Below are 72089 nucleotides of genomic sequence, written 5' to 3'. Positions count from 1 at the left end.
TGAATTCGGATCAGTTATCACTTAATACTTTGAATTCAAACCTTTCTTGTTATCTAAATTCGGGAAATTTGACTTTTAATGCCTACACCAAATTGAACGGAAAGGTGACGCTAATGTCGATGATGAAGAAAAATAAATCGGTACAAATGAATTGTACCATGATAATCAATGTCCCGAGTCAAGCTGCCCACAATATTATTTGCAAGTGATTTGTAAAAGCTCCAGGCTTGGTTGTTTTGGGATTTATACTTTGTACCATTATCTTATTTGTACCCTAGAAAAATAAATCAGTTACAAATGAACTGTACCATGACAGTCAATGTTCTGAGTCAAGCTTCCCACGATATTATTTGCAAGTGATTTGTAAAATCTATAGGCTTGGCTGTCTTGGGATGTATACTTTGCAGCCTTATCTTATTCTTATTTTGAGTTTATTGTCATACCTCCTTCGCTAATATAATATATTAGACTTGCCTCCTTGGATTCAAAATAGGGTTTGGCTTGACAAAGTCTATTCTGACATAAGAGAGAATATATGGAGATGTTTGCGTAAATGTAAGGAAAGGAAAGGAAAGGAAAAGAGTGCCGGCTTTATATATAATAAGACGGAAACATTATTTATTTATTTATTTATTTATTCTGAGAGGCATTAATATACCTACATACACACTAGTAAAAGAGGTAAGTAGAGAACACCGTTTTCCATTTAGATCAGTTGTTTTTCATTTTTTATTATAGGCATTAATTATATTATGATTATCCGAAAAACCCAATTTCTACACTTTACATTTATATTGCCTAATCCACAAGAATTTTCTGACAACTAATGATTTTTGTGGCACAACATCAAATTTATAGCTGAGATAGAGGGAAAATACACAAGTTTTCTACATATCCCTACAAATTTATTAGGGAAGCAATTTGATAAAGAATCTTTGAGAATATCCCTGGGTCCATCTCAGTTGAATAATTGATTTTGAGGCTGCTATTTGCCTTTAAAATAATCCTTAATTTGATGATGATGATGCTGTAGTACTGAGAAAAAAAATGAAAATTTTGAAATACCCCACTTCTAAATTTGTTATATTAGGTTTATCCCTTGCAAAATGCAAGTTTAGGTTTATCCCCCTTGAACTTAAGTCAACGTTTTTTTTTTTTTTTTCCTTTTTCTTGATGATTTAACTGTGAATTTAGATTTTCCAAAGAATAATGATAATCTTACCATCCCACGAGGCATACTCAATTGACTCCTTTGACTTGACAAGTTTGAGAATCGTAGTTCTGTACACCTCGAAATCTACTACTGCACTTCCAATTATGTATCCTAAGAAGAATAAATCTACGATTCCTGAACTTATCACATCAGGGGAGTCAATTGAGTATGCCACAGGGAAGTAAGGCTATCACGACTCTTTTACAAATTTTTATTTAGTAATTTGAATAGTATTTTGAAAAAAATCAAACTTTGACAATTGAATCATCAAGAGAAGGCAGCCATGACTTACGGTCGGTCAAGGGAGTAAACCTAACCTTGCACTTTGCAAATGGTAAAGGTAATATCACCTTGACAGGGGGTATTTCTAAAATATCCTGAAAAAATACTTTTTATTTCTATTATATAAATATATCTCAATAAAATTATATTATATTGGTATTTGAGTGTTCATAGAAAACAAAACAAATAATAATATATTTCTTTTTTGAGTGTAGAAAAGAATAATTTTGCTCAACATTATCTTTATACTTATTTTACTTTATATTTTAGGCGGTGGAGCCAAAGTCACCCACTCCGGCAAACAATGTCAACCATAGGGCACATCAAAAATAAATAAACAATTACATATAAGACATACGTACATGTACTTATTTTAGGCGGTGGAGCCAAAGTCACCCACTCCGGCAAACAATGTCAACCATAGTGCACATCAAAAATAAATAAACAATTACATATAAGACATACGTACATGTACTTATCCTTGGCAACCTGAAATATTAAATGCATTCAAGATACTGTAGCGTTTGAACTTTGAAAGAATGAAGAACTGATGTTAACACATACTGATCATTTGGACACACCCCTACAATTAATTTTGACCAATATATGTTTCAGCCCGTGTTTATCAAACTAATTACATAACCCTTCACTTTAGTTATCTAAGGGAGACTAATATGATTTATGAAATGACCTATATACCATATTGTTCAATCACTTGCAAAATACGATTTCCACTAAAGTTCATTGTCTTCGAGCTCTGATTTTTGTGACAAGACTGCACTTGTTTCCCACACGATTTGTTTAGTTGCCAAATTTTGTTGACTATTTTAAATTCTATATTAACAAGTTAAAAAATAAATAATGTTTTTACCCTGAAGGATTTTGCTAAATGATTGAAGGATTGAAGATTTGATTTTAAGGATCAATAGAAATTTATATATATATATATATAGGGTCCTGTTCGGCACCCAACATTTTGCCCAACAATTTGCCCAACATGTTTTATCCTGCATGGGTTAGAAGTTTTGGAATAGGCTGATTTTTGGTGAGGATGATCTCTATGGTGAGGAGATCATCCTCACCAAAAATCAGTCCATTCCAAAACTTCTAACCCCATCACAAATGGTTTACTAAAAATGGACGGTCCACGATTTTTCAACTTGTAAACATGAGGTTAGAAGTTTTGGAATGGTGTAACGGCCATAACATCTATCACCTAGAGTTAGGTGTAAGCTCGCCCCGGAACTACCCGGGAGCACCCATGTAACAGTATGTAAGGCTCAATATGAAACCATGTCAGCCCCCGTACCAAGGCATATCTGTTAGCTTAGAGGTACATGTCAGTCCCGTACCAGAGCATATCTATTAGCTTAGAGGTACATGTCAGTCCCGTGACAGGGCATATATGTTAGCTTAGTGGCATTTCTGTAATAAGGGAGTATGATCGGCCTCCACTTTTGATGTTTCCTTCTGGAAATCTAGGAAAGGAAAAGTATACACCTTGTAGGAAGGGTATCTAGTGCTTCCCAATCCCCGGCCTACACCCACGTTGACTGAAGCCCTCAAGCCCAGCTCCGTAGAAGTCCCACGTGTCATAGAATCATCTATTGCTTTGTAACGCACCTTTATGCTTTTGTAACGCGTTACCCCGTGTAATCAATATTATATCAACAAAGTTACCTCTGGGTGAAAACGTCCTCGATTCGCGGGGTGCGCAGATCCGCTTTTAACCCTTGAGGTTTGAGAGTCGCCACCTAGTTATTACGGTCTAGGAACCTAACTTTGACTCTAAAAGGTAAATAAACTAATCTACGAAAGAAAAATACGAGTCCGAGGATCACGTTACGGGGTTAGAAGGTGTTAGGCACCAACCTCGCCTGGCAAACGCCGTTTCTACTTATCCCAAATAAGACTACATTGCTAACAAAAAACCTATATAGAAAAAAAAAATAAAAAAAATTTACCTTCGAATGCAACGATTATATTCTTTCAGATCTGATAAAATCGCTTCTTGTACCGTACTCCTTACTTCGTTCTATCTCCGGATCTGATTTATGATCTCCGAGGCAAGGTATCTATTTCTTAGATTCGGATTCTTCGAATTTTTTATATGGAATGTGGGGGTGTTTTTGAAAGACTTCTAGGTGTTTTTCAAGCTAAAATCAAAGTAGAGGTATTAGGTAAGGAGTTGGGACTTCAAAATTAGGGTTTATGGGAGGCTAGAGAAGCTTTTTGACTTACTTCTCTTAGGGTTTATGATTTGATACGAAAATAGGGTGTGAGGACCCCTATTTATAGATTTTTTTAAGGGTTTATTTAGATAGAATTAGTGTTTAATTATAATTCTTTTAGGTAGAGTTGTATTTTAATTAGAATTGTTTTAGGTAGAGTTATATTTTAATTAGAATTATTTTAGGTAGAGTTATATTTTAGTTAGAATTCTATAGATTTATTATTTAATTAGAACTCTATTAGGGTTCTGAATTTTGGTCTTATTTTATTGACTTTAAGATTTTGACTTTTGTCTTACTTGATTGACTTTAATATCTTGACTTTGGTCTTACTTGCTTGACTTTAATTTTGACTTTAGTCTTACTTGATTGACTTTAATATCTTGACTTTAGTCTTACTTGATTGACTTTAATTTTTTGGAGAACCCCCTTTCTATTATATCTTTAATTCTTTAGATCCCCAAATGGAGGGGTCCTTGAATAAATATTTTGGCAACCATCAACAATTTTGCCTGAGAGCTTGATTGATCGATTTTTTTGGTTCAAAATTTTAAATTAATTTTATTAATGTTTCACTTTAATTATTTAATATTTTATTTTTTAATTTCAAAATTTTTAATTATAAAATTACCGTTTTGCCCTCAAAGAGGACTTTTGCGTTTCAAGTCAGTTTTTGATGTTCCAAGATATTTTCGAATCAATTTTTTGTAAGGAATTCAATGAAAATATTGGTTTGTGTCATTTATAAAAAATTTTGTGTGGAATGGTCGTGAACTTTATGAGGGGTATTTTCGTAATTTTGTCGAATTTTGTGAAAATTGGTGAAATGATTTATTTGGTTTCGATTTGTTATTTTATGTGTTTGAATGGGTTTTCCTAAGTGTAACGTAGGCTCTAGGGATGTTTTAAGGTTAGGGGTATTTTGATAATTTGATCATTTTTTAGTGATTTTTTATCGTGAAACTTCTTTTTGTTTGAAAAATGATGATTTCTAAGCTTTCGGGGTTATATTTTTCCTAGCGTAGCATAATTTCTACAGTTTTGTCAGTTCGAGATACCTCATCCGAATTTCTAAAACATATCTGGTAACAAAATGAAGCATTGGAATAAACATACATCAGTGGGAACCGTTGCGATCGGGTCGACGAGTTGATTAATCAAGCGAATGCAAAAATGGGGTGTCTATAGATGCCCCTCTTTGGCAGAGGGTTGAAGCAAACTAGATAACAAATCTATTTTGGTAGATAGTGCGATATCCGAATGCCAAAGCTAGTGATAGTTCATTTTGCAGCCTGATTTAGCAATTCGTCTAGATGTTCAAATCCTTGAGCGTAAAACTCTCCCCGAACTAAAAGGTTGTCAGGTCATCGAGCGAGAAATCTCACTGACAGTGTCAGAACCTTGAATTTTAAAAAATTCTCCTTGACTAATGTAATAACTGTGCAAGTATGTGCACTTAAAATCTGAGATAAATTTCAAAGAGTTTAAGTTAGAACTGAGTAAAATCTGAGCACAAAGTGAATATAAATTTAGCATAAACTGAGCATAATTTGAGCATAATCTGAGCATAAACTAAGCATAACTGAGCATAAACTGAGCATAACTGAGCATAATCTGAGCATAATTTGAGCATAAACTGAGCATAATTTCGAGAAAACCCTCGGCGGTAACTGAGCATAATTTCGAGAAAACCCTTAGCGGTAACTGAGCATAGTTCCGAGGAAACTCTCGGCGGTAACTGAGTATAATTCCGAGAAAGCCCTCGGCGGTAACTGAGTATAATTCCGAGAAAACCATTGGCGGTAACTGAGCATAATTCCTAAAAAGCCCTCGGCGGCATCTGAGCATAGTTCCAAGGAAACTCTCGGTGGTAACTGAGCATAATTTCGAGAAAGCCCTCGGCGACATCTGAGCATAGTTCCGACAAAACCCTCGACGGCATCTGAGCATGATTCCGAGAAAGCCCTCAGCGGCAACTGAGTATAATTCCTAGAAAGCCCTCGATGGCATCTGAGCATAGTTCCGAGAAAGCCCTCGGCGGCATCTGAGCATAATTCCAAGAAAGCCCTCGGCGGCAACTGAGCATAATTCTGAGAAAACCCTCAGCGGCATCTGAGCATAGTTTCGAGAAAGCCCTCGACGGCATCCGAGCATAATTCTTAGAAAGCCTTCGGCGGCAACTGGCTGAGTAAAATTGAGAATGAAGGAATAAATCTTCGAAAAAACGATTGAAAATGAGTCTGAAAAAAAGTGATTGAATTTGGGAATGAATCGATCTAGGAAAGAATGAATGCACTATCTCCTATTCTAGATGAAAGGGTTATGAGTTAATCTCTAAGCCCAACCAAATGTGAGATCCAAAATGATTTTGTTTCAACCTCAAGGGTTTTTCGAAAAACTGTTATCAAGAGGGTAACCTTAAGTTTGGGGTTCCCATTATCTTTTAGGATTAACATTGCTCAAAAACAAAATGCCCTTGGTTTGATAACAAACATGACATTGGAGATAATTGAATACATCATGCAAAAAAAATGCCCCTAGTATAAAGGGGAAACTACATATTTTGAGGAAAAAGAAAATGCTCCTTGTATGAAGGTTTGAAATATTTGATTACCACAAGCGCAATAAAGATTCAACTTTTATAGGTAAGCTTAGGACTGGGTATAAAAAAGAAGGGGATTTTGAGGTTCAAAAACCCGAATACCCCTTGTGTGACATTTCTTTTATTTTACCTTGAATTTTCTTCCTCATTTTGAAGATATTTCTTTTCTCTTTTGATTTTTTTTTTTAGATTTATTTTGATGTGTGGTGAAATAGAGATTTTTTTTTTTTGATGTAGTCGGGCCTGAAGTAACTTCTCAGGTTACCTACGTACTCCAAAATTTTGGGATCAGACTAAAACGTAGTTCTAATCTTCCCTCCCCTAGGTAAGGTGATCGGGTTGAGAAAGAAAAAGGCATAATTTTCTTTTTGAAAAGGCTATAAAGGGATTGAGAAAGGATATGTTGAAATGGGTAATAGAAGAATATGAGGATTGATTCGGCCAAAGATAGCCTCCTTAAATGTAGTACCATTTGATTTGGTCAAGGTTGGTTGGTTTTGGTAATTCAATTCCATTATGATCTTGAATCCTGACAGCTTTTCCTGGTAATATTTCCTTGATGATGAACGGACCTCCCCAATTTGGTTTGAATTTCCCTTTAAGGTCAAAGATAGGTGTTCGATTCTCTTTGAGTACTAAATCCCCAATTTGTAAGTGATGGGCCTTGATCTTTTTGTCAAACGTACGGACGACTCTTCTTTGATAAGCTTGCACATGATACAAGGCTCTTTGTCGTTTTTCTTCGATCAAATTTAATTCTTCATACCGTTGACGAACCCAATCTGCTTCTGACAACTGACTTTCCAACAAGATCCTGAGAGACGGAATTTTCATTTTAACTGGCAAGACTGCTTCCATGCCATATACTAAGGAGTAGGGAGTAGCTCCAGTAGAGGATCGAATTGAAGTTCGATATGCCCATAGTGCAAATGGCAGTTTTTTTGACCAATCTCAATGTGATTGACACATTTTCCTGATGATAGTCTTGAGGTTCTTATTAGCTGCTTTGACTGCTCCATTAGTCTGAGGACAGTAAGGAGATGATTTGTGGTGTGAGATTTTGAACTTTGAACACAATGTAATAACCTCAGCTTTGAAGTGTGACCCGTTATCAGAAATCAACTCCGAAGGTATCCCGTATCGACTAATGATGTTTGTTTGGATAAACTTTACAACTCGAGACGCAGTGAGGACAGCATAAGAGGCAGCTTCGACCCACTTAGTAGAATAATCAATAGCAACTAGAATGTATTCATGCCCGTTTGATGCCTTAGGCGATATTTTACCGATAATGTCAATTCCCCAAATTGAGAATGGCCATGGTAAAGTTAGACCAACTAATTGAGATGGTGGCACATGTATGAGATTTGCATGTATTTGGCATTTGTGAAAGGTTTTGACCATGTGATGACAATCTGTTTCCATCGTGGGCCAGTAGTACCCTTGTCTCATAATTTTCTTAGCTAACATTTTCCCACTCATGTGGGGGCCACATTCTCCTGAATGTAGTTTAACCATTATCTGTTCAGCATAACCTTCATCAACACACGACAAATGAATCCCATCATAAGACCTTTTGTATAAACTTCCTGCGTACAGGATGAATTGAGATGCTAATCTTATTAGGGTTTGTCGTTCCTTCCTCGATGCTTCTTTCGAGAATTCTTATTTTTCCAACACTCTCTTTATATCTGTGTACCATAGCTTCCCATCAGGTAGTCGAGTAGTAATGTTGATCTGATGGAAATATGCAGGTTTGTCTTTGACTTCGACAGTGATCGGCCTCAATTCCATGCTAGGGGCTAAATGGATCATTGAAGATAGAGTTACTAAAGAGTCAGCAAATCTATTATCTTCCCTTGACAAGTGTTGGAACAGGATAGCTTTAAACTTACTCACTAAGTTTAATAGATACTCATGATAAGGCTTCAACTTTTCATCCCTAGTCTTCCATTCTTTCAATGACTGATATATGACCAAGGCTGAATCCCCAAAAATTTCAATTTCTATAATGCCCAGGTTCAAAATAGTTTCGAGCCCCGTGATGCATGCCTCATATTCATCTGTGTTATTGGTTTTAGAGAAGGCTAATTTAATAGCGATCGGAATGTGGCATCCTTCTGGAGAAAACAGGACTGCCCCTATTCCATACCCATTCTGATTGGCGGCTCCATAAAAGTACAGCTGCCATGTTTGGTTCTACAGTTCTTCTTCAACATGCAAGATGTTCTCATCTGGGAATTGATCAACATGCATTATCCCTTCTACAACAGGGTGATCTGCCAAGTATTTTGTCACAGCTCTCCCCTTGATAGATTTCTGTGTAACATGCGTGATGTCGAACTCTGATAACAACAATAACCATCACGCGGTTCTCCCTGTCAACATCGATTTCTCGAAGAGATACTTGAGAGGATCCATCTGAGATAACAGGATAATTGAATGAGATAGCATATAGTGTCGGAGTCTCTGAGAAGCCCATACCAGTGCTAAGCAAGTTTTTTCGAGGGCCGAATACTTTCGTTCATACTCTAACATCTTTTTGCTGATATAGTATATAGCCCTTTCTTTGCGAGTATCTTTGTCGTACTGTGCAAGCATGCATCCCATAGCTTCTTCTGTGATTGACAGATAAAGAAGAAGTGGTTCACTTGGTGTAGGTGGAACCAAAATAGTTGGGTTCAAGAGATACTCCTTGACTTGGTCAAAAGCCTTTTGACATTGCTCATTCCAAACTGTTGGTTCATTCTTCTTGAGAAACTTGAAAATAGGTTCGCAGACGTTGGTGAGTTGAGCGATAAATCTGCTAACATATTGGATTCTACCCAAAAATCGTCGAATTTGCTTTTCAGTCTCAGGCGGTGGCATCTCTTGGATAGCTTTAATCTTCACAGGGTCTACTTCAATCCTTCTTTAACTGACCACGAATCCCAATAATTTTCTAGAAGTTACTCCAAATACGCATTTTTGTGGGTTGAGGCGGAGTTGGTACATTTGAATCCTTGTGAGAAAATTTTCAACCTAGCAACGTGCCCCAGTTGTTCATTGGATTTAACTATTATATCATCTACATAGACTTCGACTTCCTTGTGTATCATGTCATGTAGTAAAGTCATAGCTGCTCTTTGATAGGTGGCTCCAGCGTTCTTCAAACCAAAAGGCATGACCTTGTAACAAAAGGTTCCCCACTATGTGATGAACAAGGTTTTTGCATATCTCGTGGATCCATTTTTATCTGATGTACCCAGAAAAACCATCCATGAAGGACAATAAAGCGTGTATTGCTGTACTATCTATTAGAACATCTATGTGTGGTAAAGGAAAACTTTCTTTCGGGCTTGCCTTGTTTAGAACTCTAAAGTCCACACACATTTTGACTTTTCCATCCTTTTTCGGCACCGAGACGACATTGGCAATCCACTCAGGGTATTCTACTACTTCCAAAAGTCCAGCGTTAATCTGCTTCGTAACTTCTTCTTTAATTTTCAGAGTCCATTCTGGCTTCATAAGTCGAAGTTTCTGTTTGATTGGTCGAGCATCAGGATATAACGGAATCCGATGTTGAATAATGTCTGTGCTTACTCCTGGCATATCCTCGTAAGATCATGCGAACACGTCTTTGAACTTTCTGAGCAAGTCTACTATCCCTTTGCGTTCATTGGGAGATAAAGTAACCCCAATCCGAATCTTTTGAGAACTTTCTTTTGTTCCAAGGTTGATAACCTCTACTTCCTCTATTAGAGGTTGAACTCGACGTTCATCTTCTTGTTCAAGTAACTTGATTATTTCAGGGGGAGGTTCTTCGTTAGAAGACTCTCCCTCCAAAGCCAGATTATTAGTTAAATTATTATTGCGCTCGGGGTAATAAAAAATTTCTTTCATTTCATTAAAAAGAGATGGGGTAACAGGACTCATTGCAGACTTGACAGACTCACTTGACTCAGTAGGAAAAACAGACTCACTAGAAATAACAGACTCAGCAGAAATAACTAACTTACTTGACTCAACATAAATAAAGGACTCATCCGACATGTCAGCCTGAACAGGACTAATGGGACTGACAGATCCAGCCTTGACGTGCAACACAGGACTAATTACATGATAGTTAGAGAGACACCCAACAATGGGTTTGATTACAGACTGAGGTTTGGGATCCCCTTCTCAACTGACAACATTAGGACACTGTGATCTTCAATGAATAGCTGATCAATATTGAGGGAGTCCAGATCGAGCTGCCAGTCTTCAACTTCCTTCTCTTCAACTTCTGTGCTTGCTTCCTTTTCAAGCCATTTCATGCCAAAGAAGATTTCAAACCCCGGCAGACGAGTACCTGTGATGTGATCAATGAACCGTTCTAAGAACTCACAGTAACGGAAGTCTTCTCCTTCTTTCACAAAATAGCTATTAAAAGTCTTATGATAGGACTTCATTTTGATGAGATCCGTGGTGCGCCTTTGCCTTTTTGCAATTACCTTGTCCCGCTTCGTCTTCCAGTATTGGGCCCAATCTTCCTTAGTAGGCTTATATCCTTGCCCGAATGTGCCAATGACTTCTTTAATTACTGGTGCCTCTTTAATACCTTGTTGCTTCCGACCTAGGCCCATACCCGGGAAAAATCTCATTTTTTTAACATGTTGGCCATATAGCAGTTAGAGGTGTTCTCAATAGGAAAATATTCTTTCACTGAGTAATCCCATTGAACTGAGCAGATCTTCTCAAATTCGAACCCGCTAAGTTCTATTCCCTGTTATTCTGGCTGAATCTCAAGCAGTGGCTCATTCTTGGCCTCAGTACTGTTTACGATTCCTACAATTTCAGCATCTCCATGAAGAGTAATCACTAGCCCATTCTTGATAAACTTGATCTTCTGGTGTAGCGTGGAAGGGATGGCTTTGATCTGGTGTAACCATGATCTCCCTAATAGTAAATTGAAAGAAGACTGGATATCAATAACTTGAAATTCCACAGGAAATTCTGTTATGCCTGTGAAAATCGAAGGTACAAAATTCCCAGTACATCCCTCTTGGTGTTATCATAGGCCCTAATACCTTGATTAGTGGGTTTGAAGTCTTCAGCCTTAAACCTGAAACAAGTAGCTGTCTTCAAAGGGCAAACATTTAGTCACTCCCGTTATCAATCAAAACTAGAGGTACCCTCATCCCGTTACAGTCAACTGTGATGTGCAATGACTTAGTTTGGCTTGCCTCTTTTTTTGAGAGATCTGAGTCCGAGAAGGATAGGATATTCTTTAAGTAAGTTGCCCCTACTATACTGGCCAGCTGATCTGGAGAAGTATCAAGGGAGACTTGGACTGTGTTTAGTCCTTTGAGAACAGCCTCCCTATGAGCAGTAGAAGCCATGAGCAAACCCCATACTGAGATATTAACCCCTGATTTCTTCAATTGCTTGATCACAGAGTTATCTTCTTCGATGTTTTCTTTGATGGGATCATCTCCTTCTTTCCTTGCCAAAGCTGCAGAATTATCAACGTAGAGTTCTTGTGGCTTAAAAACTCTTCATCTTCGAGTCATATGTCTAACTTCATCACAGGAGAGGGAGAAAGGCTCATTTTCTTCAGTCAACAAGTATGGATCTTCATCTGTCAAAGATACAGGGCTTTTCAAGTACATTTAAGCCAACAAGTAACTAGTGAATGCGGGACTACTGTAGTGAGGTGGGGATAAACAATATGTATCATCCGAGGTAAGATCAAATGGTTCATAGTTTGTAGTGAAAACCTCATCAGTGAAAGTTATCCCAGCAAGGGGGTAACTAGGCGGTTTGACTTGGATTGGATGGATAAGAGAAACAGAATCGAATAGTAATGGGGTATGGGAAACCATATTTAGGGTTGGTGGAGGTTGATAGGTAGGTAGTGGATTAGTTTGACATTTGGTGGGCTAGGGATTGTGACCTTTTTGTTGTCAATAAGGTTTTGAATGGCATGGCGCAAGGTGATACATCGATCCGTGTGATGGCCAGAGTTTTGATGGAACTCGCAGAACAAGTTAGAATTGTGTTCAGCTGGCAAGGGATTATGCAAAGGTTGGGGTTGGGTAGAGGTAAGAAGCCCTTTTTTCATCAATTTGTAAAGAGCTACAGTGAGACTCATCCCTAGATTGGTAAACTAATGCGGAGTTCGAGGTTGACTTGGGTGAACCTAGTTATTAGTCCGGGCTGGGGGTGAGCTGGGGTGGCTGACGTGTTGGTTATGTAGACATGGTTGGTACTAGGTTTGGGAACATAGGATTTCTTAGATTTGTTATCCGAGGGGTTAGAAAGAACCCCAAAGGCAAATACATCCTCGAGTTGGCTTTCGGCTTGTAACAAGGACTCAAAAGTAGGGAAATATTGGGCCACTAGAAGCTGAGCATATCCTTGTGAGAGGTTCTTTATGATAATCGCTACTTGTTCCTTCTCTGAAGGTCTATCCCACATTTGGGCAGCCTTGACCCTCCAATGACCAATGAAATCAGTGAATGTCTCCCCATTTTTCTGTTTAGTTGCCTCTAAATCTCTTCTTGTAGTCTCAATCTTGGCACTGTACTTATACTGCTGTCAGAAGGCCTTTGACATGCTCTCCCAGGTACCCATAGTAACTGCATCTTGAGACATCAGCCAACGTAGTGCTGATCCTGATAAAGTTCTTTGAAACAATAACGTCATCTGTTTGTCGCTGAGTCCCATAGTGCCCATGTTGGTAACATACACCTTAAGATGTGTTTTAAAACACCCTGTCCCACTAAACATGTCCATTTCAGGCATCACAAACTTCTCTGGCAAATGAATTGTAGGGATGTAGTTCAGAGCTTCAATGCCTGCTGCAATTTCATCAATACCCTTTATACTCTTCATAACTAACTCTAATTGAGACATTCTGTTGGCTAACACCGGATTTTCATCATCATACTCTTCGTCTCCGTCGAGTTCGAAGAATTCACGTGGACGTTTCTCTTCTACCTTCTTTCCTTTTGGGTCATCTAGGGGATTGCCCGTTGATTCCGAGGTATGTTCTAATACTTCCACTTTGCCTTTTATACTGTTGATATCATTAGCCAAGACAGCCAAGATCTTACGAATTTCTGTGAGTTCAGATTCTGAAGCCATCTCTGCTTGTTGATTTGGTACTGTAGCTCGTTCTAACCGACTGGACTTACAACTCCAACTAGGAGGTGGACGCTTGAGTTTAGGCGCAATGATAATCCTATATGACCTCATCAAAGGTAGATTTAGTCAATTTCAGTATTACCCCCTTGATAACATTAATTAATCCATTCACACAATGAACATTCAAAAAGAAAATAAATATTTATTCAAAAGAAAAATAGCTTTATTGAAAATAATTGACAAAGAAATATTCTTATTAAAACATCTTTCCACAAATTTGATTTGAACTATTTTTACATGGACGCTTGGCTTTGTCTTGATGGTCATCAGGATTGTTGTCAGGCTTGATCCTCTTGGCTCTAACAACTAGCTCTTTGAATTCTGCTGGTCTGTTTGGATACCCTAAAGTGCGTTTGTTCCAAGCCTTCTCAATTAGATGCACCAACTTTTCAGTCAAAGGCTCGGGTGGAAAGAAAGCTTTGGGTTGAGGCAAAGAGGACTTTATAGGTACTTCGTACTGTTCTGGGATCAAACTAGGATGGTAAAAAGATGTTTCTTCTAAATTGATTAGACGGACATAGTAGGATCCTTTGGTTCCTAGAACAGGGGGATCAGTCATCCACCAAGGACATTTTAAACCGATATGACGGGCAAGGCGAGAGTCTAACCATTTGCTCCAAGCCTGGATTGAGTTGTGACGCACTAACGGGTTTCTTTTGAAAAAGTGTTCTAGCTCATACTCGAGGTTTGAAGGAACATCTACAATTTTGAGACGGTCACAAAACCACATATAGAATAAGTAGGGGCTTCCTTTGAAGCTTTCCCGCTCACCATTTTTTATGGCATCTAGACTTGAGAAAGTTTTAGCAGGGATGAGAGGTACTAGGTTGGCTTTCTTGGAGAGTTAGGATGTTATATCTATATAGGACTCAGGAAAAGTTTGGCTATCACTATTGGAGGTCAGTATGTATTGAGATAGGATTCCTAAGCACAATCGATAGTCTCTAGTGGCACGCCAGGCTTCTGGTTTTACATTGGTAGGATGACTGCGGGAGCGATGCGAGTCTAGTAAAGGTACTAAGTCCTATCTCCCGTTTTGAACGAAGGCCTTGACTTCTTTTTTGAAAATGTTCAGTCCTGTGGCGAGGTCACCAGAATATCCGGTCTTCAATGAGGGCCTGACTAGAGGTCCTGAAGTGGATATCCCCATGATGCCACAATAATCCTTGTGAGTGGGACACAAGTGCATATGCCCAATATGAAATATGTGAAGGTAGGGTTTCCAGCGCTAAGCTATAGCACGTAAGAGGTTCCAGTCTATTTCAAACTCATGGAAGTAAATAGTACTCCTCAACATGAATCTTCCAAAATTGACCTTCTCTACAGGGTGCATTCCTATGACGGTTGTTTTGACTAACTGATTGATGTGGTTATCGCCTGTGACTAGCATCCTGGTTTGACATAAAAGGGTATTTTAGTGTACTTCCAAGGTCCATGTAAAATTACTTTTCTTTTGAAAAATTTTGTTCTTATGGAAAATATTTTTTGAAAAATATTTTTTTTGGAAAACATTTTTTTCTAAAGAACACTTCTTTTGGAAAACATTCTTTTCTGAAAAATATTTTCTTTTTGTAAACTAGTTTTCTTCTTTGAAAATTTGATTTCCATTTTGATTTAAATGGCCTGGTCCATCATGATTGTTGGATCGAGATGGACGGGGTCATTATTGAATTTTTACAAGAAATGGATTCTTTATTGGGTCGGTGCACCCATTTTAATTTCTAAAACAAAATTTTTGATCCTTGAGGACAATCGAACACTCTGATCGCATCATTCATATCATTCACATACACTCATCAATCATAAGGTTTCATTCAATAAATAACCCGGGAACACCACGATAAGTTCGAGTCGTGACCTACAGGGAAGGTTTCTAGACTCTAAGCTTACTACGTGCAATGCATTTTATTTGGCAACCCTTGCCCAAATACACCTATATACCTCTTGATACATGGTGACTTGGTTTGATATACAGTATAGGTGATAATCTAAAACCTCAACTCACTTCTCTAAAGCCAAAAATAGCCAGTTTGATCCCACTTGAAAGGTGACCCACGATACTGAGCAAGGGCCCACTTAAATACCTCTCGTTTAGAATAGACGTAGTCTATCCCCCTCGTATAGTAGGGTACAGCGGGGCAGGATCTCGCTTAGGCACCGATTTTGACCAAGAAGTGCAATTGATATACTTGGATTATCTTTTATATACCTATGGGTACGAGTCAAGGGTTGTAGCTTTCATAAATGGTTTGGCATCTAACAAGGGGACCGGCCACGTACTAGTACCACGTTGGCAGTCGAGACATGTGACTGTGTGGCTCACAATAGGTCAAAGGCTCAGGTCGCTCCAGCCTGGGTGCATCGATATACCTTTCAGAGTCACCTGATCAAACGATACTGATACCCCAGTTTAATATACCCTAAGGTACGTGACTGGAGTTATGATTTTCATGAATGACGTCGCATCTCCGAAGAGACCGGGCCACGCACTAGCGCAACATTGGCTATATGGGACGTGTAAGTGTGCAAAACAGTAAACGTGCATGTGGTGTGTGCAAAACAGGGTGGGGTGTGCTCGGGGCCTTTTCCAAACAAATGGGCCCATGGGTCCAATCAAACGAATCATTACAACATGAGCCACATGAATATTTAATCAAAATAAACACCATTCCAATCACATAATTAAAGATAAGCACATTAAACATATACCATGTTAGAAGCAAGCATTTAATCCAACATATTTCTTTATGTGTTCCAATTAAGGGTTATTTTGGGTGATCTAAAATACTTCGGGACTCCTAAAACATTTAGCCGATGATAGGCTATGAAATAATAGTTATTGGAGTATGGGGTGATGTACCCTCTTGCTTTCTTTTTTTTAAAAACAAATTGATTTTTATTTTTCCAAGCAAAGCCCCAAGACCTTTATTTAACCAATTGATGTTAAAAAAAACTATTACTAAAAAACAGACAAAAACACAGCCCAACACAATTTTGTTGACACACCAATCACATGTTTGGGATCAAAAAGCATAGAACCTTAATATAATGCCCTGGGTGACAATTGGTGTGTCAACAAATAAAACCCAAAAAACTTCTTAAAATCAAACTCAAGGCTACCCATAAATCAAACATTTTTTATTTATCCTTTTATTTTTTTATATTTCTGATTTTGTTCTAAGAAAAGAAATTTTTTTTTTTAAATAAACCAAACTATACATTTGAACACAGAAAACCCCTTATCATCATCATTCAAAACCTTTTGAATTATTCGACAGTTGCTAGTCAAATTCGTTATCGCGACAATTCACAATCAGTTTCACTATGCTAAGCCCGAAATCAAAATCTCAAAGTTCTTTAACAACGAAATAATAGTGATAAATTTTGTGCTGATTCCCAACCATAGAACGGTTTGATTACATGTTCAAAAAACTTAATTGTCTGCGATTCATTCATGCTGGAGGTTTTACCAAAGAAATAGCTAGTAACCACAGATCGAACAAAGAAAGACGTGTTTCCTCTACTAGATCAGAATGAGCAGAGAGGAGCATCTCACAATCCAATCGAAGAACAGATGAGACTTTTTCTTTTAAAAGATCAAAGTACCATAGAGAAAACTCAAGCAAAACTTGAGTCGAATCACTATAGGCTTTGAAAATCGTTAAAAAAAAAAAAATCACTCGTTACAACAAGTTCTTCGTTTCTTTGATTTGTGTTTTAGCCACACGGCATTGCAGGTTTTAAGAACGATGAAACCTAAGATTCCAAAAAGGTTTCCTTCAGCAAAAAACTCCCCCGTTCCTTTGATTGATCGAAAATTCTTGTAGATAAGCGGGTAAGGCTATAAATCGATTGGAATAGAACTTTCGATCGGGTTTGAGAGACTAAATCGATTGATTTCTGATTGGAACCAGTCGGTCCCTCTTGAAGATGACGAAATTTGAGTGAATCTGTGGAGGAGCCATTGATTTGAAGCTCCATACCTCTCCATGGGAGAAAATCGATCGAGTTGATCAGTATCGACTGGATTGAGAGACCAAAATCGATCGGTCTCTGATTCGGTTGGTTGAAGAAGATGAGTTTAACAGAAGAAAAGTAAAACAAAAGAAAAAAAACTTATTTTAAAATAATGGGGTTTAAGATAAAAGAATTTTTTTTTCTCAATGCACCCCACTCCCATTGTTTTACCCATTGCTGTTGCCAACAGCACACCGAAATTTTTCTTTTTTTTTACTTTTTTTTATTTATTTTTTATTTATAATTTTTTCTTGCTGTCAACAGACAGCACAGTCCCTTTATCAAAACAAAACGATCACAATAAAAAAAAAACTATCACACACCTACAGAAATTAATCAAAAGATTTTTTTCCTTTTATTATTATTTTTTTTAAATGTCCAAGCATAGACCAACGCGTGCCTAATTAAAATAAAAAAACGGCAATCTCCCTACTCCAACCACCATTAATCCATTAATAACCTCAATCTTGTGGAATTTTGCATTATTTAGGGTTACCCTAAACGACACTCAATTGGATAAAAAAATAATAAATAATGCTCGATTGAATCATAACAATAATATCCCAAAATACCAAATATTCAAAGTCCAAACACATAATTAATAATCAAACCAAAATAACAACAAATAGATAAAATAAACAGCTAAACAAACTAAATAAAAAAACATTCTAGGTCGCTTTAATAATGCTCCCATACTTGGGGTTTTTCAAGTTTGATCCTCAATGGTCCCCAGTGGAGTCGCCACTGAAAGCGCCCTCGATCCGCGGGGTGCGCGGATCCGCTTTTGACCCTTGAGGTTTGGGAGTCGCCACCTAGTTATTACGGTCTAGGAACCTAACTTTGACTCTAAAAGGCAAATTAACTAATCTACGAAAGAAAAATACGGGTCCGGGGATCACGTTACGGGGTTAGAATGTGTTAGGCACCAACCCCGCCCGGCAAACGCCGATTTCTACTTATCCCAAATAAGCCTACATTGCTAACAAAAAATCTAAATAGAAAAAAAAAATTAAAAAAAATTTTACCTTCGAATGCAACGATTCTATTCCCTCAAATTTGATAAACCGCTTCTTGTATCGTACTCCTTGCTTCGTTCTGTCTCCGGATCTGATTTCTGATCTCCAAGGCAAGGTATCTCTTTCTTAGATTCAGATTCTTCGAATTTTTTATATGAATTTTGGGGTGTTTTTGAAGGGCTTCTAGGTGTTTTTCAAGCTAAAATCGAAGTAGGGGTGTTAGGTAAAGAGTTGGGACTTAAAAATTAGGGTTTATGGAAGGCTAGGGAAGCTTTTTGACCTACTTCTCTTAAGGTTTATGATTTGATACGAAATAGGGTGTGAGGACCCCTATTTATAGATTTTTTTAAGGCTTTGTTTAGATAGAATTAGTGTTTAATTATAATTCTTTTAGTTAGAGTTATGTTTTAATTAGAATTGTTTTAGGTAGAATTGTATTTTAATTAGAATTATTTTAGGTAGAGTTATATTTTAGTTAGAATTCCATAAAGTTATTATTTAATTAGAACTCTATTAGGATTTTGACTTTTGGTCTTATTTGATTGACTTTAAGATTTTGACTTTAGTCTTACTTGATTGACTTTAATATCTTGACTTTGGTCTTACTTGATTGACTTTAGTCTTACTTGATTGACTTTAATATCTTGACTTTAGTCTTACTTGATTGACTTTAATTTTTTGGAGAACCCCCCTCTATTATATTTTAATTCTTTGGACCCCGAAATGGAGGGGTCCTTGAATAAATATTTTGGCAACCATCAACAATTTTGCCTGAGAGCCTAATTGATCGATTTTTTTAGTTCAATTAATTTTATTAATGTTTCACTTTAATTATTTAATATTTTATTTATTAATTTCTAAATTTTTAATTATAAAAATGATAAAATTATCGTTTTGCCCTTGGAGAGGACTTTTGCGTTTCAAGTCGGTTTTTGATGTTCTAGGATATTTTAGAATCGATTTTTCGTAAGGAATTCAATGGAAATATTGGTTTGTGTCATTTATGAAATTTTTTGTATGGAATGGTCGTGAACTTTATGAGGGGTATTTTCATAATTTTGTTAAATTTTGTGAAAATTGGTGAAATGATTTATTTGGTTTCGATTTGTTATGTGTTTGAATGGGTTTTCCTAAGTGTAACGTAGGCTCTAGGGATATTTTAAGGTTAGGGGTATTTTGATAATTTGATCATTTTTTAGTGATTTTTATTGTGAAGCTTCTTTTTGTCTGAAAAATGACGATTTTTAAGTTTTTGGGGTTATATTTTCCTAGCGTAGCGTAATTTCTACAGTTTTGTCAGTTCGAGATACCTCATCCGGATTTCTGGAACATATCTGGTAACAAAATGAAGCATTGGAATAAACATCCATCATTGGAAACCGTTGCGATCGGGTTGACGAGTTGATTAATCAGGTGAATGCAAAAATGAGGTACACCGGGCTTTGTCTCGTGTTGCCTCGTTTACTTCTTTGCTAGCTACGTTTGGTGTGTACGATTATTATTACAAGCTTACAAGTGGATTTGACCACCTTGCGCCGTACGAACTCGCTTCGAAAGAAATACGGCCGTGACAGTTGGTATCAGAGCTACAGTTGTTTGAGCACAGTTGGTATTTCAACCACGTTGGTTCAAGTTCATGTTGGTTTTATCCCCAAGTTCTTCCCCCAATTTTCATTTGTCCACGCGAACAATGGCAAGAGGAGCTGCAAGTACCGCAGACCAACCCGCTCTAAACACATCACCACCACGTACAAACAAGGAATACATCGAGATATTATAAGAGAAGGTAGCCATGCTATCCGGTCTCGTAGATGGTATTGCATAATAAGATGGTCGCCAGAACACGTTGGAAGAAAGATCCGAGAACTTCAGAACTAGAGTGATTGACCTTGAAGAAAATACCCGAGGAACCCTAGTCGCCTTACAGGAACAGATTATGGAGCTCACTACAAATGTAGGTCTCCTGGTCCGAGTCGTTGCTAATGATCGGCCTACCAGTAGTGATGCTTCTCCCTCGCTCTTGCGAGTCCCCAAGCCACGCACCTTCGATGGTGTTCTCGATGCGAAAGAGCTTGAGAATTTCCTATTCGACATAGAGCAGTACTTCCATGCAACTTGTCTGGATTCAGGAGAGGTAAAAGTAACAACTACTTCTATGTATCTTGTAGGTGATGCCAAACTATGGTGGCGAACAAAGTTCACCGAAATAGAATGTGGCCAATGTTCCATCAATACATGGGAGGACCTCAAGAAAGAGTTGAAGCATCAATTCTTACCAGAAAACGTGGAGTTCATTGCCCATAGAAAGTTGATGCAACTCCAACACATAGGTACAGTTCACGAGTACGTCAAGCAATTTTTTGCCTTGATGCTTGACATCCGTGACATGTCAGAGAAAGACAAGCTATTTTTATTCCAAGAGGACTCAAGCCTTGGGTTCAGACAGAGCTCCAACGACAACATGTGCATCCGTAACATCTCTCTTTCTCTTCACACTTTCTATTCCTTCTCAGACTCTTCTCTCTTACGTCTCATCTCTCCTAGAAGTAGCACAATAAATCAATAAAAAAAAATAAAAAGAAGAAGGAGAAGAAGAAGAAGAAGGAAAATGGGAAGGAAAGACTGACCTAATTCATCTTCTCTAAGCAACACTCCCCAAACCAGCTACCTCTTTCTGCCCTCTTCTTCCTTCACCAGGTCCCAAACCAGTAGCTTATTTCAGCCTTCCTCTCTTTTCACCACGCCCTTAAGCCCCCAGCCATCTTTATTTCTTCTCTTCATCACCCCACCGTCAGCCCTCTTTACTCTTATTTGTTTCTAAACAATTCCTTCCTAACACAACGATCGTTTGTACTCTGACATTTTATCGATACGACACTTGCAAGTTGGCTCGAATTGCACTTGAAAGAACACACAGTAGTTGCAGAGGTAAGTCTGATTACAATACTGTTTATTTTTATTTTTATTTATCCTTTTCTTTAAGATCTATTTTTCTATGATTACTTTGTCCATTGATGCTTTCCATTCTTCTTGGATGATACTCATCATGTTACTTGTGGTTTTCATCCCTTTCATTTTTATTTCTAATATTAATATGATTAGGGATTGTATTATTTGTGCAAGATTTATGATCACCATATTTAAACTGATGAAATTGAAGTCACATGAATTGTTTTTTACTAGAATTACTTGAATTACTTTAGCAATTGTCCATATTTAGGAATAAATAAGGATTCAACTCGATTAATCCTAGCACGTGATGTATTTTTTGATGATTTGAGAATTGATTCTTAGATTGGAAGGTGTTCATCATTTAAATATTAAATTGGGATTTAATTGGTGTGCGAGGATTTTGTTTTCTATAATTTAGAAATTTCCAGCATGTGATGTATATCAATTTAACGAATATTATTGTTTAGACAAAAAATAAAACATTTTGTTAAGTTTTTATGTTTGCAATAAGTCATTGGACAATTTGGTAACCATGCATGCTTTGGATGATGACTATTTCAAAAATTTGCAAACTATGTTCATATCCTCATGTTCTTAATTTAGAAGTTGGATGCATGTGGAAATCTTCTAATGTAAAAATTTTACATCTATTCATATGCTATCAATTTGAAAAGTTGCTATACTCATATATTACTAGTTTGGCAGTTATGCATGATTTAAATTCTCTTGATTTGGAAGATTCACTTCTTTCATATATTACCAATTTGACAATTTTGCATGGCTTATATTCTCTTGATTTGATAATTTTACTGATTTGAAAAGTTCGTGGTCAAAAGTTTCTATTTTGAAAATTTCAAACTTATAACTTTCTAATTTGGGAATTCATCCTATTTGCAAATTTCTGATTCAATTTTTTTTTCTAATTTGGAAACTTCATAAATTATCAATTTAGAAATTTCACATTCTTAATTTTCTAATTTGGAAAATTTTGATAATTCCCCTTGTTGTTAATTTGAAAAATATTTGCACATATGGATTGCTAATTGACTTTAGATCATAGGACAAAATTAGGATTTTTTCACAAATTTTTCTTTGTTGTACAAGATTCAAGGAATAATTTATATAATTAAAAAATTTTAGTCATAAGATTCGTTTATCAAATCCAATATAGATTGATGATGATTGGACCCTAATTTGAATGTAGTTTTTGTATATTGATCATTGGATAGTCGTGGATCGTACTAAAGACCGATCATCTCAATCGGGCGAGTTTGGTGCCTAACACCTTTCGAAACCTGTAATTTGACTCCTAACCCATTTCTCTTATTCGTTGACTAATCCAGATCCATTGTGGAGTTATTTTTTGTTCCTATACCTAAACTAGGTGGCAACTCCCAATTCTCAGAAAATCCCCTATTTACCAATCTGACCATTTTTCACTATTTAGTAAAAATGAGTCGAGACGATTTCAGTGACGACTCCACTAGAGATTTTAAGGTCAAACTTGACCAAATTCAAAACTATCCTTAGGTTGACTTTTCGTTCCAATCAACCTACTTGACTCAAAAAGACTTTTAGATTAGGCTAGATTTTATCCTATCTTTCATTGGTATGTGATTGGCTCTGGTGAATATATGTGGCTTTTATGGTTAGCTATTCGCGAAAACGTCCCAAGAGCACTTTGTCCCTTTGCAGAACTCATGAGCATACATACTCATATTTGCATCATGACATGTCTTTATAAATCTCGTAATCGGATCCAAGCTAACTCGGTTTCTCGGGATACGGGGGATGATAGTGAATGCTACAACTTCAGTACAGTACCTTTGAGTATATCAAACTGACGCACCACGTATTGCTTGACCAAGTTAAACTAGGATAGTATAATATCCAATTTCCTACCATGCAACAACCCAACCCGTAAAATAAATAGACAATTGTAATATCCCGAGTAACTCATATCCCGAGGGAATCTAAAGTGAGATTTTGGGAAAATTCTAAACGAAAGATTAAGGGTAAAATACTTAAATTTTTTTTGTTCATTTTTAACAAAAATCGACTTCTCCATTGGATTTAAAAAGGTCAGAATATATATTTTAGCCTATAAGATCGCGCGAATACGATTTCAGATGAAAAAGTTATGAAATCCTCGAATTTCGTGTTGAGTGGGACCTAAAACAGTGAAATTTCGTTAGAGTGAGAATCAGGAAAGTTTGATGTCACCATTAGGTCTACAATGAAAAAGTATTCGCAATGGAATATTCATTCGTCGAATTTTGAGCCCGAAAAATTAAGATATAGTCAACCATCAAAATAAATAGGAAATTACAAAGATGCCTTTAGCCTAGTTATAAAAGAAATCTGACTTTCTTTTTAAGTCATTCTCTTCTTCTTCAAAGGACCAAACACAACTACCTTGACAAAGTCTATTCTGACATAAGAGAGAATTTATGGGGATGTTTGTGTAAATGTGAGGAAAGGAAAAGAGTGTCGGCTTCATATATAATAAGAGGGAAATATTAATTATTTATTTATTTATTCTGAGAGGCATTTCTAATATACCTACATACACACAAGTAAAAGAGGTAAGTAGAGAACACCATTTTTCATTCAGATCAGTTGTTCGTAATATGGTAGTATCATCTATGATGTTTTTCATTTTTTACTATTTATTAATAGGCATTAATTATTTTATGCTTATCCGAAAAACCCAATTTCTACACTTTATATATATATATATGGGTCAGGTTCAAGGGACATATGAGAAAACATATATAAAAACAATGTAACATTAATAAAATTTTAAAATATGGGTTAGAAATTTCGGATTGAGCTGATTTTTTGTGAGGATGATCTCTATGATGGGAAGATCATCCGGAAAAAAAATCAGTCTAATCTGAAACTTCTAACCCCATTAAAAATGATTTGGAATGTGGACCGTCGATTTTTTTAAATTTTTATCAATAATTTGTAAGTCACTTTTGATGGATTTAGAAGTTTTAGATTACGCTGATTTTTTGTGAGGATGATCTTCTCATCATAGTGATCATCTGCACAAAATATCAGCTCAATCGAAAACCGCTAACTCATATTTTGAAAAACCATTGTTTTTACATATGTTTTTCTCTATGTCCCTTGAACCGCCCCTATATGTTCAACACCCTAAGCTTTACCCTACACTTTAACAAACGTGTTTTGTCCTACATGGGTTAGAAGTTTTGGAATGGGCTGATTTTTGGTGAGGATAATCTTTATGATTAGAAGATCATCCTCACCAAAAATCAGCCCATTCCGAAATTTTTAGCCCCATGTTTACAAGTTGAAAAATCGTGAACCGTCAATTTTTTGTAAATCATTTTTGATGGGGTTAGAAGTTTTGAAATGGGCTGATTTTTGATGAGGATAATCTTTAAATCATAAAGATTATCCTCATCAAAAATCAGCCCATTCCAAAATTTCAAACCCATGTAGGACAAAACACATTTGTTAAAGTGTAGGGTAAAGCTTAGGGCGGGGAACGGGACCTATATATATATTCTCGTTTTGATTTCTTTTTTATCCATAAAATTTGTTCAATGAATGCGATCCCTGCTTAGTCCCTTCATTAATACAATGGGGAGCTAAAAAGATGATGTATATTACAAATTGCCTAATCCACAAGAATTTTCTGACAATTAATGATTTTTGTGACACAACATCAAATTTATGACTGAGATGGAGGGAAAAAACACAAGTTTTCTACAGATCGCTACAAATTTATTAGGGAAGCAATTTGATAAAGAATCTTTGGGAATATCCCTGGGTCTATCTCAGTTGAATAATTGATTTTGAGGCTGCTATTTGCCTTTAAAATAATCCTTAATTTGGTGATGATGATGCTGTAGTAGTGAGAAAAAAAATAAAATTTTAGAAATACCCCGTTGTTAAATTGACTGTATTAGGTTTATCCCTTGCAAAATGCAAGTTTAGGTTTATCCCCCTTGAACTTAAGTCAACGTTTTTTATTTTTTCCTTTTACTTAATTATTTAATTGTGAATTTAGATCTTCCAAAGAATAATGATAATCTTACTATACCACGTGGCATACTCAATCGACTCCTTTGACTTGACAAGTTCGAGAATCCTAGATCTCTGTACACCTTGAAATCCACTACTATACTTCTAGTTGCATATCCCGAGGAGAGTAAATTTACAATTCTTGAACTTATCACATTAGGGGAGTTGACCGAGTATGCTACATGGGAAAATAAGATTATCATGACTCTTTTACAAATTTTATTTAGTAATTTTAAGAGTATTTTGAAAAAAATCAAACTTTCAAAATTGAATCATCAAAAGAAGGCAACCTTGACTTACGGGCAAGGGAATAAACCTAATCTTGCACTTTGCAAATGGTAAAGCTAATATCACCATGACGGGGCATTTCTAAAATATCCTGAAAAAATACTTTTTATTACTATTATATAAATATATATCAATAAAATTATATTATATTGGTATATGAATGTTCAAAGAAAAGGAAACAAATAATATATATATATATATATATATATATATGGGAAATGTTCAGCACCAAACATTTTGGCAAAACATGGGTTAGAAGTTTTGGAATTGGCTGAATTTTGGTGAAGATGATCTCTACGGTGAGAAGATCATCATCACCAAAAATCAGCCCATTCCTAAACTTCTAACCCCATCAAAAATGGTTTACAAAAAATGGACAGTCCACGATTTTTCAACTTGTAAACATGAGGCGAGAAGTTTTGGAATGGGCTGATTTTTGATGAGGATGATCTCCTCACCGTAGAGATCATCCTCACCAAAAATCAGCCCATTCCAAAACTTCTAACCTATGTAGGACAAAAATGATTGATTAAATTTTGGTCAAAATATTTGGTGCTAAACGGACCCTATATATATATATATATATATATATATTTTAGTGTAGAAAAGAATAATTTTGCTCAACATTATCTCATACTCGTTTTACTTTATATTTTAAGCGGAGGAGCAAAAGTCACCCACTCCTGCAAACAATTTCAGCATATTGCACATAAAAAATAAATAAACAATTACATATAAGACACACGTACTTGTACTTATCCTTGGCAGCCTGAAATATTAAATGCATTCAAGATACAGTAGCGTTTGAACTTTGGAAGAATGAAGAACTGATGTTAACACATACTGATCATATGGTCACACCCCTACAATAAATTTTGAACAATATATGTTTCAGCCCGTGTTTGTCAAACTAATTACATAACCCCTCATTTTAGTTTTCTAAGGGAGACTAATATGATTTTTGAAATGACCTATGTACCATATTGTTCAATTACTTGCAAAATACCCTTGATTTCCACTAAAAGTTCATGGTCTTTGAGCTTTGATTTTTGTGACAAGACTGCACTTGCTTCCCACGCGATTTGTTTAGTTGCCAAATTTTGTCTACTATTTTAAATTCTATATTAATAAGATAAAAAATAAATAATGTTTTTACCCTAATGGATTTTTTTGCTAAATGATTGAAGGATTGAAGATGTGATTTTAAGGATCAAGAGAAATTTATATATACATATCCTCTACCTCCTAAAAAGTAAAATAATTTTCTTATGTTTGTTTTTTTAAATTAATTTTTTAATAATTATTATAAACAAATCTTTTTTTATTACGACTCAAGCAGATACGCTTCAACTTTTATATCGTTTCACACATAGTTGAAGTGGATGTGTAAAGAATCATAGATGAGTTTTATCGAGATACAAGTTAGAAGTATTAAACGATGTCAATATCAATGTTACTCCAACACGCCTCTTGAACTTGATATCGTTTCACAAATTGTTGAAGTGGATGTGTAGAGAACCATAAATCATTTCATCGCGATACTAATCAAAACTATCAAGCGATGTAAATTTCAACGTTATTACTCCAGCGTGACTCCTGGTTCACGATCCTGCATGACTTTTGATTCACGCATGAAGAAACGTCGCTTCCTTTCCTCACCAATTCTATCAAATCGTTGCCTCCTTTCCTACCCAAATATCATCATCTTCCAAAACCATATAACCATCATCTTCCAAAACCCTATTATTTTTCTCATATCTTTGAATTCCTTCAAGGAGTCAACAAGCTGTTACTTTGGATTGCTCAAAGATATGAACGAGCCGCTTCTTTGAACACAATACTTTCTTTTTCTCTCTCTCTACAAACACACAAATTGATTTGTTTAAGTTGTTTCTTAGGTACATTGTGTGGATTTTGTTTGAATTTACTTATTTATCGTGCTATTTTGGACGATCTATTTCTTAATTAGGGATGATATCTCTCTCTTGTTAACTGGACCTGAAGATAATAAATTCTCTATTTTTAATTGTCCCATAAAAAAATTCTCAGTAATTTATAATATAGTGAATAATAAAATTTCTTTACCTAAGTTGAAAAAAGATTAAGTAAATCGTTTAAAATTAACCAATGTGTTCAAACTAAGCATTATTTTGATGAATTTATGTTGAAAATATACAATCTTAAGGTTTTTTTTTTTTTTTGTATGCTTTTTATACAAACTTGTTATTGAATTTTTATTTTTTAAGATCAAATCATGCTAGGTCTTTGATCAAATTCCTAATAAAGGTTTGAATAATGACTTGGGGGTTTATTTGATCATTGTTTAAAATTAACCAAGATGACGTGTGAGTGTTGTTCTAACTGGTAGGCTAACCATTTGAGATGTTAGCTATCTTGGTTTGCAGGAGAAGTATTGAACATATCTTTGGCACGAGAATAAAAAATGTGATCTGCGCATTGTTAAAAATTTGCTCATTTGCTTTAGTGGATCTTATTCAAGCCATTTCATCTTTCTATGGAGTAGTAGCTTGTGTTTTATAGGAGGTTCAAGGTTTTTAAACTTGAACATGAATATGCAAAAAAAAAAAAAAAAAAAAATTGCCCTTGTAATTGTGCGAATTGTGTTCTCAATTCCGAAAGTTAGAAATGGAATGGGGCAAAACACAATATGGGTGAAAAAGATAATGAAGATGCTAAGAAGACAAACTGTGCAAATCAGTTATGATTATATCTTCTAAGAAAAAGAAAAAAAAAAAAAAAAACCTAACAATTGTGATCAAGAGTAAAAATAGCTAGTGGATAAGAAAGAATAAAAAGGAAGGCATGGTTTGAAGTCTCAGTCAAGTGTGACTCCATCAGTTGAAGAACTAAGATGGCCCTACTCTCAACAAAGATGGTGCAAGAGAAATGAAAACAATGGTGGAAGAGAACATATAAGATAACCCCAGAGCTCTCATTGAGGTCATTCTAGAAGCCAAATTGTCCTAACCTAGATATTCTTAGTTGAATAAAATCCTAAAAGAAAGATGGGAGAAAAAGGAAAAGCAGAAGAAGAAAAGAAAATTAGAGGAGAAAAAGAGTAAGAATTTAATTTGACTATGGCTTCAAATCTTGTCCAAGACTAAGATAACTCGAGTGAGTCATTCGGTATCATTCCAGAATGACACAGATTTGTATCGTGAATCATCTTGTACGTTATTTGTGGTGCTTTATTAGACAACTCTAATGTGTGAATATCCAGTCCACTACATCAATCCATGTTCTTTTTGGGTTTTTTTACTTGTTTTTTTTTCTTGTTCTTTTAACATTCAACTTGAACGTTTCTTATAAATGGAGTTCTAATCAATGTTCATTGTACACAACCATACCATTTTAATCGACTTCCCCTTAGTTTAACATCTATTAGGGTTACTCATTTTTCTTTTACTTTTTTTACATTCTAAGTTTATTTTATCTTTCTTAATTTTTCTACTCATCCATGCATCATTATAATTGCCACACCTCTACTTTAAATCTCAATTTCTATTCCTTTGGAGATCCTCCTCAATCTTCTTATCCTTGTGGATAAGAAGAAATAGGGTAAATAAAATGGTGACATCATTCTTAGGTCATATTTTCGAACTCCTAAAAATTCCCAACAGAGCTATATCAACTAGTTTGTCTTGTTTTTTCCCCCCTCTTTATTTGTTCTCTAACTCCAATTCATACTCAATATACAACCCACTCTTAAAAAATCGAACAAAGCTACATGTCCAAATTAAGAAAAAAGAATTATATATGTGCAGAATCTACCTGTGGCGCCACCCAACGCTAACACAAATCCCCATGTCAAATCTCGAGGTACTAGGTGGCACCTTGAGACTTCGGCATGGTTTCCTCTGTTTATGTTAGCATTACAAGGAACTCAAAATACCTAATAAACCATATACATAACATCTTATATATATATATATATAAATCCTAACGCCAACATTCTAGACAAAGTTTTGTATTATATAACTAAAATGTTTCGGAATGGAATGATTTTTTGTGAGGATGATATATATAGTTAGTAGATCATCCTCACAAAAAATCAGCCAATTCTGAAACTTCTAACCCCATGAAAAGTAGTTACAAACGAACGATAAAAATTGACTGTTCACGATTCTTCATCTTATAAACTAGGGTTAGAAATTTCAAAATTTGTTGATTTTTTATGATGATGATTTTCTCATCATAAAGATCATCCTCACAAAAATTCAGCCCATTCTGAAAATTTTAACCCATATAAGACAAAATGCTTTGTCTAGAATGTTGTCTAGGATTTTGTCAAAAGAGCACTATATATATATATATATATATATATATAATATATATATATATCTATATATATATATATATAAATAGGATAATAGCAGAAGTCTATATACATCTAACAACATAAGGTAGATCAAAGTGCGAAAGGAGTAATAATATACAAGATTTTGAAAGTGCCCTCGATCCGTGGGGTGCTCGGATCCACTTTTGATTTTTGAGGTTTGGGAGTCGCCACCTAGTTATTACGGTCTAGGAACCGAACATTGACTTTAAAAGGTAAATAACACTAATCTACGAAAAAAAATATGGGTCCGGAGATCACATTACAGGGTTGGAATGTGTTAGGCATACCCGGCAAACGCCGGTCTCTACTAATTTCTACAACGATTACATTGCACAATAGACCAAAAAAACAACAAATAATAATAAATAAAAAAATAAAAATTACCTTGCGAATTACAACGATTCCCTCAGCACTGGTCGAGAGTATCTACGTATGTATTTCCTTGCTATTCGCCCGTCACCGGATATGATTTCTGATCTCCAAGTTGAGATATTTTCTTCTTAGATCTGTGAGTTTTCTGATTTTTTTTATTGATTTGAAGGTGTTTTAGAAGGGATTTTGGATGTTTTTGAGCTAAAGTTGGGATATGGATGTTAGGTAAGGAGTTAGGACTTCAAAATTAGGGTTATGAGAAGGTTGGAGAAACTTTTTGACCTACTTTTTCTAGGGTTTTCTCTTGAATACGAGATTAGGATGTAGAGACCTTTATTTATAGATTTTTTTAAAGAACATTTTAGATAGAGTTAGAGTTTAATTATGTTTCTTTTAGATAGTTTTAGAGTTTAATTAGAATTCTATTAGATAGTTTTAGAGTTTAATTAGAATTCTTTTAGATAGTTTTAGAGTTTAATTAGAATTCTATTAGATAATTTTAGAGTTTAATTAGAATTCTATTAGCGTTAGGGTTTGAATTTGATCTTATTAGATTGATTAGGGTTTTGACTTAAGTCTCACTTGATTGACTAGAATTTAGAGTTTTGACTTAAGTCTTACTTTATTGACTAGATTTTTTGATTTTGACTTAAGTCTTACTTCATTGACTAGATTTTAGGATTTGACTTAAGTCTTACTTGATTGATTTTAATTTTAATTAGGGTTTTACTTTATATTAATTAATATTTTAATTATTAATTTCAGAATTTTTAATTATTCAAATTGTAAAATTATCGTTTTGCCCTCAGAAAGGACTTTTTGTGTTTTAAATCAGTTTTCGATGTTCCAAGATGTTTTGGAATTGATTTTTCTTAAGGAATTCAATGGGAATATTGGTTTGTGTCATTTATGAAATTTTTTGTGCAAAATGATCATGAACTTTAGGAGGGGTATTTTCGTAATTTTATCAAATTTTTTGAAAATTGGTGAAATGGTTTATTTCGTTTCGATTTATTATTTTATGTGTTTGAAAGGATTTTTCTAAGTGTTATGTAGGCTCTAGGGATGTTTTGAGGTTAAGGGTATTTTGGTAATTTGGACATTTTTTACTGATTTTTGTCGTGAAGCTTCTTTTTGTCTAAAAATGATGATTTCTATGTTTTGGGGTCATATTTTCCTAGCGTAGTGTGGTTTCTACATTTTATTTGCTTGAAATACCTCATCCGAATTTCGAAAACATATGTAGTAACAAAATAGAGTATTGGAATAACCATCCATCATTGGGAATCATCGCAATCGAGTTGACGAGTTGATTAATCAGGCGAATACGAAAATGGGGTATCTACAGACGCCCCTCTTTAGTAAAGGGTTGAAGCAAACCGGAGAACTCCCATAGTCAGTTCAGGTCGTGACCTATAGGAAGGCTTCTAGACTCTAGGTTTACTACGTGCAATGCAATTTATCTGGCCACTCTTGCCTAAGTGCACATATATACCTCTCGAGCGTACTCAATCAGACGGTACGTGGTGACTTGGTTTGATATACCGTATAGGTGATAATCTACAATTTCAACTCACTTCTTTGAAGCCAAAAGCAGCCAGTTTAATCTCCAGAGATGTCTGTGGGGAATGTCAAATTGGTAAACAAATTCGAAGTACCCATAAAAAGACAACCACTCTCGCAACCTCGAAACCTCTTGCGCTCTTACACATGGACCTTGTAGGTCCCACTAAAGTACAAAGTCTAGGGGGAAAGAGACATTTCTTGGTGATCGTTGATGATTACTCTAGATTCACCTGGGTTGCGTTTCTAAGAGAGAAATCAGATACTTTCGATGAATTCAAAAAGATCATAACGCGTATCCAAATAGAAAAGGAATCTGTTGTTGGTAGAATAAGAAGTGATCATGGTGGAGAGTTTGAGGATAGTCGATTCACACAATTCTGCGATGATCATGGAATTCGACATGAATTTTCCGCTCCGAAGACCCCTCAGCAAAATGGAGTTGCTGAGAGAAAAAATCGCGTTCTTCAAGAAATGGCCACAGTCATGCTACACAGTAAACATCTTCCTAAAAGTCTGTGGGCCGAAGCTGTAAACACTGCCTGTCACATCATGAATAGAGTATATCTCCGAGCAGGCCTAAATAAAACAGCATATGAACTATGGAACAACAAAACTCCGAGTGTTAAGCACTTTAGGGTATTCGAAAGCAAGTGTTATATCCTTAGAGATAGGGAACATTTGGGAAAGTTTGATTCGAAAAGCAATCCAGCAATTTTTTTGGGATACTCCTCAAACAGTCGAGCCTTTCGAGTATTCAATCAGAGGACCTCCGCAATTCAAGAATCCATCAATGTGGTGATCGATGATCAACCCATTCAGGAGAATGGTCCCTCTGACACTGAAGGTGAGGACTAGGGAGTGTTCCCTCTTACATCCTTGCCAGCCCCAACGTCTCTAGTTCCAGAAACACTACCTGTTGTCAAGGGTCATCCCGCCAGTCAAATCCTTGGAGATCCTCACATCGGAGTAAAAACCCGACGGCAACTTGAGACGTTAAATAGTCATCTTTGCTTCACATCCAAGTTGGAACCCAAAAATATTGATGAAGCCCTCCATGATGAATACTGGGTCCAAGCCATGCAAGACGAACTTCTTCAATTTCATAGGAATCAGGTTTGGCAGCTCGTACCAAGGCCATCTAACAAGAATGTCATTGGGACTAAGTGGATTTATAAGAACAAATCGGATGAACTTGGCAATGTTGTCCGAAATAAAGCTCGTCTGGTTGCACAGGGCTACTCTCAGATTGAGGGGATTGACTTTGATGAAACCTTTGCCTCGGTGGCAAGACTTGAGTCAATTCGGATTTTGATGTCCATTGCATGTGTGTTGAAATTCAAACTATTCCAAATGGACGTTAAGAGTGCATTTCTCAATGGCTTCTTAGGTGAGGAAGTATATGTTGAACAACCAAAAGGATTTGTTGATCCCAAACATCCTCACCAAGTATTCAGATTGAAAAAGGCTATCTACGGTTTCAAACAGGCCCCCCGTGCCTGGTATGAAAGACTGACTCAGTTTCTGCTCAGTCATAAATTTGTTAGGGGGAGCATTGATAAAACGCTGTTTGTTCAAAGAATTGGTGGCGACACTCTCATTGCTCAAATCTATGTGGACGACATTGTGTTCGGATCCACCGCCGAAGGCTTGGCCAAAAAATTTGCTCACCTTATGCAATCCAAATTCGAAATGAACATGGTTGGTGAACTCAGCTTCTTCCTGGGATTGCAAATTAAACAACTCGAGAATGGCCTGTTCATTTCTCAGACTAAATATGCGCGAGATTTGGTAGATCGATTTGGCTTAAAGTCTGGTAGAACACATCATACTCCTATGAGCACCACTCTTAAACTTTTTAAAGATCCTTCAGGTAAAAGTGTAGATGAGCATCTTTACAGGAGTATGATTGGCAGCCTTCTCTATCTTACAGCCAGTAGGCCCGATATCTCTTACATTGTAGGCACTTGTGCCCGTTTTCAAGCAGATCCTACGGAATCTCATCTCCTAGCTGTTAAGAGGATTATCAGATATGTCGCCGGTACCACAGAAAATGGCCTCTGGTATCCATTTGATTCCTCGTCCATCATTGCCGGGTACACCGATGCCGATTGGGCCGGCAACATGGATGATAGAAAATCCACCAGTGGTGACTGTTTCTACATCGGGAACTGTTTAGTTGCCTGGCATAGTAAGAAGCAAAGTTCCATATCTCTTTCAACTACTGAGGCTAAGTACATTGCCGCTGGAAGCTGCTGTGCTCAACTTCTTTGGATGAAGCAGATGCTCGCGGACTATGGGATATCTCAAGATACGATGAGCCTCTTATGCGATAACACCAGTGCTATCAATATCTCGAAGAATCCGGTCCAACACTCTCGCACTAAACATATTGATATTCGGCATCACTTCATTCGTGAACTTGTTGAAGCACACACCATCTGCCTGGAATATATCCCGACTGAAAATCAACTTGCTGATATCTTCACCAAGCCCCTCGATTCCTTACGGTTTGACCACCTTCGGAAATCTATTGGGGTCTGCTCATTGTGAGCAGGGCCTATGTGCACTCGGGATGCCAAAATAATAAAAAATAAAAATAAAAAATAAAAAATAAAAATAAATAAAAATAAATAAAAATAAAAAATAAAAAATTAAATTAAAAAATGTATGAATTCTAGAGCAGATGTCGGTGGCAGAATGAGCATTTTGTCGGTTCCACCGCCAAATTACTCATCGGCAGATATCGGTGGCACCGACTACTTCTGACGGTTCGACCGACAGAACGCGACTCTTCATTTTTCAAAATTTTTTTTCTCTTTCTTCCTTTCTCCTTTTATTCTCCCTTCGCGCCCTTTCACTTCCCTCACTGTTCCATTGTTTCACTCTCCCTCTTGCTTCGTCTTCTTCTTTCTTCTCTCTCTCTCTCTTGTTGCTTGCCACCATGATGCTTCTCCTAGCCCTACTGTCCCTGCTCTCCGTTGGGCTCCTCAGTACCCTAATGGCGCGTTGTCGCCAAGCGCGACCTCCTCCAGCCCAACGAAATGTTCGAAGCAAGCGTGCTTCAACATCCACTGCCCCGCCGTCCTCCTCATCGTCCTCCTCTGCTGAGGCCGACGCCTCAGATGACGAGGAAGCTGATCTGCCTCCCCCACAGGGCTCACGCCATCCTCCTTCGTCCGATGTCGGCATTGACGATGACCAATGCCAATATATCGAGCGCTTGCAATCCCTTCGCGACCGCCCCATCGTCTGTGAACCCCGCGTGGATCTCACCGTGGTGCACCCTTTTGGCCTTCCTGATCTACTACATCAGATGGGGTGGGAGGCACTTCTGGACCTTGGAGGTGATGTGTTTCCTTCGCGGGTTCGTCGCTTCTATGCCAGTATTGTGGACTCTCGTGACTTTCCTCCATCTCTGGATGTGGTGGCATTCGGCACGCCCACTCAGATCAGCACTCATGTTACGGCTGCCACCATTGCCTCCATATTGGGTATCACTTGCACCTATGTCAGCCATCCTGATCCCATTTCTGACCTAGGGTCTCGCCGGAACGCATATATGGATGTACTCTATGGGTGCCGGGACATCCAGTGGGTCAAGGACAGTGCGATTCGTGGCACAGATCTTCTACCGAGGTATAGGCTTCTTCACAAACTGTTTACCTCGAATCTCTATCCGCGTGCTGGGAACAAGACCGACGTGGCCATGCACATGGCTGATACTCTGTACTGTGTTGTTACCAGTCAACCCATGTGTCTTGCCACCTATCTTCTTCATACGATTGTTGGTTTTGCACGGTCCGGACGGTCCTCCGGTAACCTTCCCTATGGCCACCTCATTTCCCAATTGGCTGTTTATTGGTCTTCCGGCGGACACCAGTCCAGTGATTCATGAAGACCAGTTCACGGCTGCAACTCTCTCCAAGATGCGGATTGTCCTTCCAGATGCACCTCCTCCACCTCGCTTTGGCCGTCGACCTGCCACTCCACCCCCTTCGGACACACCCACTTCACCTCCGCCTCCCCCTCCGATTTTGCGTCTCGGTTAGCTGCTTTGGAAGCCGACCAGCTCCATTTGGTCCAAGGGCAAACTCGTCTAGAGTCGCGCCTCAAGAAGATGAAACGTTATCTCAAGACTCTTATTCGGGCTTGTGTACCCGGGCACGCCACCTCCGATGATAGCTCTAGCAGTACTTAGTTCTTTTTGATACATTTTTCTGCTCTTTTGTTGTTTGGTTGCATTGGGTCAGGCTGTCTATACCATCTCCTGTATTTATCTATCTTTTGTACCTACTCAAGTTTCTAATGAATATGTGGTTATGATTATGCATGTTTCCTTTCTGGCATTTCACTGTTGTGCTTCTCTACTACTGTTGTTGGTTGCCTTGACTGTTGGCCTTGGGGCATTGCCCCCTTTGTCAACCCACTGACAAAAAGGGGGAGAAGGAATCCCACCTGTGAACACTTGTTTGAATGCAGGAATATGTGATTACTGCAAGGAGTAAGGGGGAGATATCTGCGTGTCTTGTATTTGACAATGTTTGTGCAATCTCCAAGAGCTCTCTTGCTTTGAAGTAATTTATATCTTGTATGCGTTATAGTAATATGTATTGTGTAAAATCCTTTTGGGCTCTTCATGTAAGTGATTACTTTTTCCAAAGGGTCACAGTTGGCATTCTAGGATTGGTTTTGTCTTGTAATTGACAAAGGGGGAGATTGTTAGTACCATGTTTTGTCAATTACAAGGGTGGTCGTGTGATGTCATGATGTAACTACTAGAAACATTATTGTGTATTCATAACTCAACGACAAATCCAAAATATATCAAAACCAATCAAGGTCAAGGGTCATCATCATCCGTGGAGCATCAGAACAGGTATACCTCAAGGGGATCAGAAGCTGTCGGCAGGAGTAAAGGATCCACCGCCAGCCACCGACCGAATATTTTGAGATATCTTCTATCGGTGGCAGGAGCTCTAATCTGTCGGTCCCACCGATAGAATATTCATCGGTCCCATCGATGAAGATCTTGACGGTTCCACCGTTATCCACCGACAAATTAACATGGGATACCTTCTATCGGTGGCAGAAGAACAATCCTGTCGGTCCCACCGATATATTAGGCATCGGTTCCACCGAAGATCACTTTATCGGTCCCACCGCCATCCACCGTCAGAACTAATGAAGGAATTTTCATTCGGTGGCAGAAGCATACTTCTGGCGGTTCCATCGTAAAAGTACTCATCGGTCCCACCGATGAAGCTTGGAGGTTCCACCGTCAATACTGTCGAAAACGCTAAACGGTAAGATTTTCTACCGTTATGATTGGTCGGTGCCACCGTTGGAATTCAGGTGCCACCGATAGAAAGCCATTAAGAGCTCTTCCTATAAAAGAAAAGCTCTAGGCCTCTTCTTGGTTTGATCAACAACTTCGAAGTTCAGCCCAAGCCAATAAGCATACTTTAAAAGGTTTAACGAAGGAAGAAGAGTCGTGAAGGGTAGTCGAAATCATGCATATCAAACTACCTCATCTTAGTTGATCAAGCTCTACTTACTCCACCCTTCAAGAGTTACATTCTAACATCGAGCGAGGCAAGAAGCTATTATTGAAGGAAGTAATGAAGAACTGAAGAACAACACACTCACTTCAATTGTCATAACTGTGAGTTTGATTGTTCGTATCTTAAATTCTAAAAATATACTTGTAATAGTTCACTTGATTTCTTCTTCAAAATCAAGCACTTGATTGAGTTGCGGACTCAAGTTGAGTGACAAAGGTTACTGAGTTTCCTAAGTATAAAACTCAAGGAGTTTGAGTGGATGTGGTCCATTCAATCGTAAGGTTGCGGAATTAACCCGAAAAATTCTGTGTGCGGTTTAAGGTGAACCAAAAACCTCAAGTTTTAGTGGACACCAAAGAACCATCAATTTGGGTTCTCCTGGGAGTGGATGTAGGCACGGGTGCTGAACCACTATAAATCGTGTGTCTCATATCTTGTCTCAGATCCTCTTATCTTTATACCAATTTGGATGCACATCATGACTGATCATATCTTGCATGAATATCTTGCTTCATGAATGCTTTAGTGAATGCTCCCTGATCAACTTACTCATTAAAAATTCATTCACATCCTAATATTCACATTCAGTAGAATTATAAAATAGTCCTATTCACCCCCCCCTCTAGGTCACTATCTTGTCAAAGCTGGTAATTTCAGCTCCAGCCCAGGTGCATCGACATACCTTTTCAGAGTCACCTGATCAGATGGTATTGATGCCTGTAGACACCCCATTTTTGCATCCGCCTGATTAATCAAGTCGTCAACCCGATCGCAAAGGTTCCCAATGATGGATGTTTATTCCAATGCTTTATTTTGTTACCAGATATGTTTCAGAAATCCGGATGAGGTATCTCGAACTGACAAAACTTAGAAACCACGCTACGCTAGGAAAATACGACCTCAGAAACATAGAAATCATCATCTCTGCAAACCAAAAAGAAGCTTCACGATAAAAATCACAAAAAATGATTAAATTACCAAAATACCCCTAACCTCAAAACAACCTTAGAGCCTACATTACGCTTAGGAAAATCCGTTCAAACACATAAAACAACAAATCGAAACCAAGTAAACCACTTCGCCAATTTTCACAAAATTTGACAAAATTACGAAAATACCCCTCATAAAGTTCACGATCATTTCATATAAAAAACTTCATAAATGACAAAAACCAACATTCCCATTGAATTCCTTACGAAAAACTGATTCCAAAACATCCTGGAACATTGAAAAATGACTTAAAACGTAAAAAATCCTCTCCGAGGGCAAAACGGTAATTTCACAATTTTCATAATTAAAAAATTCGAAATTAATAAATAAAACATTAAATAATTAAAGTGAAACATTAATGAAATTAATTTAAAAAGTTGAACCTAAAAAATCGATTAATTGGACTCTCAGGCAAAATTGTTGAGGGTTCGTGGGATATTTCTTTAAGGACCCCTCCATTTGGGGTTCAAAGAATTAAAGATATAATAAAAGGGGGTTCTCCAAAAATTAAAAGTAAATCAAGCAAGACTGAAGTCAAGGTATTAAAGTCAATCAAGTGAGACTGAAGTCAAAATTAAAGTCAATCAAGCAAGACTGAAGTCAAGGTACTAATCGAGTCAATCTCATAAGACTAAGGTCAAAACCCTAAATCAAAACCCTAATCTAAACTAATCAAGTCAATCTCATAAGACTAAGGTCAAAACCCTAAATCCAAACCCTAATCTAAAACTAATCAAGTCAATCTCATAAGACTAAAGTCAAAACCCTAAAACCCTAAAGACTAAGTCAAAACCCTAATTGAAACCCTAAAAAGAAACCCTAATCAAACCCTAATGCTTCTAAAAACTTTATAAATAGGAGCCTCCACACCCTATTTTCGTATAAAAGAAAAAACCCTAGAAAAAGTAGGTGAAGAAGCCTCCATAACCTCCCCAAAACCCTAATTTTGGAGCCCCAACTCCTTCCCTAACACCCCTACTCCGATTTTAGCCTAAAAAACACCCAAAAACCTCTCAAAAACATCCCAAAAATCTACAACAAATTCGAAGCACCCAGATCCAAGAAGGAGATACCTTACCTCGGAGATCAGAAATCAGATCCGGAGATAGAACGAAGTAAGGAACACGGTACAAGGAGCCATTTTCACCAGATCTGAGGGAATACCACTTTTGCAGATCAAAGGTAAGTTTATTTTTATTTTTTTTATTTTTTTAATCTAGGTTTATCATTAGCGATGTAGATCTATTTGGGATAAGTAGAGACCGGCATTGGCCGGGCGGGGTTGGTGCCTAACACCTTCCAACCTCGTAACATGATCCCCGAATTCAGATTTTCTGTAGTAGATTAGTTTTTTATCCATTTTAGAGTCAGTTTGGTTCCTAGACCACAATAACTAGGTGGTGACTCCCAAACCTCAAGGGTCAAAAGCGGATCCGCGCACCCCGCGGATCGAGGGCGCTTTCAATGCCCTAGTTTGATATACCCTAAGGTACGTAACTGGAGTTGTGGTTTTCATAAATGTTGTCGCATCTCCGAAGAGACCGGGCCACGCACTAGTGCCACGTTGGCTATATTGGGACATACAAGTGTGCAAAATAGTAAACGTACTTGTAGTGTGTGCAATACAGGGTGGGGTCCATGGGCCATATCAAACCACAAAATATGGATATCCCATAGCATCAAAAATTAAGACCAAGGCATGCACATAAAAAATATATATCAAACAAGATTATGGCATGTCAGATAAGCGATTAATCAGTATAGCATAAGGAATAATCAATCAAATCCAATATTGAAACAGGCACAAAATTTTTTATTTTTTTGTTTTTATTTTTGTTTTTGTTTTGTTTTTTATCTATGGTTCATCAAGGATCACTTTGGGTGATCCAACATAAATCAAGATTCTAACAAATATTGAATTGATGATAAAATGATGGTTGTAGGGAAAATGAGTGATGAACCCCTCCTTTTTTTTTAAATTATAAAAAAAAAAATTAGAAACACATCCCAAAAGAAAATTAAAGAGAAAGATCCTAGTGCCAAATGAGCTTGCTCTCATAAAATAAATCAGGAACATTAACTGTGCTAACACTAGATAAATTCGGATTTTCTGTGAATTAGGAAAATACAATCCGAACTTGCATCGATGATATCCAAGACTCCCGATAATGAAATTGAGTGAATTCAGGTTCTAAATTAATCTACTCGATGAGATCTATGTTTTATTAATAGGTGACCAGACTTAATTCTCACTAGAATATTCTGTAAAAATGTTTTAACATTGCTGTCTCAACCTCCATTCAACAACAATTCCAGATTTACAGATTAATCTGAACTTGCATCGATGATATCCAAGGCTCCCGATAATGAAATTGAGTGGATTCAGGTTCTAAATTAATCTAATCGATGAGATCTACATTTCATTAATAGGTGCCCAGACTTAATTCTCACTAGAATGTTCCATAAAAATGTTTTAACATTGCTGTCCCAAACTTCATTCAGCAATAATTCCAGATTTATAGATTAATACGAACTTGCATCGATGATATCCAAGGCGCCCGATAATGAAATTGAGTGAATTCAGGTTCTAAATTAATCTACTCGATGATATCTACGTTTTATTAATAGGTGCCCAGACTTAATTCTCACTAGAATATTCTGTAAAAATGTTTTAACATTGCTGTCCCAACCTTCATTCAACAACAATTCTAGATTTACAGATTGGTATTCTAGGTAAATCTTATGAGATGCTTTGATGCCATTATTGAGATTATTAAAATCCAAATTAGAATTTTTGAAATCGCCATTAATGAGAGTCGATAGAGAAAGAGAGAAAGAGAGAGAGAAGCGTTTCTCTTTACTGCCCCTTTTAGCACACATATGGAGAAGAAGATAGAAAAAGAAAAAAAAACGTTTTCACTATATCGGAGCACCATGCTTAAGTGCTATTTTTTTTTTAAGAAAAACATTCTTCTCATCCCAACCACCATCATTCCATCCTTTTGTTATTAATCTTTGAAATCTTGAATTATTTAGGATCATCACAAGTTACCCTTGATTGGATCATAGAGCAAACAAACAAACTAGAATATTCAAAAATCAAACAAATGATGTACAATCAAGCCAAACTAACTAAACAAATAAACCAAAATAAAATACAATAAAAACTTGGTCGATTTGGCAATGTTCTCAAAATTGGGGCTTTTCAAGTTTGATCCTCAATAATCCCAAGTGGAGTCGCCACTGAAAGTGCTATCGATCCGCGGGGTGCGCAGATCCACCTTTGATTTTTGAGGTTTGGGAGTCGCCACCTAGTTATTACGGTCAAGGAACCGAACATTAACTCTAAAAGGTAAATAAAACTAATCTACGAAAGAAAATATGGGTCCGGGGATCACATTACGGGGTTGGAAGGTGTTAAGTACCAACCTCGCCCGGCAAATGCCGGTCTCTACTAATTCATATGTATTTCCTTGCTATTCGTCCGTCACCGGATCTGATTTCTGATCTCCAAGTTGAGGTATCTTCTTCTTAGATCAGTGAGTTTTCTGGTTTTTCTATTGATTTCAAGGTGTTTTAGAAGGATTTTTGGGTGTTTTTTGAGCTAAAGTTGGGGTATGGATGTTAGGTAAGGAGTTAGGACTACAAAATTATGGTTTTGGGAAGGTTGGAGAAGTTTTTTGACCTACTTTTTCTATGATTTTCTCTTGGATACGAGATTAGGGTGTAGAGACCCTTATTTATAGATTTTTTTAATAGCTTTTTAGATAGAGTTAGAGTTTAATTATGTTTCTTTTAGATAGTTTTGGAGTTTAATTAGAATTTTATTAGGTAGTTTTAGAGTTTAATTAGAATTCAATTAGGTAGTTTTAGAGTTTAATTAGAATTCTATTAGCATTAGGGTTTGAATTTGGTCTTATTAGATTGATTAGGATTTTTACTTAAGTCTCACTTGATTAATTAGAATTTAGGGTTTTGACTCAAGCTTTACTTGATTGACTAGATTTTAGGATTTTGACTTAAGTCTTACTTCATTAACTAGATTTTAGGATTTTGACTCAAGTCTTACTTGATTGAATTTAATTTTAATTAGGGTTTTACTTTACATTAATTAATGTTTTAATTCTTAATTTCAAAATTTTTAATTATTAAAATTGTAAAATTATCGTTTTGCCCTCAGAGAGGACTTTTTGAGTTTTAAATCGATTTTCGATGTTCCAAGATATTTTGGAATCGATTTTTTGTAAGGAATTCAATGGGAATATTGATTTTTGTCATTTATGAAATATTTTGTACAAAATGGTCGTGAACTTTATGAGGGGTATTTTCATAATTTTATTGAATTTTATGAAAATTGGCAAAATTGTTTATTTGATTTCGATTTGTTGTTTTATGTGTTTGAAAGGATTTTTCTAAGCGTAATGTAGGCTATAGGGATGTTTTGAGGTTAAGGATATTTTTGTAATTTGATCATTTTTTAGTGTTTTTTGTCGTGAAGTTTTTTTTGTCTAAAAATAATGATTTTTATGTTTTGGGGTTATATTTTCCTAGCGTAGTGTGATTTCTACAGTTTTGTTTGCTTGAGATATCTCATCCGAATTTTTGAAACATATCTGGTAACAAAATAGAACATTGGAATAACCATCCATCATTGGGAACCGTCGCAATCGGGTTGATGAGTTGATTAATCAGACGAGTACGAAAATGGGGTATTTACAGATTTACAAAATACCTTCTCTCTAACACAGTCCTAACACTCAACCCAAAATCTATAATTCAACTTGGACGAAATTGATAACGCTAATGGGTATAGCCTCAGTGCTAACTAGGTAAAGGACTCTGATCGTCTATCTAACGCACTAAATGGTTCTCGAGCACCGACTCTATGCCCGTTTAATCAACTAAAGACTTTTAACTAAAAAAATAGGAAGGAAAGTGTGAATAATAATGGTTACCCAATAAGTAAACAAACAATTTCTACCAATAATCTCTCCTAACATGAACGAATAAGCATTCTAAATCATTTCAATACATAGAAAGTTTTATAAAGTAAACTACGATTAACTGGTACATATAGTCAAGGATGAACAATAAACAGTTAAAATTCATATTACATCAATCAACAATATTCATACTATAACATTTCTTTTTATACAATTTTAATTGATAAACTTGAAATAGTTAACATGTTTTCATTTTACAATTCAACATAATGCAACGAATACATAATACACAATGGTAGAGTAGTGGAATTAGAGAGTTGAAATTCTATGACTGGATAGTTCCTAGTCAAGACATGATATTTCGATACCTTGCTGATTTTTAGTTCCTAGTTTTGTTGCTAGTTGCTGCAACGTACCACATTTGGTTGATCATTTATCAAGCTTAAGCTGACTGTTTGACGTGACCGTAAGCAATGTATCCTTTTTTGACGTATCAAGGCATTCGACTACTATAGACTATTAGTAATCATTGACTAATCATTTTCGTCTATGCCTATTAGGCATATATGTAATTCTTATTATACATTCTCATTCATGTACGACCACCTTTACATTATAAATTCACTAGTAAAGATAGAAAGGAATAAACTTGGATTCCAATTGTGACTCCACTCTCATACACATCTCATACCACGTATGAGATTGGTTGTTCCTACCGTACATCATAGGATTGTCATGTCCCAGGAATATTAACACAAATCCTTATGACAAATCTCGAGGTACTAGGTGGCGCCCTAAAATTTTAGTATGATTTATTTTTTTTATGTTAATATTCCAAGGCACTCGAAAACTTGATAAACCATAATACCACAAATCTTGTATAAATATATAGATGCTAAAAATATACAAGAAATGAAATACTGTAAACTTCAAACAGTGTAAAGATTGATTAGAGTGTAAAACCTGTAGACACCCCATTATTGCATCTGCCTAATTCGACAATTCGTCACCCGATTTTGGTGGATTCCTAATGATGAATATAAAAGAACTCGAAGGCTTGTGAGTACTGTTTGGTTCCTTCTGTTTCTAGTTTCTTTTCATCCCCCCTACTCGTCACTACTCGACCTAGAAATTTACGCACGCTTAGGATCGCTACATCTTACACCTGACTTAGCAAGCACGTACGCATAGGTTCGTTACACAATTCGATAACTTAGAGACCTCGCTACGCTAGAAAAATATAACTTTAGAACTTAGAAATACTCACACAGTGACTGAAAGAAAACTCACGTTGAAATTCCTAAAAATCTGTAAAAATCATAAAAATGACGAAAATACCCTTCATAAATTTTGGATGTTCGAAAAGTCTCAAAAGTACCCTCATTGCACTCAGAATGTGATTTCGAGTCTAACGGGACCCAAACCGATAAAAACAGAGAAATTGATAAAAATCGTCAAAAATCGTAAAAATGACCAAAACGCCCCTTAACATCTAACTCTAACATAGAAACCTTGATCCCTAGGAAAATAAAATTCAAATAAAAAAAATTAAACCAAAATAAAATTCAAATTGAAAATTAAAATAAAATCCAAAATCTAAAATTAAAATTAATCGTAAAATCAAATTAAATTTCAATACAAAATAAAAATTACATTTTTAAGAAACCAATCAAAATACACAATCAAAATCAAAATCAAATTGAAAATCAAGTTAAAAATCACTCAACCAATTAAAATGCAAAATTGAATTAAAATTTTAAATCAATCAACCAAGTCGACTAACTAAAAATGTAATTAACAAATTAAAATCCATTCAATCACATTTAAATCGAAATCCAATCAACCGACCAATTAAAAATTAAAATCAATTTAAATTTCAAATTAAAATGCAAATTAATCAACCCGTTCAACATTCAAATTAAAAATTAAACTCAAAGTAAACAATTATTGAACCAAATTGGAATTAAACCAACCTAAATCGGAAAAAAAAAATTGACAAATCTAAAATTTAAACTCAATTAAACTCATCAACCAATCACAACTCGACAGTAGTAAATTACCGTAGTTCGAGTAGCGTGAGATCCCTCTCTCTCATTTTTTTTTTAAATAAAAAAATAAAAATATAAAAATCACGTTTTTGTTTCTTCTTCTTCTCCAACGCACACCCTCACCCCACGTTCTCTTCTTCTTCTCTAATACCTCTCCACTCCAACGCACCCCCTCTCTCATTACCTCATGATTGTCTCTCCCTATCTCTCTCTCTCTCCCATGTTCATGTTGGACAGCAACCCTCTCTCCCTCTTTCTTCCCCACTTCTTCTCCAACTCCTCCTTCTCCATCTTCTCCAACAACCCACATCTTGGACCACTGATACAGCAGCCACGTTCTTCCCCTCCTCTTCACTCTCTCCCTTGATCTCTCCCATCAACCCACGTCCTCCACCCTTCTTCTTCTTCACAACAAAAAAAAAAAAAACAGGAACATTCTATCACGTTCTTGGCTGTACAACCACCCACATCACTGATCTCTTCAAGGTTCTCCCCTATAAAACCTGCACCATACCTTCTTCTAGGAAAAAAGAGGAAAAGAGAAAGGGAAAAAAGAGAAAAAGAAAAAGAGAGAAAACAAAAGGAGGACGATTTTTAATAGCAGCCATTGAAAGAGAAAAAAAAAACAGCCATCATCTTCTTCTCCCTCAACATTTTCACCCATACTAATCTTCTTCACGTTCTCTCTGCCAGCCCCCTCTCTGTCATCTTCACCCACACTCCATAACAGCCTTTGCTGCAACGTCTTCTTCATAAAACAAAATAAAAAGCCACCTTCCCCATTGACGCCTTCAGTTTCTCCCTCTCTTCACCATTAAAAATAACCACAGCCATCTTCCCCATCGATCCTCTTCATGTTCATACCACTTCCATTACAACAACCAACGATTTTCTTCCACCTCTTGTTCAATCATTAAAGTCCAGCTGTTCCAAACTTCTCTCCAATCTGCAGCAGCACCTCCCAACGTCATTCCTCTTTTTTTTTTTTTTGTTGCTCAGTCAACTCATAGTTTCAGCCCTTTAGCAAACTCCGTTAATGCTTCTCGGCCTCTTTCTTTCATCTTTATAAACCCCTATGTAATACCCTTCATCCTTGCGGTTTTACAATCCAACTCAACCCTCACTTGATTTCATTTGATAATCAACTTACCTCTCCCTTGATTTTACTTGATAATCAACTCAGCCTTCTATTCACCATTTGATAATCAATTCAGCCCTCCATTCATCGTTTGATAAATCAACTCAGTTTGATAACCAACTCAGCCATCTATTCATCCTTATCGGATTTCGACAATTAGGATAGATTTCTTAAAAGTTCGCGAGGTCATAACAACTACTCACATATTGTTTCAAGATCTTTTTGAAGGAATCTTAACAATCCAACATCACTCGGTAAAGGTAACTTTTTTTTATTTTTATTTATTTTACTTTATTTTTACTTCATTATCATTTATTTATTTATTTATTTTTTATTGTATTGTTTCTTAATTTAGTATGCATCTAAATTATTTCATGGATTTTTGGGGTATACGTGGCACTAATGGCCACTTTTAAATTTTCGAAATTGTCGAAATGTTAGTGGATCGATTCGCTCATTTTTTGGTTGATAGATTGATTGAATCAACTTATTAACATCAAGATAGTGAACTGGCTCATTGTTGATATTTATCCGGTCGATTTGTCGATTTATGATGTTATTGGGCCAACCCGCTAACATTGATATTAATCAACTCACTAATATGTGGATTAATTCATGAATTTTGGTACACGTGGAGGGTAAAGAAATCGATTTTTTTTTGCTTATCAAGATTGGTGAGTTGACTCGCTGATTTTGGGGCCATTGAAAATGCGAATCGAATTTTTTTTAGAAATTGTGCACGTGGGTTAAATCACATATTTAACACATGTGGCGATTTTTAAAAATAATCAAAGATTATTATGATAAAAATTGTGAGTCGACTCGCTGATTTTGGGACCATTGAGAATGCGAATCGAATTTTTTTTAGAAATTGTGCACGTGGGTTAAATCACATATTTAACAAATGTGGCAATTTTTAAAAATAATCAAAGATTATTTTGATTAACAAATTGCGAGTCAACTCGCTGATTTTTGGTACATTGGAACTTTGGTTTGATTTTTTTTTAGAAATTGTGCACGTGGGTTAAGTCACATATTTAACACATGTGGCGATTTTTAAAAACAATCAAAGATTATTTTGATTAACAAATTGCGAGTTGACTCGCTGATTTTTGATACATTGGAACTTTGGTTCGATTTTTTTTGGAAATTGTGCATGCGGGTTAAATCACCGATTTAATACACGTGGCGATTCAAAAAAAATTTAGGATTCTTTTGATTAACAAATTGTGAGTCGACTCGCTGATTTTGGGACCATTGAGAATGCGAATCGAATTTTTTTTAGAAATTGTGCACGTGGGTTAAATCACATATTTAACACATGTGGCGATTTTTAAAAACAATCAAAGATTATTTTGATTAACAAATTGCGAGTTGACTCGCTGATTTTGGGACCATTGAGAATGCGAATCGAATTTTTTTTAGAAATTGTGCACGTGGGTTAAATCACATATTTAACAAATGTGGCAATTTTTAAAAATAATCAAAGATTATTTTGATTAACAAATTGTGAGTCGACTCGCTGATTTTGGGGCCATTGAAAATGCGAATCGAATTTTTTTTAGAAATTGTGCACGTGGGTTAAGTCACATATTTAACACATGTGGCGATTTTTAAAAATAATCAAAGATTATTTTGATTAACAAATTGCGAGTCAACTCGCTGATTTTTGATACATTGGAACTTTGGTTTGATTTTTTTTTAGAAATTGTGCACGTGGGTTAAGTCACATATTTAACACATGTGGCGATTTTTAAAAACAATCAAAGATTATTTTGATTAACAAATTGCGAGTTGACTCGCTGATTTTGGGACCATTGAGAATGCGAATCGAATTTTTTTTAGAAATTGTGCACGTGGGTTAAGTCACATATTTAACACATGTGGCGATTTTTAAAAATAATCAAAGATTATTTTGATTAACAAATTGTGAGTCGACTCGCTGATTTTTGATACATTGGAACTTTGGTTCGATTTTTTTTGGAAATTGTGCATGCGGGTTAAATCACCGATTTAATACACGTGGCGATTCAAAAAAAATTTAGGATTCTTTTGATTAACAAATTGCGAGTTGACTCGCTGATTTTTGGGACATTGAAAATTTGAATCGATTTTATTTAAAAATTAAGCATGTGGTTAACTCACCAATTTAATACATGTGGCAACTCAAAATTTGCAAGTTAACCCATTGAATTTAATGCACGTGACGACTCAGAAATCAAATTTCTTTGATAAATATCATCAATGAGTCAATTCATTAATTTCATGTACGTGGCATTGAAAATCAATTTTCTATTATTCAAAGTATGATCGAATTGATCTATTAATTTTTGATGTCATGTATGCCTCATTAAATCATGTAATTATTTTAACCGTAGGGTTTGTTTAGTAAATCCGATGCAATTTGATGATGATTGGACCCTAGTTTAACTTTTAGTCTTTGAATGTTGACCGTAGGATATTTTTGGATCGCAGTAGAGACTGATCATCTTGATCAGGCGGGTTCGGTGCCTAACACCTTCCGAAATCCGTAACCTGACCCCTTACCCATCTCGTTGATCCACGGACCGACCCATATCCATTTGGAGTTAATTTTGGTTCCTAGACCTAAACTAGGTGGCGACTCCCTATCCTTTTAAAAATCCCCAAGATACATAGATCGGACCCCTAATCCGCTATTCAGCGGACGGCCACGGGGGTCGAGGCGATTTCAGCTGAATTTTAAATTCGTATCTTGAGAAAAAATAAATAGTGGAATTTTAAGAAAATCTTGAAAGTGAGATTTAGGGGTAAAATTTTAGGATATTTCTGATCATTTTTAATGGAATCTAACTTCACCATTAGATTCAAAATGATCGAAAAACATAGTTTAGCCTATAAGCACGCTCAAGTGCGAGTCCGAATAAAAAAGTTGCAAATCCTCGATTACCGAGTCGGATCATGCTAAAATAGTGACCTTTTGCTAGAATAAGAATTTTTAAGATTCGATTACACCATTGGATTCGTAACGAAAAATTATTGAACGTGGACCATTTATTTGTCATTTTTGGAGATCAGGAAGTCGAATTATCGTCAAAAATGAAAACGACATCAAGTTTAGGGGTCACCTCAGGCCAAAAATGTAAATTTCTATTAGAGACAAGATTTGTAGAAATTGACAATACCATTAGATCCAGAACGAAAAATTAGGCGAAATAGAGTATTCATTCGTCAGTTTTGGAGTCTGAATGGCCAAGTTATTGTCGATAAAAACAATAGGCGAAATACCAAATTCGTCCCAAATTTCATATAAATAATATTTTAATTTTTTTTTAATATCTCATCTTCCCCAAGTCGTCACAGCCGAGACATATACGAAAAAAAAAATTTGTTTTTCTTTCAAACTTCCACCTCAGATCTCGTACAAACGGTCCACTTTCGACGATCGTCGCAGAAGAGAAAAAGATCCGCAGCCTCGACATCTACAAAACCCACCCAACTTTTCTTCGTTTCACTTGCTATTTCACCCGATATCGTCAAAAATCAGCCGTATTTGGATAAGGAAATTTTGAAACTTTGACCTCCGATTTCGTCCGTTTCGGGGTCAAACCGTCTTCCGACGCAGAAGGGAGAAACGTCCGCAGCCTCATTCTCTACATAATCCAACCAAATTCCTCCCGTTTTCTCGTCTTTTTCACCCCGTATAGTCAAAAATCAGTCGTATTTTTATACGGAGATTTCGTAACTTCGACCTCGGTTTTTATCGGTTTCGGGGTAAAACCGTCTTTCACCGTAGAAAGGAGAAGAGAAGAGCACATCGAGATCTTCGAAACCACCGGGTTGGTTTCGAAAATTAACCGCTTCGAAATTCGATCCGTCTCGATTTCCGTGCCGATATCCTCGATTTCCGCGCACACGCTTTGATCCTTTCTTCTAGAGATTGTAAGGAACTCTCAATTTCTATTAGTAATCGTAGATTGTGAAAATTGCATTTAGGATTTTATTTGAAAATTTTGGATGTATTTTTAAAATATAGAACTCTTTTGTTATTTCAAAAATTCACGCCAGAAATTGCATGTTTGATATGTTTAATTGTATTTTTAATAAATTATACGTGGGTAGGGTATTTTAACGGGTTATTTCCATAAATTGGGTCTTGTGCACTGTTCGGACCGCGTTTTGATATAAAATTTGTATTATTTTTCAATATTATTGATAAAAATAAATTCTATAGTTGGAAAATGTGATTTAATATTCAATGAAGTCATATTGAGTTGATGAATATCAAAAAATGGATATTTTATGAAGAGATTGAAAACTGTAAAAATCAGAAAAAGGGAAAAAGGGTATGAAACGGTAAAATGTCAGAGTCACACCCGAGGGGTGATGTCTGCATTTTACGTTGTTGTGTTGTGTGCAGGTTGGTAAACAGATATCCAGGGATAATATTGTTGGTTGTATGTTTATTTAAATTTCTGTTAGCGCGAGGCGCTGTTTACGTTTCCGTTTTGTTATTTATTTTAGGCCGGGTGGCCACACTTGCATGGTAGGAAACTGGATATCTATTCTCAACCTTGTATTGTTAATTTCTCTTTTATTTTTAAATGAAAATATATATATATATATATATATATATGTAACTATTTTGTGAGCTGTTAAAGAGTTTGTGAATACCAGAAGGGATAGTGCGTCATATCATCCAAAGTGGTGTACTATCCTGGGATGTACGGTAGGGACCACCAAGCTCATATGTGGTATGGGACGCGTATGAGAGTGGAGTCACAACTGGAATCCGGGTTATTCCTCTCTATCTTTACCAGTGAACTTGTAATGTAAAGGTGGTCGTATACAAATGGTTTGTATATTTGGGAATCACATGTACGCCTGATAGACATAGACGAAGATGATTGGTCAGTGATCACTAACAATCTATAGCAGTTGAACGTTCTGACACATCGAAAAGAGACCCATTGCTTACGGTCACGTCAAACGGCCAGCCTGAGCCGGATAAATGGTCAACCAAGCGTGGTAAGTGCAGCGACCGGCCACAAAATCAGGAACTAAAAGCCAGAGAGAAATTGTAACATCATGTCCCGACTGGGAACGATCCAGTCGTGAATCCCAACACTCTAATTCCAATATTCCACCATTGTGTATTATGTATCTGTTATTTATTTTGATATATAAAATGAAATCCATGTTTATTATTTCCCTTTGATCAATTAGATTTGTATAAAAAGATAATGTTATAGTGAGTACTGCTGATCGATGTAATGTGAGTTTTAAAATGTTTAGTTGTTCATCCCTGGCTATATGTACCAGTTAATCGTAATTTCTTCTGTAAAACTTTGATTATTTTAAAATGATTCAGTATGCTTATTCGTTCATGTTAGGAGGGGTTATTGGCAGAAATTGTTTGTTTCCCTACTGGGTAACCATTGTTACTCACCCTTTCTTTCTCCATTTTTTTAGTTTCAGATCCGAAGTTTGGCGAGGCAGATATAGAGCACGAGTGAGAATCATGTGGTGCGTCAGATAGACAGCCAGAGTTCGTCACTTGGTGAGTATTGGGGTTATTACCCCTAGTGGTGTCGATTTATCCGAGAGTATTAGACATGTTGTTCTGAGTGTTAGGATTTCTGTTAGAGTGAGAAATTTTGTATAATCCTGTATCCTGGTTATTCTTTCGCACTCTGATCTTTCGTACGTTATTAGACTTATAGAGGCTTCCGCTAGTATTATATTTTGTATCTGTATGCAGGATTGTATGTCGTTTATCAGGTGCTAATTAAACGCCTTGGAATGCTAACATAAATAGAGGAGACCATGCCGAAATTTCGAGATGCCACCTAGTACCTCGAGATCTGACATGGGGATTTGTGTTAGTGTTCGGCGGGGCGCCACAGATGGTATCAGAGCATAGTATTAGATCCGTATGGGATACTGATCTGCTATGTTTTGAAGAGTTGACTGATAGCACGTATATTAGAGCGATAATCATAGAGTGTCACTAGGAATTCGGTATCCGAGCTCATTAGTAATTCCGTATTGGAATTACGAGTTCTTTGGTATCTAGAAGTTTATAGAGCCTAGTAAGCATAGGATAGGATTCTAGGTTTGTTCTGTTAGTAATGGAAATGGAGTTCATTACTAAGTTCCAAGTTACGATAGTAATTTATAGTTAAGTAAGAACAGTTTTGGCCTTCTTCTGATAAGTGCCTTAATACGAATGAACACAAACGAGAGGAATGGACGAGACAGAGATCGAATCGCAACAGATACAAGATAGGTTCTTGATCAGACCACTGACTTGATAGCACAGCTAATGTCATTCATGGGATATATGGCTAAGTCTGATGTCAAGTTCAGAGAAGAAATATGAATAATACAACCACCACCACCTCGAAATCAAATGGAAAGAAGGCAATTAGTATGTAATAAGAGACAAACAATTACGAAACTAGCAAATTCATAGGAAAAATAATAATAAGTGGGGAGTGACATTATAGACATACCAACTCAATGGATGGAAGAATTTCATAAGAAATAACAACATATACTACTAAATCTATCGAAAGAAAAATGTTGTGGTATGTTATGAATGTGGCAAATCGGGATATAAATGAGAGCAATGTTCGGGTCAACGTCAGTTGATTAAGGATGTGTGGCTCTGAAAGATACTAAACAAACCAATTCAGGAAATGATAAGGTTACCAAATTTCAATAAAGTTGATTGTCATGCCCCGAAATCCCAACACGAATCCCTATGATTCATCAGTCAGAATCTCGAGGTATGAGGTAATCAATCACACAATCTGACAGAACATTCATAAATAATAATACTTATGAAAAGAAAATATACGCAGCGGAATAAACATTTAACTAACATCTATACGAGAGTCTAGAGTAAACAGAAGAAATCGACAAACACTGATATAAGTCAAGATCTTTAATCTCATAATTCATCAGGTTACAAAAATTTCTAAACTACCATGTTTCTTATCTACAACCAAAAACCGCTAAGATCCTCTACTAGTCCTCAAAGACATGGCGGCGGCAAGACATCAATCTGATCCTCCTCGAGGACCTCCTCAAAAGACTCCTCAAAGAACGGTTCTTCAAAAGTTGAATAATTTGAAAGGGGAAGGATAGGGTGAGTAACAGGGGAATGTTACTCAGCAGGATGAACGCCGTTCTAACAACGAGTCATACTTGCACGAGTAATCAGTTGAACAGTTAAATAATGTAAGTTTTTCATAATGTAACATACGATAAATGTCTAAGCATATTCAATAAACAGTTAAATAATTTCAACCTATCATTTCTATCATTTAAAGTAACATATGCATCTTTTAAATGAAAACATCTATCAATCATTACAAAATAAGAAAAAGATACATAATAAGAACACGGCGGTGTAATCGATAAGAGAGTAGAGGAACACGCCGATATAACCGCCTCGACTATGGCAATACGATATTCCAAACTTAACCTCCGATGTGGAATCCCATCGTTATAATCTAATTTTGTGGCCGGTCTAGCATACCACGGTTGGATGACCATTTATCCGGCTCAGACTGACCGTTGACCAAGAACCCAATACTGAGTTCAACTAACGGTGAGGTCGACCGTTTGACGATTACAGACTAATAGTGATCACTAACTAGCCCAGGAGACCCCTCGCGTCGAAGCCTATCAAGAGGCAATGCATGTGAACCCCGCCTATCTCTACACTATACAGAGACCGTCTTTACACACAACGTTCCCCAGGAAATAAGTAGGAGAAATTCCCGGATTTCATAAGCTGTAATATGCTCTAAGGTATCCCATTCTACCGAAGAGCATATGACATCTAGTGTTATCCTAGATTGACTCGCCGCTTCCGAACACACAGCAACGAGTCACTCTTTATGGGTTTTCTACAAACCTTTACTGGTAAACAAAATAATTTATTTTGTATATAATATATCATTTCTTTTTAATCAAAAATACAAACAAAGTCTGGTAGTACCTTCCAGTGACAGTTATCTGTCATTTCCATCCATCAACCATCTCATCCCTCTATCTATCTATCACGTTTTACGTGGCATGGCCACTACGTAGAACTGGAGGCACTGTCCCATCAATCAGTCGAGAACATACGTTCTCTCTATCCATCCATCAATTAAATCGATCAATCTATCATCTAATTTCCTACATATCTATTAAAGAAATTTTACTTTTAAAGTAATTCGAAATCTATAAAGCATCAGTCAATTCCATTCGATAGTTTTGGTTGAGTCGAGAGACTCGAAAACAAAGATAAAACCATAAGACATAAAAGCTGAAATCTGTGAAAATTTAACTAAGTGTTGAAAAATAATTTTTCAAAGTCGAATTGAAAACGAACTATTTATTTATTTATTAAAGAACTTAAAGTAATACTTAATTATTTTTAATGAAATAAATGTAGGAAATGAGTATACATACTATATGGAAGCAACACAAAACAAATTTGAACCAAACTCAACATTCGGATACTTTTCCGAATTGCTGATTTTTCGTCGAAACTCGACCAAACTCGATCCAAATATCATATTAACTATAAAATGCTTATATTACATCAAATGAACTAAAACCAATCATAAATAAGCATGTAAACATGATTCAAATCGTTCAAATATGTATAAACTTAATGAAATAATCGATTTATCAACAATCATATGGATTTTCTATGAAATTATCGCATAACTAGAAGGTAGAAGGGAAGGCAACCTACCTCAAGCTATTTTCAACGGTTGAACGGACTTTAAAATCGCCTCTGGCCAATCTCCAAAATTTTCTTCCGGCGAAAATCGGATTTTTTTGCGTCCACGTGTAACCCTCGGCGAGAGGAACAACTTTCCTTCTTGCGCCTAAGCTCGGATCGTTCTCGTTTGGTGTAGATCTGAGTTTCAAATATTGAAGGAAAATGGTTGAGATTTGTTTAGAGAGGAGAATAAGAAAAATCTGATTTTTCTAATAGAATTTAGATATTTATATCACTTAAGTTGGGACATACTTGTCATTTTGGGAATTGTTTTTCCCAAATGCCGAATTGGACAAACTTATACTCTATTTCGGGTGATTTTTCGACACGAATCTAATGATATGATCGGTTTCCTCAAATTACGTCTCTAAGGTGTCATTTACCTATTGTAAAATATCTAACACGAAACTCGAGGATTTGATAACTTTTAAATCAATGCACGGATCTAAAAATTCTTTCCTCGAGATACATTTTAGGATTTTCAGGTCATTACATTGATAATGTATTCGTGCCACCCCGAACAGACAAGATTTGCTATTGGAAATGAGAAATGGTACAAGACTTACCATAATTGCAAGGTGCATCACTAAGTCCAAGAAATGAGGAAGCGCTGGACTTCTTCGCAAAAGAGAAATACTATTCCACCTTAGAGACCATTACCACAAGGTCGTGCCTTTGAAGAATAAGAGAATTCCCCAGTCCAAATGATAGGTAAATCCAATAATGTGGTTGTAGAATTTTCAACGATTACGTCTATCGAGATTTGCGGACTTTTTGATCTGATTGAGGTCAATAAGTGGGTTTTGAAGACTTGAAAGATTTTGAGTGACATGTAATGCCCAAGAGATCAGTGGGTGACAGTGATTACATTCTAGTTGGATGAGGATGCCAATCATTAGTAACGTTTTGAGATGAATGTATTGGGAGATGGATCGTTTGAATGGGTAGACTTCGAGAGGATATTTCTCGATAGATTTATATCCGAGATTGCTCGAGAAATCAAATACTAGGAGTTTTTGAGATTAGTACAGGGTAATCTATCAATTACAGAGACTAAGATATGATGTTCATTAGGTTGTCACGATATGCGATCGAGCTTAACCTGACAGATTTGCAGAAGGCCCGTAGATTCTTTAGAAGACTATAACCTTACCTAAGGGCCAAGAGGTCGATGATTGAGACTACCAATTATAGAGATACGGTAAATCGAGTTTAAGGGATAAAACGAGAGGAGATAGAGTTTCAGACTTGTAAGGGGCAAATTAATCGACCTTAGAATTCTTTTCTTCCCAGATTAGATTCGGACAAGAGGCCGATGTATTCGAGACCAATCTCCTCCAGATCCATGTATCCACAATATAAAACTCCTCCACTACCGAGTTGTAGAGGTTTCCATCACTAAGTTAGATAGCAGTTGGAACTCCAATGATGCCAACGAGGCCAAAGGAATTAATAAGGTAGGTTCAGAGCCTACAAACCCCAGTCTACCAACTGCCTACTCTACAGAGATCTACGAAGACAAAATCATTGACATTGTTACGCGTGTGATCAAGTGGAACATATTAGGAAATAATGCCCTCTATCACAGTCGCGAGCAAGGATTGTGACCCAGGAGAAAGTACTTGTCTCCAACGAAGTTTTGGAAGGTACAATTTCTAATTATAATGTTAGAACGTGGAGTTTTACTCAATATTAGTTCCTCTAGATTATATAATTCTGTGAAGAGTTTGCACACTTGCTAGAGCTAGAAACAACTGACACAGGTCAAGTAATGAAATTATTTATACCATTGGGAGGCCTTGCGAAGAAAGAATAAGATTTTTGGAATATCATTTAAGAACTTGCAAAATAGGTATTAGAATAATTGTAAAATGTGAAAAGACAAGTGATGTTCAATTGGTACGCTAGTCTTTATATCAATAGTCTAGTCAATTACTTGTATATTACGCTAGTAGATAATTAGGTGTTTATTGTATATCCTTTATGTCGAGAGCTACTTCCTCGAATATCAACATAGGGAGTTGCGTATCTTTCCTTTCGATTGAAGATGGCTTAACTTTGGGAGGTCTAACGACTGAACTATTAGATAAAGCAGCTCTTGCTTTACGACTTCTTGAATTGATTCTCCTCCTTTGAAAAGATAGATCATCTTTTCCCTTTCATCTTTCTATCCTCGGTGTCGGCTCTAACTCTTCTTTTGCCTTCTCATTTCACGATCGCCTTCTAGTAGAAGAATTTATTATTCTCGTTCTCGTTATGTGTGATCAATGCCTTATACAGACAAGCACTCATTTTGAAACTTCGATCGTGACTCCTTTTCACTCCTCGAAACTAAAGCGCTATAAGTAAAGATAATGATTCCGTAGACACAGCGACTACCACCTGCCTGTGCCCACATCCATCTTAAAGAGATTTAGTAGAGTATAAGTTAGGAGGTGGGTCGAAGTAAAATGTGAGAAAGAATAATCTTGTGACAATGTTGCATTAATGGTGACTCAATAGAATTGTGAGAAAACAGATGTAGAATTTAGCCCATCGAGTAAGATTTTAAATTATAAAGGTTATGACAGAGGTTTTGAGGAAATATCGCAATAAGTAGAAAATGTAATATTGAATTAGATATAAAGATAGTGGTGTGTTTACGGTAAGACTTTGTATTGAGGAGTAGTATTCATAACAAGTATGAGTAAAACATAATAGACGGTGTAATTGATAAGAGAAATAAAGACAAAGAATAGAGAAGATGTGAAAGGATTGTTGTTGATAGACATTGGTGGGGAAATGATACAAAGTGAATTGACTGTTATTTTAGGGTTATACATATAATGGATTAGTTGGAGTATGAGTTGAATTACAGTGATTAATTAATGAATGTATTGGGTTGACGGAATATGGGAGACATAAGGTTATGAATTATAAATGAGATTGCCTTAGGACCAATAATAGATGATAATCGAAAATACGTATTGTTCATTATACATGATGTGTTAGTATGATGATGATGAAGTTTAATAAGGTATGACTTCAATTTTGAAGACGAAATTTTTATTAAGGGGGGGAGAATGTAAACCCCTGAATTTTTAATTCGTATCTCGAGGAAAAAATAAATAGTGGAATTTTAAGAAAATCTTGAAAGTGAGATTTAGGGGTAAAATTTTAGGATATTTTTGATCATTTTTAATGGAATCTGACTTCACTATTAGATTCAAAATGATCGAAAAACATAGTTTAGCCTGTAAGCACGCTCAAGTGCGAGTCCGAATAGAAAAGTTGCAAATCCTCGATTACCGAGTCGGATCAGGCTAAAATAGTGACCTTTTACTAGAGTAAGAATTTTTAAGATTCGATTATACCATTGGATTCGTAACGAAAAATTATTGAACGTGGATCATTTATTTGTCATTTTTGGAGATCAGGAAGTCGAATTATCGTCAAAAATGAAAACGACATCAAGTTTAGGGGTCATCTCAGGCCAAAAATGTAAATTTCTATTAGAGATAAGATTTGTAGAAATTGACAACACCATTAGATCCGAAATGAAAAATTAGGCGAAATAGAGTATTCATTCGTCAGTTTTGAAGTCCGAATGGCCAAGTTATCGTCGATCAAAACAATAGGCGAAATACCAAATTCGTCCCAAATTTCATATAAATAATATTTTAATTTTTTTTTAATATCTCATCTTCCCCAAGTCGTCATACAGCCGAGACATATACGAAAAAAAAATTTTGTTTTTCTTTCAAACTTCCACCTCAGATCTCGTACAAATGGTCCACTTTCGACGATTGTCGCAGAAGAGAAAAAGATCCGCAGCCTCGACATCTACAAAACCCACCCAACCTTTCTTCGTTTCACTTTCTATTTCACCCGATATCGTCAAAAATCAGCCGTATTTGGATACGGAAATTTTGAAACTTTGACCTCGGATTTCGTCTGTTTCGGGGTCAAACCGTCTTCCGACGCAGAAGGGAGAAACGTCCGCAGCCTCATTCTCTACATAACCCAACCAAATTCCTCCCGTTTTCTCGTCTTTTTCATCCCGTATAGTAAAAAATCAGCCGTATTTTTATACGGAGATTTCGTAACTTCGACCTCGGTTTTCATCGGTTTCGGGGTCAAACCGTTTTTCGTCGTAGAAGGGAGAAGAGACGAGCACATCGAGATCTTCGAAACCACCGGGTTGGTTTTGAAAATCAGCCGCTTCGAAATTCGATCCGTCTCGATTTCCGTGCCGATATCCTCGATTTTCGTGCACTCGCTTTGATCCTTTCTTCTAGAGATTGTAAAGAACTCTCAATTTCTATTAGTAATCGTAGATTGTGAAAATTGCATTTAGGATTTTATTGGAAAAATTTGGATGTATTTTTAAAATATAGAACTCTTTTGTTATTTCAAAAATTCACGCCAGAAATTGCATGTTTGATATGTTTAATTGTATTTTTAATAAATTATACGTGGGTAGGGTATTTTAACGGGTTATTTCCATAAATTGGGTCTTGTGCACTGCTCGGACCGCGTTTTGATATAAAATTTGTATTCTTTTTCAATATTATTGATAAAAATAAATTCTATAGTTGGAAAATGTGATTTAATATTCAATGAACTCATATTGAGTTGATGAATATCAAAAAATGGATATTTTATGAAGAGATTGAAAACTGTAAAAATCAGAAAAAGGGAAAAAGGGTATGAAACGGTAAAATGTCAGAGTCACACCCGAGGGGTGATGTCTGCATTTTACGTTGTTGTGTTGTGTGCAGGTTGGTGAACAGATATCCAGGGATAATATTGTTGGTTGTATATTATTTAAATTTCTGTTAGCGTGAGGCGCTGTTTACGTTTCCGTTTTGTTATTTATTTTAGGCCGGGTGGCCACACTTGCATGGTAGGAAACTGGATATCTATTCTCAACCTTGTATTGTTAATTTCTCTTTTGTTTTCAAATGAAAATAATATATATATTATATATATATATATATATATATATATATGTAACTATTTTGGGAGCTGTTAAAGAGTTTGTGAATACTTGAAGGGATAGTGCGTCATATCATCCGGAGTGGTGTACTATCCTGGGATGTACGGTAGGGACCACCAAGCTCATACGTGGTATGGGACGCGTATGAGAGTGGAGTCACAACTGGAATCCGGGTTATTCCTCTCTATCTTTACCAGTGAACTTGTAATGTAAAGGTGGTCGTATACGAATGGTTTGTATATTTGGGAATCACATGTACGCCTGATAGGCATAGACAAAGATGATTGGTCAGTCATCACTAACAATCTATAGTAGTTGAACGTTCTGACACATCGAAAAGAGACCCATTGCTTACGGTCACGTCAAACGGCCAGCCTGAGCCGGATAAATGGTCAACCAAGCGTGGTAAGTGCAGCGACCGGCCACAAAATCAGGAACTAAAAGTCAGAGAGAAATTGTAACATCATGTCCCGACTGGGAACGATCCAGTCGTGAATCCCAACACTCTAATTCCAATACTCTACCATTGTGTATTATGTATCTGTTGTTTATTTTGATATATAAAATGAAATCCATGTTTATTATTTTCCTTTGATCAATTAGATTTGTATAAAAAGATAATGTTATAGTGAGTACTGCTGATCGATGTAATGTGAGTTTTAAAATGTTTAGTTGTTCATCCCTGGCTATATGTACCAGTTAATCGTAATTTCTTCTGTAAAACTTTGATTATTTTAAAATGATTCAGTATGCTTATTCGTTCATGTTAGGAGGGGTTATTGGCAGAAATTGTTTGTTTCCCTACTGGGTAACCATTGTTACTCACCCTTTCTTTCTCCATTTTTTTAGTTCAGATCCGAAGTTTGGCGAGGCAGATATAGAGCACGAGTGAGAATCATGTGGTGGGTCAGATAGACAGCCAGAGTTCGTCACTTGGTGAGTATTGGGGTTATTACCCCTAGTGGTGTCGATTTATCTGAGAGTATTATACATATTGTTCTGAATGTTAGGATTTCTGTTAGAGTGAGAAATTTTGTATAATCCTGTATCCTGGTTATTCTTCCGCACTCTGATCTTTCGTACGTTATTAGACTTATATAGGCTTCCTCTAGTATTATATTTTGTATCTGTATGCAGGATTGTATGTCGTTTATCAGGTGCTGATTAAACGCCTTGGAATGCTAACATAAACAGAGGAGACCATGCCGAAATTTCGAGGTGCCACCAAATACCTCGAGATCTGACATGGGGATTTGTGTTAGTGTTCGGCGGGGCGCCACAAGAGTGTTGGAAGAGTAAAAATATACAGTATTACAAAATGTCCTATTATTAATATAGTCCTAACTCTCGACCCAAAATCAATATACAAGCTGGACCAGATGACACGATTCAATTACTCCAAATTATTAGTGAACATTGACCAATCATCTTGGTTTATGCCTATCAAGCATACATATGATTCCCAATATACCACCACATTCGTATAAGATCACCTTTATATTACAAGTTCATTTTTAAAGATAGAAAGAAATAATCCCAGATTTCAATTGTGACTCTACTTTCATATGTGTCTCATATTACGTATAAGCTTGGTTATCCCTACCATACATCTCAAGATAGTACATCACTTTAGATGATATGGTGCACTATCCCTTCAAGCATTCACAAACTCTTTAACAATTCACAAAATAGCTATATATATCATTTTTTTATTGGAAACAAATGAAAAATTAATATTACATTGTTGATAATGGATATCATGTTTCCTATCATGCAATAGTGACCCATCAGCTTAAATTAAATAATAGTATGGAAAGTAAACCAATACTTTGTGCTAATAGGAAGTAAATAAACATACAACCAAAGTAAATTATCCTTGGATATCCATTCATCAACCCACACAGAACACAACAATGTAAAATTCAAGCATCACCCCTCTAGTGTGATTATGATATTTTATCGTTTCATCTATTTTTTTCCTTTTTTGGTATTTTCACTTTTCAACTTTTCGAACTCAATTTATTTTTTCGATATTCCTCAACTCAATATAAATTCATTGAATATTAAATCATTTATCAAAACTTTAAAATTCATTTTGGTAATCTAATTGAAAATTCATCACAAATTTAGTTAAAACGGAACCCCAACAACACGTGGAACCAAGCTGCCAAAACTATGAAAAGTTGGTGGAAATTTGGCTAAGTGTCGAAAAAGTAAATTTTCAAAATTCTTTAAATTGAAACAAATTTTTGGAAATGAAAGCCTTGAATAAAAAATTTGATATCATGTAATTTTTATGGCTCAATTCAAAGTAACGTAAAAGATATTCGGGTTTGAAAACGTTTTATTCTTGGAACCAAAAATTTGATTTTGAATTTTTGAGATTTGGGTTTTTAAAGTATTTCCATGTTTATTCAAATAAAGGTGAAAAAATTACATATAAGTAGTGGGGAGAACAAAGTAAGAAAAAGAAATTCATTTTCTACCAAATTTTTTTTTATGGTGGTGCAGTTATTTCTAATGGTGGCTGACGGCAGTGCTGACATCAAGTTGCTGTCTAAGCGAAAATTTGATTTTTCAATCAAATTTTTTGGATTTTTTTACCGTTTCTTCGATCCATTAACCCATCCCACGAATCAATTGTTAAAATACGGTAAAAACACATCAAACATGAAGGTCTTGGTGTAACTTTGAAATAAATAAAAAGAATTCTACATTTTGAAACACATAACAACAATTTCATTAAAAATCCTAAATGTAATTTTCATAATTTACAATTACCAATAAGAATTGAGAGTCCCCTACCAAAGTTTATGGTGATCAGAAACAATGGGCTAGCACAAAAATCGAGGATCGATAATATAGAACTCGAGGTTAGACGAACTTGGGTGCAAAACTAACGGTGGTTTGTGAAACTCTTGATGATGGTGTTCTCCTTTCTTTTACGGTAAAGAATGATTCTTCCTCTAACTAGATGAAACTCCAAGTGGGGTGTATCGAAACCCACTCGATAATTTTTAATGAGAGACAGATAGAAAGAAAGAAAAGAAGATTGAACGTGGTAAGGTTATAGAACTGTCGATGTCAACAACATTCCTTATTTCGTCGATGATTAATAACGGCTCGTTCGCAATAAATCTAAATGAGAAGATGGTTAAAACCCTTGGTTCTCAAATGGCTGGGCTTTGGTTCTTTGGAGAAGAAAAAATGAAATAAAAGAAAGTCAACCTTCTTTTATAAAAAGGACTGAGGGCATTTTTGGTATTTTTTCATTTATTACAATTTTTTATGATAACTCGAAAATCGATGAATAAATACTCTATTCTTAATAATTTTTTGTTGTGGATCTAATGGTATGATCAAATTTTAATAATTTTCTTTTTAACAAAACTTTACCTTTTTAAGTCGTGCCCAACATAGAATTCGAGGATTTTATAATTTTTTCGTCCAAATTCGAATTCGAGCGTGCTTACAAACAAAAATATTTTTTTCGGTCATTTTGAATCTAATGGTAAAGTCAGATTTCGTTAAAAATGAACAGAACAAAATTTGAGTATTTTACCCTAAGTCACTCTTTTATAATTTTCTCAAATTTTCACTATTTTATTTTCACGAGATATGAATTAAAAACTCGAGGTATTACAAGGGTAATATTTCACTCAGGATGACATGACAGACTATCCCTTCAGGCATTCACGAGCTCTTTAATAGTTCATAAAATGACTACATGTATATATACTATTTTTCATTAAAAATAAATAAGAAATTAACATTATAGAGTTGAGAATGGATATCTAATTTTCTACCATGCAATTACGGCAAATTGGTCTAAATTAAATAACAGTATAAGAATTAAATCAATACCTTAATCTTAATGTGAAATACAAACATTACCCCTCGGGTGTGATTTTGAAATTTTACCGTTTCATCCCCTTTTTTCCTTTTCTAGGTATTCGCACCAACCAACTTTTTTAACACAAAATTCCTTTTTCTATATTTGTCAATTCAATATCATTTCATTGAATATTAAATCATTTTTCAAATTTTCAATTTTCAAATTCATTTTTATCATTCAACTGAAAAGTTATCAAAAATTTAGTCAAAATGATCAAAAAGAGTTTGGGAAAATAACTGAGACAATGTCAAAGGCTATTGGCCAAAGTTATGAAAAGCTGGTGGAAAATTTGACTAAGTGTCAAAAAAGTGATTTTTTAAAGTTCTTTAATTTAAAAATGAGGTATTTGTAAATGAAAACCTTAAATAAATGTATTAACATCACATAATTTTTATAACTCAATTCAAAATAACGCAAAAGATATTTAGGTTTGAAAATATAAAGAAAACGACAAAATTTACATTTTGTTCTTAGAACTAAAAATTAGATTTTGATCCTTTGAAATTTAAAATTTTAAATCATTCCCATTATTTTCAAATGGGGAGGGGAATAATCCCTTAATTTTATTAAAAAACTTAAAGTAAATGGAAAACTCAATTAAAATATGACATTTACTCAATAAAAATGGAAAACTCAATAAGTAAACAATGCTAGCGGTGGCACCGCTAAGTTTGTTGATAGAACTAGGTAACCTGAGCAAAAATTGGATTTTCATCCAATTTTTTGGGTTTTTTAGTCGATTTTTTGACACACTATCCCACCCACGTATAATTGTTGTAAAACACGATAAAACACATCAAACACATAGGTTTCGCATGAATTTAAAATAAAAGAAGAAAATTCTTACGTTTTAAAACACATCACAAGTTTTAATAAAATCTTAAATACAATTTTTGCAATCTACGACTACCAATAAGAATTGTGAATCCCCTACCAAAATCATGATTGCTAGAAATGAAATACTGTCATAGGAGTCGAGGTTGACAGTACGAAGATCAAGGTAAATGGCACAACAGTCAAGGTTGGATGCGGCTGATGTGCAAAAATATCAGGTGGATTGCGAAGATCTTGATGAAGATGTTCTCTTTTACTTCTACGACAGAGGACGAATTAGCCATTAAATAAATGAAACCCCGAGTGGGATGCATCAAAACTCACTAACTAATTAGTGGATGGTTTTTTTTTATGGAAAATGGGGAAGAAGAAAGGGAAACAAGGATCAAAAATCGTGAAATTATAGAGCTTGTCAACGCCAACAACTTTCTCTTCTTCGTTGACAATCAACGGGGTCTCGTTCGTGATGAATCTTGAGAAGAAGAGGGTTGAAACCCTTGGGTTGGAACTAGTTGGGTTTTTTCACATTGGAGAGAAGAGAATGACATAAAAGAGTTTATAAGTTCTTTTATCTAGAGACTTTAAGGGCCAATTGGTATTTCCTAACTTGTTTTCGGGCTCGAAAATCGACGAATGAATACTCCATTCTTTTTAATTTTTCATTACGAACCTACTGGTATAATCAGATTCTATAAATTCTCTTTCTAAAGAAAATTCACTTTTGTGGGCCCTGTCCTACCCAAAAATTGAGGATTTTGTACTTTTTCCATTCTAACTCAAACTTGAGTGTGCTTACAGGCTAAAATATATTTTTCAACCATTTTGAATCTAATAACGAAGTCAAATTTCATTAACAATGATGAAAAAAAATTCAAAAAATTTACTCTAAGTCCCACATTCAAAATTTTCTCAAAATTTCCCTATCTGATTTTTCTCAAGATTCGAATTAAAAACTCATGATATTACACTATCTATTCTTAAGGAAGTATTAGTCTGAAACTTTAGAGATGAAATTAGTAGTGGAGGTCTGGTACTTGATTACTAGCATATATTTAAAGTTTATAGACTAAATTTGGTGCAGCTTGAACTAAGAGGTTGTAATTTTCTTATAATTTTAAATATGCCTTGAATGTTTAGATTCTAAATGAAATATTATGTTATGATATGTCGTGAGAATGGATGTAGGCACATTATCGAACCATATAAGTTTTATGTCTCATGCTTGTTTTATGATTCCACAACTTACACTTAAATGTCTTGAATGTCATGAAATGCCATGAATGCAGAATTGGTAAATCTTATATGAATGCGTCATTGAATGACATGACAAAATGAATGTTTAAATTTCAAGTGTATTTTCATTAAATTCAATTTAGAAACATAAGTGCTAAATCGAGATTAGATGAATAATTTAGAACAAATAGTCAAATTATCAATTTAAGTTAAAATTGGATAATTGGAATAAATTTTAATTTATCCTATTGACCCCCCTCTATGACTAGACATGGTACTAAGCCCAAAACTTCATCATCTACAAGTTTGCAAGGAAACTTAGTTTAAAAAAATACTACATCTTGTGATTCAATGATTGTATTTTTATGCACATCAGTCACATCTGATTTATGTACATGAAAATGATATGTACTACTATTATTGGCATAGCCAATAAATACACAGTCAATAGTTTTAGGTTCTAACTAATTTATTTTAGAAACAAAGACCGTTACTTTTGTTAGGTCTTCCCACACTTTCAAGAATTTATACAAAGCTATTTTGCATTTCCATAATTCATAAGGTGTCTTATTAGTTTTCTTGTGAGGTATCTTATTAAGAATGCAATTTGCGGAAAACAAAGCTATTTTGTAATAAGCCATAACTAATTAACATCGCATTCAACTTTTCTTTTAATGTTCATTTTTTTCTTTCAGCAATTCTATTTTACTAAGACGTGTATAGTGCTGTTGTTTGATAAGTAATTCCATGTTGAGCACAAAGCTCATCAAAAAGTAATGAATCATATTTACCACCTCTACCTATTCTTATGACTTTTATTTTTTTTATTAAGTTGATTTTTGCCATCATGTTTATATTTAATAAACATTTTCATAGCCTTATCCTTGGTCTTAGTAAATACACATATCAATATCGAATACAACCATTAATAAAGGTGACAAAATATTTTTTTGCTCTTCTATTTTAAATAAATTTTAGATCGCAAAGATCACTGTGTATTAAATCTAAAGGTTCAGAATTTCTTTCAATGGATTTGAAAGATTCTTTTGAAAACTTAGATTCCACACAAATTTCACATTTATGATTAGCATCAAAAATAAATTTAGGAAACAATCTTAAATTACCAAATCTTCTTAAAGAACCATAATTAACATGTTAGCTGTCAAACATAAAATAACTCAAGCATGCAAGTGAAAACGGCCTTGATCCGCGGGGTGTGTGGATCCGATTTTTATTTTTGAAGTTTGGGAGTCGCCACCTAATTATTACAGTCTACGAACCGAATATTGAGTATAAATAGATGAAAGCAACTAATCTACGAATAAAAAAAGACTATGGTCTAGGGATCACGTTATGGGGTTGGAAGGTATTTGGCACCAACCCCGCCCGACAAACGCCGGTCTCTACTAATTTTCAAAAAAAGATTACATTGCTAAAAGACCTTAAATAAATAAAATAAATAATAAAAAAATAAAAATGTATACCTAGATGATCGCAATGATTTGTTCCCTCAGAACTGGTGGAGGGACTCCTCGTATGAGATTCCTTGCTTTGTTTCCGTCATTGGATCCGCTTTTGATCTCCAAGATGAAGTATTTTTTTCCTAGATTTAAGTGTTTTCTCATTTTTTGATGAATTTCTAGGTGTTTTTGAAGGGTTTATAGGTGTTTTTTGAGTAAAAATTGGGATTTGGATGATAGGTAGGAAGTTAGGGCTTCAAAATTAGGGTTTGGAGAAGGCTAAGGAGACTTTTTGACCTACTTTTTCTAGGGTTTATTTTCACCTACGAAATTAGGTTTATTTTTATAAATTTTTTGGAAGAGTTGGTATTTAAGTAGGTTTCTTTTAGATAAGGTGAATTAGGGTTTTGATTTAAGTCTTATTTGATTGACTAGGTTTTTTTAGATTATGGTTTTAATTCTTACGTACAATGAAAGAATATATTTTTGGTTTTTTGAAGAATCTTCTTAATTATATTTTAATACTTTAGACCCCCGAATGGAGGAGTCTTTTAATAAATATCGGGGGGCTCCACTTAAATAAGTGGATAACCATCAACAATTTTGCTTGAGGGCTTGATTGATTAATTTTCTTGGTTCAAAATTTTAAATTATTTTATTAAGGTTTCACTTTATGTTAATTAATGTTTTATTTATTAATTTCAAAATTTAAAATTTTTAAAATTGAAAAATTACCGTTTTACTCCCGTATAGGCCTTTTGTGTTGAGAAGTCATTTTTTGATGTTTTCGAATCGATTTTTCATAAGGAATTCAATGGGATTATGGGTTTGTGTCATTTACAAATTTTTTTGCATGAAACAATTGTGAACCCTATGAAGGGCATTTTCGTAATTTTGTCGACTTTGGTGAAAGTTGCCGAAATGATTTATTTGATTTCACTTTATTATTTTATGTGTTTGAAATGATTTTTCTAAATATAAAGGGGGTTCTAAAGATGTTTTGATGTTAGGGGTATTTTGGTAATTTGGTCATTTTTTAGTGATTTTTATCATAAAACTTCTTTTTGTCTGAAAAATGATGATTTTTATGTTTTTGGGATTATATTTTCCTAACGTAGCGTGGTTTCTACAATTTTGCTAATTTGAGATATCTCTTCGAATTTCTGAAACATATCTAGCAACAAAATTGAGTATTGGAACATTCATCCACCATTGAGAACCGTTGCAATCAAGTTGACGAGTTGACTAATCAGGCGGGTGTAAAAATGAGGTGTCTACAGATGCCCCTCTTTGGTAGAGGGTTGAACCAAACTAAATAGCAAATCTATTTGGGTAGATAGTGCAATATTTGAATGCTAAAACTAGTGACATTTCATTTTGCAGCCTCATTTAACAATTCGTTGGGGTATTCGGATCCTTGAGGGTAAAACTCTCCCTGAACTAACAAAAAAACTTGTCAGGTCCTCGAGCGCAAGCTCTCACTAACATTGTCAGATCCTTGAATTTTAAAAAAAATTTCCTTGACAAAAAAGGCAATGTGTGTACTTGAAATCTGAGATAAGTCTCAGAGGGTTTGAGCAAAATCTGAGAAAACCCTCGACGGCAACTAAGAAAAATCCGAGATAACCCTCAACGGCAACTGAGAAAAATTGGAGATAACCCTCGACGGCATCTGAGAAAAATTCGAGATAACCCTCTACGGTAAATATAGACACCCCATTTTCGCACTCGTCAACCTGATTGCGACGGTTCCCAATGATGGATGAATATTCCAATGCTCTATATCTGTTACTAGATATGTTTTAGGAATTCAGAGAAGGTATCTCAAACTAACAAAATTGTAGAAACCACGCTACGCTAGGAAAATATAACCCTAAAAACATAGAAATCATCATTTTTCATACAAAAAGAAGAGTTACGATAAAAATCACTAAAAAAAATGATCAAATTACTAAAATACCCCTAACATCAAAACATCCCTAGAACCCACATTACGCTTAGGAAAATCCTTTCGAATACATAAATTAACAAATTGAAATCGAATAAACCATTCTACCAATTTTCACCAAATTTGACAAAATTACGAAAATACCCCTCATAAGGTTCACAATTGTTTCATGCAAAAAATTTGTAAATGACACAAACCAATAATCTCATTGAATTCTTTACGGAAAATTGATTCTAAAACATCTCGAAACATCGAAAATCGACTTGAAACGTAAAAGTTCTCTTTAGGGACAAAACGATAATTTTTCAATTTTAACAATTTTAAATTTTGAAATTAATAAGTAAATCATTAATTAACGTAAAGAGAAATCTTAATAAAATTAATTTAAAATTTTGAACCAAGAAATTTAATCAATCAAGCTCTTAGGCAAAATTATTGATGGTTGCCCACTTATTTAAGTGGAGCCCCTTTTATATTTATTAAAAGACCCTTCCATCTGGGGGTCCAAATACTTAAAGATATAATTAGGGGGTTCTCCACAAAACTTATTCTTTCATTGTACGCAAAATTAAAAAATCTAATTTAAAAAACCAAGTCAATCTCATAAGACTTAAGTCAAAACCCTAATTAAAACCCTAATCTAAAAAACCTAGTCAATCAAATAAGACTTAAGTCAAAACCCTAATTCACCTTAACTAATAGGAGACCTAGTCAACCCTAATTCTTACAAAAAATTTATAAATAAGAGCCTCCACAACCCAATTTCGGAGGTCAAAAGAAATTCTAGAAAAGATAGATAAAAAAACCTCCCCAACCTTCCCAAAACCCTAGATTTGAAGTCCCAACTCCCTACTTAACATCCAAACCCCAACTTTTACTCAAAAAACACCCAGAAACTCTTCAAAAATATCTAAAAATCCTCCAAAAAAATATAAAAAAATATTAAGATCTAAGAAGAAAACACCTCAACTTGGAGATCTAAAGTAGGTCTGGTAATGGAGGAAAAGTAAGGAAATTCGTACAAGGACTCTCCCCACTTATACTGAGAGAACAAATCATTGTCATCATTTAGGTATATTTCTTTACTCTTTTTATTTATTTATTTATTTATTTTAGATTTTTTAGCAATGTAATCTATTTTGTGAGAAATAGTAGAGATCGGCGTTTGCCGGACGGGGTTGGTGCCTAACACCTTCCAACCCCATAACATGATCCCTAGGACATAGTTTCTTTTTCGTGGATTAGTTGTTTTTATCTATTTAGAGTCAATGCTCAGTTCCTAGACCGTAATAACTAGGTGGCGACTTCCAACCTCAAAAATCAAAAGCGAATCTGCACACCTTGCAGATCGAAGGCGTTTTAAATGGCAACTCCACTAGAGTTTCTTGAGGATCAGACTTGAAAAGCCCCAAGTATAGGAAGCATTGCTAGAAAAATCTAGTTTTTTATTTTATTTTTAGTTGTTTGCTTCTTTGTTTATTTTTGTTTTTTATCATTCTTTTTTGTTTGATTATTGATTACTTATTTGAATGGTAAATATTTTATTTTGAAACATTTTTTATGATTCAATCTAGGATAACTCAGAATGACCATAAATAATGCAGGATTTTAAGAGGGTAATGATATGAAATAATGATTGTTAACACATTTTTTTATATAGTTTATTTTATATTTTTGGGTTGTATTATCTTCTCTAGGCATTATTTGGATTGATTTTGTGTATGTTATTTTGGAGTATCACTTTCTATGATTCAATCTAGAGTCATTGTGAGATGATTCTAAACAATGAAAGATTCAAAGTGACATATGAATGGAGGATGGAATGATGGTACTTGGGGTGAGAGTCATGAAATTTTATTTTTTTTAGAAAATTTTTGGATAAAAAGTTTTAGCACGTTACTGTGCATGGGTGATAAGTTGTGAAAATAAATTATTTGTGAGTGATGTGCTAAGAAATAAAAAAAATTACTTTTTTAATGTTGTTTGTGATGAGGAGAGAATTTCAAAAAAAAATTGTAAAAAATAAATAAATTATTTTTCTGCGTGGTGTGCTATTAGCAGAAAACGATTTTTTATTTTTAATCTTCTTCTCAAATAAATTATTTGTGAGTGATGCGCTAAGAAACAAAAAAAAATTGTTATTTTTAATGTTGTTCGTGATGAGGAGAGGAT

This window comes from Akebia trifoliata, chromosome 11, assembly GCF_017979445.1.
Source record: "Akebia trifoliata isolate Shusen 1 chromosome 11, ASM1797944v1, whole genome shotgun sequence".
Lineage (NCBI taxonomy): Eukaryota > Viridiplantae > Streptophyta > Magnoliopsida > Ranunculales > Lardizabalaceae > Akebia > Akebia trifoliata.
This window is presented reverse-complemented; position numbering follows the sequence as displayed.